Here is a 72,089-nt window from a genome sequence, read left to right as displayed (position 1 = left end):
ACACCGCCCGGGCAACGAAGGAGTGGCTTCGTAAGAAGCATTTCAAGGTCCTGGAGTGGCCTAGCCAGTCTCCAGATCTCAACCCCATAGAAAATCTTTGGCGGGAGTTGAAAGTCCGTATTGCCCAGCGACAGCCCCAAAACATCACTGCTCTAGAGGAGATCTGCATGGAGGAATGGGCCAAAATACCAGCAACAGTGTGTGAAAACCTTGTGAAGACTTACAGAAAACGTTTGACCTGTGTCATTGCCAACAAAGGGTATATAACAAAGTATTGAGAAACTTTTGTTATTGACCAAATACTTATTTTCCACCATAATTTGCAAATAAATTCATAAAAAATCCTACAATGTGATTTTCTGGATTTTTTTTCCCTCATTTTCTCTGTCATAGTTGACGTGTACCTATGATGAAAATTACAGGCCTCTCTCATATTTTTAAGTGGGAGAACTTGCACAATTGGTGGCTGACTAAATACTTTTTTTCCCCACTGTATATGCAATGACTTGTTCAACTACACATTTATGTCTATTTATTGAGGCTACCAGACAGTCCTTTTCATTATTTTGCCTTGAAGACATTTTGATTATGTAATAATACATTTAAACAACAAATTCCAAATGTAAGCTTCATAAGTAAATTATGAATTTCAAGCAATTTTGACATGCCAAAAGACGAGTAGGCAGGCCTATGCTAGAAATTGTTGCATGATGCCCCATTGCTGGTGAGCTTGCAAAGTAAACAGGTAGGCCTATTTTCTTTATCACCCACATATTTTTGGAGCTCATATTTAATTATGGCAATCCTGTCTCCCTACAATTTGACAATTGCGCTGCACCCTATCCTATGGCTGTACAGCAAATCAGCAATCTGTTCGCTAGCTCAGTCTTACTCAAACTTTTTGACTCGTGACCAATGTTCCCTCTAATTCTTCTCGGCACTGAGCAAATTTCAGGTCTGCTGAGCGTGAACTTGAAAGTTGTGAAAATTCTGTGCAACTTCCAGCAAACGCATTTACTGTGAACACTGAGGCTGTACCCGCTTTAAGTTACAGTTTCAACAGTGGCCAAGTAGGCTACTGTGGCTATTTGATCATAACGTAGGCCTACCAGAGTGGCCTGCCATAAAAAAACAATAGAGAAAATGCATCCCATAACATTTTAACATGGAAATAGCTGTTCTGTCATTCAGCCTACAATACCAGCCAATGTGTTGGGTTCAATGTAGGCCTACATTCCATGAGACTTTTGAAAAAAACATGCAGGGCTTGACATTAACCTGTTTATCCACTTGTCCTTCAGACAAGGTGACTGAAAATTGTGTTGTTTGATGCAAGAAACCACTTTACAAAATAAAATGCATTATTATTCCCATACCATTATTACAGATGATCAGACAAATTATGCTACCCTATGCCTATTGGCTATTTAGATTATTCAAGCCTGTCTCAAAATACAACACTTCCCCTTTAAGACATAAAAAAAATGCTCTTTACCTGACTCGCTTTTCAAAGATGTCTATAAATGTACGTGTTTCGTGCTCTTGTAGGAGGCAATCCCTCCCCTATTGCTGACTACAAATTATCTATAACTGGGCTAAACTCACTAACTAGCAAAGGATATGAACAAAATGTGCACACGTGGCTACATTTAGCTCTCGCTTTGATCTCAAAACAAGCATATCTACTCAGACCACAGCTTTAAACACATTCCAGATCAAAGTAAATGGCACAGATCCATATTTGGCAATGGTCTATTTACATTTATACAACGGGTGGGTCTATTCCTGAATGCTGATTGGTTAAAACCACATTCCAGGTGGTGTCTATTCCATAAGTTACCACCGGCTAAATCTATGACGTTACAATGCCTATTTACTATTTACTTATTCCATCTGACTGTGCAATCCACAGTCTCATCAGCCCCGCCAAGCTATTTATAAACTTGATCTCCACTATAAAAAGTATCTAGACATTATCTCACATTTATTTAAGATTAACAGTTTTCAACAGCGGAGATTTGTATAAACCTTGCTCTGTCTCTCCGACATTTGCAACATTGTTTCAATATTCAAATTCGTTCTCCAGCTGTCCCAAAGTAATGAACGTGTCGGGACGAGACAGACAGGCTGGCAGGCAGCGTTTCTCAGCCAGTCGAAATCATGAATCAGCTGGCATCAATTTTATGGATATACAAATTGAAAAAAGGTAAAACGAAACTAAGTGCAGCTAGTTAGCAGTCTTTCCAGCTTCAGTTTGAAGTGATTGTTTTAGCTGTGTTGTTGCCTGCAACAAAATCTCTTGCATAGCTCATTTTGTTTCGGTATGTTGCATTGAAAGTGGCTAATATTGCATTGATTCGATCACAATTGCCACAGTAAAGGGAAACGTTGATAGTGTTAACTAACAGGGAAAACTCTACAAAGTTGAGTGAAGTTCAATCTCGTTCTTCTCTCCGTGGGCTGATACAGTATTTCTTCTGCACGGCAGTCCAGGAGGAGCTGCGCGCAGGGTTGCCGGGTCAAGCTACAATTTCTAGCCCAATGACCACTCAAAACCCACCCAAAAGGTCTGAAAACTAGCCCAATTTTTTTTTCACAGTAAAAGAGGAGTTGCCATATTTATACAATAACACCTTTTCCCATAATGTTATCAAGCCAATTAAGAAGGAATATTATAGTAACTTGTAACGACGTTAGAAGCAAAATTCGGATTTCCTCAAAATAATAATTATTGCAAGCTATGACATGACATAATAAAGGAATTGGAATATGTGGAGAAAATATAATTTGCCTTTATCATTTGCACAAGGGCATATGGTATATGGCTAATATACCACAGCTAAGGGCGGTTCTTATGCATGACGCAACACGGAGTGCCTGGATACAGCCGTTAGCCGTGGAATATTGGCCATACAGTGCATTCGGAAAGTATTCAGACCCCTTGACTTTTTCCACATTTTGTTACGTTACAGCCTTATTCTAAAATGGGTTAAATAAAAATCCTCATCAATCTACACACAATACCCCATAATGACAAAGCAAAAACAGGTTTTTAGAAATGTTTGCAAATGTATGTGTATATAAAAAAAAAAAAAGTAATACCTTATTTACGAAAGTATTCAGACCCTTAATGAGACTCGAAATTGAGCTCAGGTGCATCCTGTTTCCATTGATCATCCTTGAGAACTTTCTACAACTTGATTGGAGTCCACCTGTGATAAATTCAATTGATTGGACATGATTTGGAAAGGCACACACCTGTCTATATAAGGTCCCACAGATGACAGTGCATGTCAGAGCAAAAACCAAGCCAAGAGGTCGAAGGAATTGTCGATGCACAGATCTGGGGAAGGGTACAAAAACATTTCTGCAGCATTGACGTTCCCCAAGAACACAGTGGCCTCCACCATTCTTAAATGGAAGACGTTTGGAACCACCAAGACTCTTCCTAGAGCTGGCCGCCCGGCCAGACTGAGCAATCGGGGGAGGAGGGCCTTGGTCAGGGAGGTGACCAAGAACCCAATGGTCACTCTGACAGAGCTCCAGAGTTCCTCTGTGGAGATGGGAGAACCTTCCAGAAGGACAACCATCTCTGCAGCTCTCAACCAATCTGGCCTTTATGGTAGTGGCCAGACTGAAGCCACTCCTCAGTAAAAGGCACATGACAGCCCGATTGGAGTTTGCCAAAAGGCACCTAAAGGACTCTCAGATCATGAGAACAAGAATCTCAGGTCTGATGAAACCAAGATTGAACTCCTTGGCCTGAATGCCAAGCATCACATCTGGAGGAAACCTGGCACCATCCCTACATTGAAGCATGGTGGTGGCAGAATCATTCTGTGGGGATGTTTTTCAGCGGCAGGGACTGGGAGACTAGTCAGGATCGAGGGAAAGATGACCGGAGCCAAGTACAGAGAGATCCTTGATGAAAACCTGCTCCATAGCATTCAGGACCTCAGACTGGGTGAAGGTTCACCTTCCAACAGGACAATGACCCTAAGCATACAGCCAAGACAATGCAGGAGTGGCTTCGGACAAGTTTCTGAATGTCCTTGAGTGGCCCAGCCAGAACCCGGACTTGAACCCGATCGAACATCTCTGGAGAGACCTGAAAATAGCTGCGCAGTGGCGCTCCCCATCCAACCTGACAGAGCTTGAGGGGATCTGCAGAGAAGAATGGGAGAATCTCCCCAAATACAGGTGTGCCAAGCTTGTAGTGTCATACCCAAGAAGACTTGAGGCTGTAATCACTGCCAAAGGTGCTTCAACAAAGTACAGGGAAGGTCAGCATTTGCCCACTGAAGTCGTTTACTGCGCCGAACTGCAGTCAGGTCAAGACCCTGGTGAGGACGACGAGGACGCAGATGAGCTTCCCTGAGACGGTTTCTGACAGTTCGTGCAGAAATTCATTGGCTGTGCAAACCTACAGTTTCATCAGCTGTCCGGGTGGCTGGTCTCAGACAATCCCGAAGTTGAAGAATCCAGATGTGGAGGTCCTGGGCTGGCGTGCTTAAACTGTGATTGTAAGGCCGTTTTGACGTACTGCCAAACTCTCTAAAACGATGTTGGAGGCGGCTTATAGTAGAAATTAACATTCAATTCTCTGGCAACAGCTCTGGTGGGCATTCCTGCAGTCAGCATGCCAACTGCATGCTCCCTCAAAACTTGAGACATCTGTGGCATTGTGTTGTGTGACAAAACTGCACATTCTTTAGTGGCCTTTTATTGTCCCCAGCAGAAGGTGCACCTGTGTAATGATCATACTGTTTAATCATCTTCTTGATATGCCACACCTGTCAGGTGGATGGATGAACTTGGCAAAGGAGAAATGCTCACTAACAGTGATGTAAACAAATTTGTGCTCATAATTTGAGAGAAATACACCTTTTGTGCATATGGAACATTTCTGGGATCTTTTATTTCAGCTCATGAAACGTGTTTATTGTTGTGTTTATATTTTTGTTCACTGTAGCTTTATCAATCGACAGCGTAGAAAGATTACCCCATAAACACATGCTAATCTTATTAGAAACTGACACAATTTATGCAAACACGCAGGTTCATTAGTTGCCATGGCTTTGTTTTCAACTGTCCGGAACATTGACGATGAAGCAGATTTGATTCATGGCATTTTATTTTTCACAGCAGTGTGGGCCACCCTGGAGTCTTCAGATATATGTCCTCTAATTAGACTGAGTCGTCTAATGAGTCTAATTTGGGCTTGGAAAACTAATAAAGTGAATCTAACAGAGAGGTGAGGCCATGTGGTAATTAGATAAGTTACCAGACAAGCAGTATTTTTTTCGCCATGCTACTGGCTGCTTCAGCATCAGAAAACATTGTTAAGTGTCTTAATTATCCAAGATTAATTCGTCAGCTGCAGCCTCAATTGATCGATATTGATCCATCTGAGACACTTCTGCCAGCTGATAAAATCCAATGGGTCTGGGCGGTATAATAAGCTATAATCAATTGTGAACACTCAAGCACCACTTGGGCCCTGTCACGCCCTGGCTCTAGGGACTCTTTTATGTTGAGCCAGGGTGTGTAGAGTCTATGTTTTGTGCTCTTTGTTTCTGTTCTAGTTCTTGTGTTTCTATGTTGGCCAGAGTGGTTCTCAATCAGAGGCAACGAGTGTCAGCTGTTGCTGGTTGTCTCTGATTGGGAACCATATTTAGACAGGCTGTTTTTCCACAGTGTTTTGTGGGATCTTGTTCCTTTTGGTTTGTGTTAGTACCGTTGGACTTCACGTATCGGTTGTTGTTTTGTTTATCGTGTGTACACTTAATAAAGTAAGATGTACGAGTATCACGCTGCGCCTTGGTCCTCCTCCTTCGACGATCGTGACAGGCCCTCCCAGGTTGGTGTTGAAGTTGTGTAAATATGGTAAACATGGACAGGCATCATGAGCTCACCGAATGCATGTTTCTTGCTGGATCTATTTCAAAATAATATTTAATTTTGACTTGAGTGTGTACGTTTTAACTCAAATCTTCACATAAGTCAGCAACAGATTTCAAGTCCTGGTTTGTACAAAGTGTCAGAATACAGTCCGAAGTGTCAAAGTTATTGATGGAGGAACATTTGGAAGGACAGCAAGCTATAGCTGCAGGATGACTTTTTTATATTAGCTAGACACCTCTGCAAACGCTGGACCCCTCAAACTCAACTCTGGACCTCGCAGCCTGTTCCTCTGCATTTTTTACTTATTCCCCTCTAATCAGAGACTGATTTAGTGGGTGCAATTCATTATCAGGTAGAATAGAAAACCAGCAGGCTCCGGACCTCATAGGGTAAGAGTTGAATACCCCTGCACTAGACCATCTAAGGCAGGGTTTCCCAAACTTGGTCCGGGGGCCCCCTGGCTGCACGTTTAGTTTTTTGCCCTAGCACTACACAGCTGATTTGAATAATCAATTCATCATCAAACGTTGATTATTTGAATCAGCTGTGTAGTGCTAGGGCAGAAACTAAACTAACAGGGGGGGCCCCCGGACCAAGTTTGGGAAACCCTGATCTAAGGAGCATGACGCAAGCTTCTGTAAACTGCATCCGTCCAGCAGTATAAAGAACAGAGTCAAACAAAGTCACATTAAAGTAGCTCTAACTTACCCATATTTCATTACAGTTTAGCATCCAATTCATCCCCGATTTGTTCTCTGTGTAGCAAAAGATTGTTTTACAGTTGAAGTTTCTAACTGTGAATGTGACCTAAGACTACATGGTCCCTGACTGATCCAAGGCAACACTAGAATTACTTGAGATATTGGCTACTATTTATATTTTCCAATAGCTAAAACTGCCCCTAATACCTGTGTATTTATGTGTTAAAAAACTGTAATTACAAGTACTGTATAATTACACAAATAAACCTTTTTACGGCATGCACAATTTCAAGGATTACAGCATGCACAATTTCAAGGATTACGGCATGCACAATTTCAAGGATTTACAAAGAAACGCACATTTGAGTTAAAGCTAGAATCCTTAGTTGTAACAGTAACAGAGCAGTCTCCCCGCCTCTAATTTTGTAAAAAGCTGAGGGATGGGCCTGGAGAAATGTAACCACTCTCAAATTCATAGACAGAGCTATGGACTCAAGGACTGACCATCAATGATATCAAAACTATAGTTTCAATCATGTTTTGAGGCTATACAGTGTTTTTTTTTTTACCTTTACATTGTTTACGAACATTGGAGTAAAACAAGTTTACAGTGAGGGGAAAAAAGTATTTGATCCCCTGCTGATTTTGTCCGTTTGCCCACTGACAAAGAAATGATCAGTCTATAATTTGAATGGTAGGTTTATTTGAACAGTGAGAGACAGAATAACAACAAAATAATCCAGAAAAACACATGTAAAAAATGTTATAAATTGATTTGCATTTTAATGGGTGGTCCTCTGTAGCTCAATTGGTAGAGCATGGCGCATGTAACGCCAGGGTAGTGGGTTCGATCCCCGGGACCACCCATATGTAAAAATGTATGCACACATGACTGTAAGTCACTTTGGATAAAAGCGTCTGCTAAATGGCTTATTATTATTATTATTATTACTAATGAGGGAAATAAGTATTTGACCCACTCTCAATCAAAAAGATTTCTGGCTCCAGGTGTCTTTTATACAGGTAACGAGCTGAGATTAGGAGCACACTCTAATCTCAGCTTGTTACCTGTATAAAAGACACCTGTCCACAGAAGCAATCAATCAATCAGATTCCAAACTCTCCACCATGGCCAAGACCAAAGAGCTCTCCAAGGATGTCAGGGACAAGATTGTAGACCTACACAAGGCTGGAATGGGCTACAAGACCATCGCCAAGCAGCTTCGTGAGAAGGTGACATTATTCGCAAATGGAAGAAACACAAAAGAACTGTCATTCTCCCTCGGCCTGGGGCTCCATGCAAGATCTCACCTTGTGGAGTTGCAATGATCATGAGAACGGTGAGGAATCAGCCCAGAACTACACGGGAGGATCTTGTCAATGATCTCAAGGTAGCTGGGACCATAGTCACCAAGAAAACAATTGGTAACACACTACGCCGTGAAGGACTGAAATCCTGCAGCGCCCGCAAGGTCCCCCTGCTCAAGAAAGCACATATACAGGCCCGTCTGAAGTTTGCCAATGAACATCTGAATGATTCAGAGGAGAACTGGGTGAAAGTGTTGTGGTCAGAAGAGACCAAAATCGAGCTCTTTGGCATCAACTCAACTCACCATGTTTGGAGGAGGAGGAATGCTGCCTATCACCCCAAGAACACCATCCCCACCGTCAAACATGGAGGTGGAAACATTATGCTTTGGGGGTGTTTTTCTGTTAAGAGCACTCACTTCTGTTATCATGAAGTGCTTTTGAATAATCACACCAACTGTTGTCACCTTCTCACCAAGCTGCTTGGCGATAGTCTTGTAGCCCATTCCAGCCTTGTGTAGGTGTACAATCTTGTCCCTGACATCCTTGGAGAGCTCTTTGGTCTTGGCCATGGTGGAGAGTTTGGAATCTGATTGATTGCTTCTGTGGACAGGTTTCTTTTATACAGGTAACAAACTGAGATTAGGAGCACTCCCTTTAAGAGTGTGCTCCTAATCTCAGCTCGTTACCTGTATAAAAGACACCTGGGAGCCAGATATCTTTCTGATTAAGAGGGGGTCAAATGCTTATTTCCGTCATTAAAATGCAAATCAATTTATAACATTTTTGACATGCGTTTTTCTGGATATTTTTGTTGTTATTCTGTCTCTCACTGTTCAAATAAACCTACCATTAAAGTGGGCAAACGTACAAAATCAGCAGGGGATCAAATACTTTTTTCCCTCACTGTATGTATGTATGTATGTATTTGGGTGTGTATGTGTGTATATATACAGTGGGGAAAAAAAGTATTTAGTCAGCCACCAATTGTGCAAGTTCTCCCACTTAAAAAGATGAGAGAGGCCTGTAATTTTCATCATATGTACACGTCAACTATGACAGACAAAATGAGGAAAAAAAATCCAGAAAATCACATTGTAGGATGTTTAATGAATTTATTTGCAAATTATGGTGGAAAATAAGTATTTGGTCACCTACAAACAAGCAAGATTTCTGGCTCTCACAGACCTGTAACTTCTTCTTTAAGAGGCTCCTCTGTCCTCCACTCGTTACCTGTATTAATGGCACCTGTTTGAACTTGTTATCAGTATAAAAGACACCTGTCCACAACCTCAAACAGTCACACTCCAAACTCCACTATGGCCAAGACCAAAGAGCTGTCAAAGGACACCAGAAACAAAATTGTAGACCTGCACCAGGCTGGGAAGACTGAATCTGCAATAGGTAAGCAGCTTGGTTTGAAGAAATCAACTGTGGGAGCAATTATTAGGAAATGGAAGACATACAAGACCACTGATAATCTCCCTCGATCTGGGGCTCCACGCAAGATCTCACCCTGTGGGGGTCAAAATGATCACAAGAACGGTGAGCAAAAATCCCAGAACCACACGGGGGGACCTAGTGAATGACCTGCAGAGAGCTGGGACCAAAGTAACAAAGCCTACCATCAGTAACACACTACGCTGCCAGGGACTCAAATCCTGCAGTACGAGACGTGTCCCCCCTGCTTAAGCCAGTACATGTCCAGGCCCGTCTGAAGTTTGCTAGAGTGCATTTGGATGATCCAGAAGAGGATTGGGAGAATGTCAGATGAAACCAAAATAGAACTTTTTGGTAAAAACTCAACTCGTCGTGTTTGGAGGACAAAGAATGCTGAGTTGCATCCAAAGAACACCATACCTACTGTGAAGCATGGGGGTGGAAACATCATGCTTTGGGGCTGTTTTTCTGCAAAGGGACCAGGACGACTGATCCGTGTAAAGGAAAGAATGAATGGGGCCATGTATCATGAGATTTTGAGTGAAAACCTCCTTCCATCAGCAAGGGCATTGAAGATGAAACGTGGCTGGGTCTTTCAGCATGACAATGATCCCAAACACACCGCCCGGGCAACGAAGGAGTGGCTTCGTAAGAAGCATTTCAAGGTCCTGGAGTGGCCTAGCCAGTCTCCAGATCTCAACCCCATAGAAAATCTTTGGCGGGAGTTGAAAGTCCGTATTGCCCAGCGACAGCCCCAAAACATCACTGCTCTAGAGGAGATCTGCATGGAGGAATGGGCCAAAATACCAGCAACAGTGTGTGAAAACCTTGTGAAGACTTACAGAAAACGTTTGACCTGTGTCATTGCCAACAAAGGGTATATAACAAAGTATTGAGAAACTTTTGTTATTGACCAAATACTTATTTTCCACCATAATTTGCAAATAAATTCATTAAAAAATCCTACAATGTGATTTTCTGGATTTTTTTTCCCCTCATTTTCTCTGTCATAGTTGACGTGTACCTATGATGAAAATTACAGGCCTCTCTCATATTTTTAAGTGGGAGAACTTGCACAATTGGTGGCTGACTAAATACTTTTTTTCCCCACTGTATATATAAAAAACATGGGGGATTGGAAGTGATGCAGACAATTACATTGATGGAAGTTACAATCTATCTGCAATATTAAACTGATCTACCCCCCCCCAAAAAAATAAAAAATAATGACGAGACAGCCTACAGGGAGGAGGTGAGGACCCTGGCGGAGTGGTGCCAGGAAAATAACCTCTCCCTCAACGTCAACAAAATGAAGGAGCTGATCGTGGACTTCAGGAAACAAGCAGGAGGGAACATGCCCCTATCCACATCGACGGGACTGCAGTGGAGAAGGTGAAAAGCTTCAAGTTCCTCGGCATAAACATCATTGACAATCTGAAATGGTCCACCCACACAGACCGTGTGGTGAAGAAGGTGCAAAAGCGAAACTCGGCTTGGCCCCTAAGACCCTCACAAACTTTTACAGATGCACAATTAAGAGCATCCTGTCGGGCTGTATCACCACCTGGTACGGCAACTGCACCGCCCGAAACCGCAGGGCTCTCCAGAGGGTGGTGCGGTCTGCCTAACGCATCACCGGGGGCACAATTGCCTGCCCTCCAGGACACCTACAACACCGATGTCACAGGAAGGCCAAAAAGATAATCAAGGACATCAACCACCTGAGCCACGGCCTGTTCAACCCGCTATCATCCAGAAGGCAAGGTCAGTACAGGTGCATCAAAGCTGGGACAAAGAGACTGAAAAACAGCTTCTATCTCAAGGCCATCAGACTGTTAAATAGCCATCACTAGCCGGCTACCACCCGGTTACTCAACCCTGCCCCTTAGAGGCTGCTGCCCTATCTACATAGACATGGAATCACTGGCCACTTTAATAATGGAACACGAGTCACTTTAATCATGTTTACATACTGCTTTACTCATTTCATATGTACAGTGGGGAGAACAAGTATTTGATACACTGCCGATTTTGCCGATTTTCCTACTTACAAAGCATATAGAAGTCTGTAATTTTTATCATAGGTAATTAATTTGCATTTTATCATGAAGTAATTAATTTGCATTTTATTGCATGACATAAGTATTTGATACATCAGAAAAGCAGAACTTAATATTTGGTACAGAAACCTTTGTTTGCAATTACAGAGATCATACGTTTCCTGTAGGTCTTGACCAGGTTTGCACACACTGCAGCAGGGATTTTGGCCCACTCCTCCATACAGACCTTCTCCAGATCCTTCAGGTTTCGGGGCTGTCGCTGGGCAATACGGACTTTCAGCTCCCTCCAAAGATATTCTATTGGGTTCAGGTCTGGAGACTGGCTAGGCCACTCCAGGACCTTGAGATGCTTCTTACGGAGCCACTCCTTAGTTGCCCTGGCTGTGTGTTTCGGGTCGTTGTCTGCTGGAAGACCCAGCCACGACCCATCTTCAATGCTCTTAGTGAGGGAAGGAGGTTGTTGGCCAAGATCTCGCGATACATGGCCCCATCCATCCTCCCCTCAATAACAGGTCTGTGAGAGCTGGAATTCTTACTGGTTGGTAGGTGATCAAATACTTATGTCATGCAATAAAATGCAAATAAATTACTTAAAAATCACACAATGTGATTTTCTGGATTTTTGTTTTAGATTCAGTCTCTCACAGTTGAAGTGTACCTATGATAAAAATTACAGACCTCTACATGCTTTGTAAGTAGGAAAACCTGCAAAATCGGCAGTGTATCAAATACTTGTTCTCCCCACTGTATTTACTGTATTCTATTCTACTGTATTTTAGTCTATGCCACGCCGACATTGCTCATCCTAATATTTATATTTCTTAATTCCATTCTTTTACTTTTAGATTTGTGTGTATTGTTGTGAATTGTTAGATACTACTGCACTGTTGGAGCTAGGAACACAAGCATTTCGCTTCACCCGCAATAACATCTGCTAAATATGTGTATGTGACTTGATTTGACATACATTGCCACTCACAGCCCCCAAGCGCCGCCCCCTTCCATTACAACGGTTGGATTAAAAAATCAGAACAACGACAGGTCTCAACCCCAGAGGATTTTTGTTGAGAAAACCAATCAAACCCATCGCACAATTTGTGAGTGAATTTTGTACTAACAAAGGCCTCCTCTCCACACCAGTGTGTCACAGCTCTCCTTGCGCTGGGAGTCACGTGGGTCGCGTCAGCCAGGTCAGTACGACAGTTAAACTAAGCTCATGAGGTATTTATAAGTAATATTCTTCAAGAATCAATTGGTCTATATCATGAATTTATAAATCAAAAATGGATGTAGCAACTAAGGATTCTAGCTTTAACTGACATCTAAATGAATAATTTGAGACGGGGGGGGAAATCATAGTAAATTTTTGCTTGTTTACAGTACAAATCGAATGCCTATGAAAACAGCTTGTATAGTTGTTATTTGACTATGTACCTACAGTACACAGTAGGCTACTGACACTTGCCTAGTGCCTATAATACCATGTAAGCACAGGTATCAACTGTTTAAGCCTTATAAAAGTAATAACTTGCTTGTGGCAAATACACTTCACTGAGAAGTCATTTTCATACTATGAATTCCCTAGTGAAGCAGAGAGAATAGATAAGATACCAAATTCTGTACCAAATTAATTTCAATTGATCAATGTCTGTACAAAGATGATGATAATGATTATTTTCTGGTTTCCCAGAGAAGATGCATTGATGCAATTTTAAATTGGGCATCTCGTCCTCCACACCCTGCTTTATCAACGGAAAGAGAGAAGTTATAATCATACCAGATATTTTAAAGTACTGTACTTTCTCAAGGAATTACTAAAATGAAGTGAGTTCCCCCTGACAATTTTGCTGAGAGTGAATGTTTGCATCAGCACTCCTAATGAAGTAGTTTGTTTTGTTTTCTTCCACTACAGACAAATTCCTGATCCATCACAAAGCAGAGCAAAAAGAGAAACTCAAACAAATACAGGTGTAAAGCTAACTCAGAAGTTACACTTTGTAGCCTATTCGGCTGTCTGAGACAATCCAGTATTGTTGTTTCTGGGCCATTACCCAGAACAAAATGAATTTCACTTTGCTCCCCAAGTTAAACACCTCCTAGTAAAATAGTTGGGATATGAATGGAGTAATGAACTCAATGCACAGTTAAACAATGCACTGCGAATATTAGCACAATTTGCACATTTGGAGCAAACCACTACAAAAGTTAGTCTGTCACATTTTGGTTTCCCAGAGAAGATGCATTGATGCAATTTTAAATTGGGCATCTCGTCCTCCACACCCTGCTTTATCCAGCTGGGGAAAGCAGCCACTCTTCCCCCTCCCTATAATGAGCTTCTAGTCAGAGAGTCTGTGGCCGTGTTTGAGAGCATAAATTGTGCTCAGTCGATGGTCGCAGACTGATTGATCTATAAATAATAATGAGTAGTTATTTAGGATGGAAAGTGATTTGTAGATCTGTCAGTCTTAAACATGGCCACAGACTGGCCGTATGCTACAAACAGTGGGGGGGAAAAGTATTTAGTCAGCCACCAAATGTGCAAGTTCTCCCACTTAAAAAGATGAGAGGCCTGTAATTTTCATCATAGGTACACGTCAACTATGACAGACAAAATGAGAATTTTTTTCCAGAAAATCACATTGTAGGATTTTTTATGAATTTATTTGCAAATTATGGTGGAAAATAAATATTTGGTCAATAACAAAAGTTTCTCAATACTTTGTTATATACCCTTTGTTGGCAATGACACAGGTCAAACGTTTTCTGTAAGTCTTCACAAGGTTTTCACACACTGTTGCTGGTATTTTGGCCCATTCCTCCATGCAGATCTCCTCTAGAGCAGTGATGTTTTGGGGCTGTCGCTGGGCAGCACGGACTTTCAACTCCCTCCAAAGATTTTCTATGGGGTTGAGATCTGGAGACTGGCTAGGCCACTCCAGGACCTTGAAATGCTTCTTACGAAGCCACTCCTTCGTTGCCCGGGCGGTGTGTTTGGGATCATTGTCATGCTGAAAGACCCAGCCACGTTTCATCTTTAATGCCCTTGCTGATGGAAGGAGGTTTTCACTCAAAATCTCAGGATACATGGCCCCATTCATTCTTTCCTTTGAGTCCCTGGCTGCGTAGTGTGTTACTGATGGTAGGCTTTGTTACTTTGGTCCCAGCTCTCTGCAGGTCATTCACTAGGTCCCCCCATGTGGTTCTGGGATTTTTGCTCACCGTTCTTGTGATCATTTTGACCCCACGGGGTGAGATCTTGCGTGGAGCCCCAGATCGAGGGAGATTATCAGTGGTCTTGTATGTCTTCCATTTCCTAATAATTGCTCCCACAGTTGATTTCTTCAAACCAAGCTGCTTACCTATTGCAGATTCAGTCTTCCCAGCCTGGTGCAGGTCTACAATTTTGTTTCTGGTGTCCTTTGACAGCTCTTTGGTCTTGGCCATAGTGGAGTTTGGAGTGTGACTGTTTGAGGTTGTTGACAGGTGTCTTTTATACTGATAACAAGTTCAAACAGGTGCTATTAATACAGGTAACAAGTGGAGGACAGAGGAGCCTCTTAAAGAAGAAGTTACAGGTCTATTTTCCACCATAATTTGCAAATAAATTCATTAAAAATCCTACAATGTGATTTTCTGGAAAAAATAATCTCAATTTGTCTGTCATAGTAGACGTGTACCTATGATGAAAATTACAGGCCTCTCTCATCTTTTTAAGTGGGAAAACTTGCACAATTGGTGGCTGACTAAATACTTTTTTTCCCCACTGTAATTCCATGCTTCAGTGGAAAATGCTTTGTATTGGGTCTCATTCTTGAAATGTAAGGTAATATTATTGAGATGTAGGGATGTAAAAGTGACTGGAGATGCAAGTTTTGTGTTCAAAAATATTTCTTAGAGGCAAATGTATGTGACATTTGATTGTATGTGATGAATTGATTATGTTACTTCACTTCCTCAACATGTTTTTACTTACAGTGGGGAGAACAAGTATTTGATACACTGCCGTTTTTGCAGGTTTTCCTACTTACAAAGCATGTAGAGATCTGTAATTTTTAGCATAGGTACACTTCAACTGTGAGAGACTGAATCTAAAACAAAAATCCAGAAAATCACATTGTGTGATTTTTAAGTAATTCATTTGCATTTTATTGCATGACATGTATTTGATCACCTATCAACCAGTAAGAATTCCGGCTCTCACAGACCTGTTAGTTTTTCTTTAAGAAGCCCTCCTGTTCTCCACTCATTACCTGTATTAACTGCACCTGTTTGAACTTGTTACCTGTATAAAAGACACCTGTTCACACACTCAATCAAACAGACTCCAACCTCTCCACAATGGCCAAGACCAGAGAGCTGTGTAAGGACATCAGGGATAAAATTGTAGACCTGCACAAGGCTGGGATGGGCTACAGGACAATAGGCAAGCAGCTTGGTGAGAAGGCAACAACTGTTGGCGCAATTATTAGAAAATGGAAGAAGTTCAAGATGACGGTCAATCACCCTCGGTCTGGGGCTCCATGCAAGATATCACCTCGTGGGGCATCAATGATCATGAGGAAGGTGAGGGATCAGCCCAGAACTACACGGCAGGACCTGGTCAATGACCTGAAGAGAGCTGGGACCACAGTCTCAAAGAAAACCATTAGTAACACACTACGCCGTCATGGATTAAAATCCTGCAGCGCACGCAAGGTCCCCCTGCTCAAGCCAGCGCATGTCCCGTCTGAAGTTTGCCAATGACCATCTGGATGATCCAGAGGAGGAATGGGAGAAGGTCATGTGGTCTGATGAGACAAAAATATAGCTTTTTGGTCTAAAATCCACTCGCCGTGTTTGGAGGAAGAAGAAGGATGAGTACAACCCCAAGAACACCATCCCAACCGTGAAGCATGGAGGTGGAAACATCATTCTTTGGGGATGCTTTTCTGCAAAGGGGATAGGACGACTGCACCGTATTGAGGGGAGGATGGATGGGGCCATGTATCGCGAGATCTTGGCCAACAACCTCCTTCCCTCAGTAAGAGCATTGAAGATGGGTCGTGGCTGGGTCTTCCAGCATGACAACGACCCTAAACACACAGCCAGGTCAACTAAGGAGTGGCTCCGTAAGAAGCATCTCAAGGTCCTGGAGTGGCCTAGCCAGTCTCCAGACCTGAACCCAATAGAAAATCTTTGGAGAGAGCTGAAAGTCCGTATTGCCCAGCAACAGCCCCGAAACCTGAAGGATCTGGAGAAGGTCTGTATGGAGGAGTGGGCCAAAATCCCTGCTGCAGTGTGTGCAAACCTGGTCAAGACCTACAGGAAACATATGATCTCTGTAATTGCAAACAAAGGTTTCTGTACCAAATATTAAGTTCTGCTTTTCTGATGTATCAAATACTTATGTCATGCAATAAAATGCAAATGAATTACTTAAAAATCATACAATGTGATTTTCTGGATTTTTGTTTTAGATTCCGTCTCTCACAGTTGAAGTGTACCTATGATAAAAATTACAGACCTCTACATGCTTTGTAAGTAGGAAAACCTGCAAAATCGGCAGTGTATCTAAACTAGATGCCCTCAATCTCACACAAATTATCAACGAACCTACCAGGTACAACCCTAAATCTGTAAACATGGGTACCCTCATAGATATCATCCTGACTAACTTACCCTCTAAATACACCTCCGCTGTCTTCAACCAGGATCTCAGCGATCACTGCCTTATTGCCTGCGTCCGTAACGGGTCCGCGGTCAAACGACCACCCCTCATCACTGTCAAACGCTCCCAAAAACACTTCAGCGAGCAGGCCTTCCTAATTGACCTGGCCCAGGTATCCTGGATGGATATAGATCTCATTCCGTCAGTAGAGGATGCCTGGTTGTTCTTTAAAAGTAATTTCCTCTCAATCTTAAATAGACATGCCCCATTCAAAAAATACAGAACTAAGAACAGATATAGCCCTGGTTCTCCTCAGACTTGACTGCCCTTGACCAGCACAAAAACATCCTGTGGCGTACTGCATTAGCATCAAATAGCCCCCGCGATATGCAACTTTTCAGGGAAGTTAGGAACCAATATACACAAGCAGTTAGGAAAGCAAAGGCTAACTTTTTCAAACAGAAATTTGCATCCTGTAGCACTAACTCCAAAAAGTTTTGGGACACTGTAAAGTCCATGGAAAATAAGAGCACTTCCTCCCAGCTGCCCACTGCACTGAGGCTAGGAAACACTATCACCACCGATAAATCTACAATAATCGAGAATTTCAACAAACATTTTGCTACGGCTGGCCATGCTTTCCACCTGGCTACCACTACCCCGGCCACCAGCTCTGCACCCTCCGCTGCAACTTGCCCATAACCCCCCGCTTCTCCTTCACACAAATCCAGACAGCTGATGTTCTAAAAGAGCTGCAAAATCTGGACCCCTACAAATCATCTGGGCTAGACAATCTGGACCCTTTCTTTCTAAAACTAGCCGCCGAAATTGTCGCAACCCCTATTACTAGCCTGTTCAACCTCTCTTTCGTAACGTCTGAGATCCCCAGAGATTGGAAAGCTGCTGCGGTCATCCCCCTCTTCAAAGGGGGTGACACTCTAGATCCAAACTGTTACAGACCCATATCCATCCTGCCCTGCCTTTCAAAAGTTTTTGAAAGCCAAGTCAACAAACAGATCACCGACCATTTCGAATCCCACCGTACCTTCTCCGCTATGCAATCCGGTTTCGAGCTGGTCATGGGTGCACTTCAGCCACGCTCAAGGTCCTAAACGATATTATAACCGCGATCGATAATAGACAGTACTGTGCAGCCGTTTTCATTGACCTGGCCAAGGCTTTCGACTCTGTCAACCACCGCATTCTTATTGGCAGACTAAATAGCCTTGGTTTCTCAAATGACTGCCTCGCCTGGTTCACCAACTACTTCTCAGATAGAGTTCAATGTGTCAAATCGGAGGGCCTGTTGTCTGGACCTATGGCAGTCTCTATGGGGGGTGCCACAGGGTTCAATTCTTGGGCCGACTCTTTTCTCTGTGTATATCAATGACGTCGCTCTTGCTGCTGGTGACTCTCAGATCCACCTCTACGCAGACGACACCATTTTGTATACATCTGGCCCTTCATTGGACACTGTGTTAACAAACCTCCAAACGAGCTTCAATTCCATACAACACTCCTTCAGTAGCCTCCAACTGCTCTTAAACACTAGTAAAACTAAATGCATGCTCTTCAACCGAACGCTGCTTGCACCCGCCCACCCGACTAGAATCACTACTCGACGGGTCTGACCTAGAGTATGTGGACAACTACAAATATCTAGGTGTCTGGTTAGACTGTAAACTCTCCTTCCAGACTCACATTAAGAATCTCCAATCCAAAGTTAAATCTAGAATCGGTTTCCTATTTCGCAACAAAGCCTCCTTCACTCATGCTGCCAAACATGCCCTCGTAAAACTGACTATCCTACCGATCCTTGACTTCGCGATGTCATTTACAAAATAGCCTCCAACACTCTACTCAGCAAATTGGATGTAGTCTATCACAGTGCCATCCGTTTTGTCTCCAAAGCCCCATATAATACCCACCACTGTGACCTGTACGCTCTTGTTGGCTGGTCCTCACTACATATTCGTCGCCAAACCCACTGGCTCCAGGCCATCTATAAATCACTGCTTGGCAAATCCCCGCCTTATCTTAGCTCATTGGTCACCATAGCAACACCCACCCGTAGTCTGCGCTCCAGCGGGTATATCTCACTGGTCATCCCCAAAGCCAACACCTCCTTTGGCCGCAATTCCTTCCAGTTCTCTGCTGCCAATGACTGGAACAAATTGCAAAAATCTCTGAAGCTGGAGACTCTTATCTCCCTCACTAACTTTAAGCATCAGTTGTCAGAGCACCTTACCGATCACTGCACCTGTACACAGCCCATCTGAAATTAGCCCGCCCAACTACCTCATCCCTATATTGTTATTTATTTTGCTCATTTGTACCCCAGTATCTCTATTTGCACATCATCTCTTGCACATCTATCATCCCAGTGTTAATACTAATTGTAATTATTTTGCACTATAGCCTATTTTATTGCCTTACCTCCATAACTTGCTAAATTTGCACACACTGTATATATACGTATTTCTGTTGTATTTTTGACTTTGTTTTGTTTTACCCCATATGTAACTCTGTTGTTTTTATCGCACTGCTTTGCTTTATCTTGGCCAGGTCGCAGTTGTAAATGAGAACTTGTTCTCAACTGGTTTACCTGGTTAAATAAAGGTGAAATAAAAAATAAATTTAAAAAAAGTATCAAATACTTGTTCTCCCCACTGTATCTTGTATCAAAAGAAAAATACATTTCTCTCCACCAGTAACAAAACCAATTTGATAACTCAATCTTTATCATAATAGTCCAATGTTCTATCGAGACATTACATGAGTTGCTCAGTACTCATTTTCTCTTCAGAGAAGGATGAAGCCAGGGCTGTACTTATTTAAGATGAAACAGAAAAACTGGCACATTTCTTCTCCTCCATTTTACTCTTGTTCATCAGCATATTGAAAGCCATCGTTCTTTTATGGCAAGATGAACTATCGCGTTCATACAGTATAGATGTCGCACAGCTCACTAATTTTAACGCTTCCTATCAAGCGCCATATTTAGACTGGAGTCAGCTATCTGAAATCCAGGAAAATAGCCCAGTTTTACAACACCTCATCCTATCAATGGTGTACAGTTATGCATACATCAATAATGAGGATGGACCTACTACTTGTGTCATTGTCTGGCAGGCTCAGATAATCAAAACCGATTACAATGTCCCCATCCATTATCCTATAATCAGACTCTTGTACGTCGAGCTACCCCACCCCTCTATATACTCCTCAGTCCCCTTTTACTATGTCAATATGTATTGGTTGTCAATGTTTTGGCGTGAAACGTGGTAGTTGTGAAAAAAGTCAATAGTTGTAAGAGTTGCAGAGGTAATTGAAAATAATGCCATTATTGATTAGATGCTTTTTTCATTAAATCAGGCTATTTTCTCTTTAATCATAGGTCTATCTACTAGAAACGCATGGACAATATGGACACAGATATAAAAAAAATATGTACTATATATGAATACATTTTTGTTTTGTTACTCAAGTATAAATTACCAAAGTTACATCATTTAGCAGACACTCTTATCCAGAGCGACTTACAGTTAGTGAATACATATATATTTTAATATACTGGCCCCCCGTGGGAAACGAACCCACAACCCTGGCGTTGCAAACGCATGCTCTATCAACTGAGCTACATCCCTGCCGGCCATTCCCTCCCCTACCCTGGACCAATTGTGCGCCGCCCATGAGTCTCCCGGTCGCGGCCGGCTGCGACAGAGCCTGGATTCGAACCAGGATCTCTAGTGGCACAGTTAGCACTGCGATGCAGTGCCTTAGACCACTGCGCCACTCAGGAGTACAAGTTAGATTGCAATAGATTTTCTGTTAATTACCAAAATTACTGAAGATTCCGGTAACTTTGTTAAAATACCGGTAGCTTTGCAACCCTGCACATGACTATCATCCTGAAGGAGGAAAAAATTGGGACACAGCCATACTTTGGGGTCAGATGGAAGATGGGTAGCCAAACACTCTCAGAAAAATAAATACGAATAAAAAATGTCTACATTAATGTGGATGTTAACATGATTACGGATAATCATGAATGAATTGAGTGAGAAAGTTACAGAGGCATAAATATCATACCCCCCAAAAAAATGCTAACCTCCCCTGTTGTTGTAACAGTGAGAGGTAAGCATGTCTTGGGGGTATGATATTTGTGTGTCTATATTATAGCTTTCTCACTCATCATTATTCACGATTCATTCAGGACTATCCGTAATCATGGTAGCATCCACATTATTGTAGAAGTGTTTAGAAACATATTCTATTCTTATTTACAATAAAAGTGACTCCAAAATGACACTACATTATTCACCATTAATTTCTATTGGGCACAAAATAATCTGAAACACAACCAAAACAAACAGCAAATGCATCCAACAAGTTTGTAGAGTCACAAGCTTGATGTTATCACTGCGTGCTAGGAATATGGGACCAAATACTAAGCTTTTGACTACTTTAATATACATAAGTGAATTTGTCCCCATACAGTGGGGAAAAAAAGTATTTAGTCAGCCACCAATTGTGCAAGTTCTCCCACTTAAAAAGATGAGACAATTTTCATCATAGGTACACGTCAACTATGAAAGACAAATTGAGAAAACAAATTCCAGAAAATCACATTGTAGGATTTTTAATGAATTTATTTGCAAATTATGGTGGAAAATAAGTATTTGGTCACCTACAAACAAGCAAGATTTCTGGCTCTCACAGACCTGTAACTTCTTCTTTAAGAGGCTCCTCTGTCCTCCACTCGTTACCTGTATTAATGGCACCTGTTTGAACTTGTTATCAGTATAAAAGACACCTGTCCACAACCTCAAACAGTCACACTCCAAACTCCACTATGGCCAAGACCAAAGAGCTGTCAAAGGACACCAGAAACAAAATTGTAGACCTGCACCAGGCTGGGGAGACTGAATCTGCAATAGGTAAGCAGCTTGGTTTGAAGAAATCAACTGTGGGAGCAATTATTAGGAAATGGAAGACATACAAGACCACTGATAATCTCCCTCGATCTGGGGCTCCACGCAAGATCTCACCCCGTGGGGTCAAAATGATCACAAGAACGGTGAGCAAAAATCCCAGAACCACACAGGGGGACCTAGTGAATGACCTGCAGAGAGCTGGGACCAAAGTAACAAAGCCTACCATCAGTAACACACTACACCGCCAGGGACTCAAATCCTGCAGTGCCAGACGTGTCCCCCCTGCTTAAGCCAGTACATGTCCAGGCCCGTCTGAAGTTTGCTAGAGTGCATTTGGATGATCCAGAAGAGGATTGGGAGAATGTCATATGGTCAGATGAAACCAAAATAGAACTTTTTGGTAAAAACTCAACTCGTCGTGTTTGGAGGACAAAGAATGCTGAGTTGCATCCAAAGAACACCATACCTACTGTGAAGCATGGGGGTGGAAACATCATGCTTTGGGGCTGTTTTTCTGCAAAGGGACCAGGACGACTGATCCGTGTAAAGGAAAGAATGAATGAGGCCATGTATCGTGAGATTTTGAGTGAAAACCTCCTTCCATCAGCAAGGGCATTGAAGATGAAACGTGGCTGGGTCATTCAGCATGACAATGATCCCAAACACACCGCCCGGGCAACGAAGGAGTGGCTTCGTAAGAAGCATTTCCAAGGTCTTGGAGTGGCCTAGCCAGTCTCCAGATCTCAACCCCATAGAAAATCTTTGGAGGGAGTTGAAAGTCTGTGTTGCCCAGCGACAGCCCCAAAACATCACTGCTCTAGAGGAGATCTGCATGGAGGAATGGGCCAAAATACCAGCAACAGTGTGTGAAAACCTTGTGAAGACTTACAGAAAACGTTTGACCTGTGTCATTGCCAACAAAGGGTATATAACAAAGTATTGAGAAACTTTTGTTATTGACCAAATACTTATTTTCCACCATAATTTGCAAATTCATTAAAAATCCTATAATGTGATTTTCTGGATTTTTTTTCCTCATTTTGTCTGTCATAGTTGACGTGTACCTATGATGAAAATTACAGGCCTCTCTCATCTTTTTAAGTGGGAGAACTTGCACAATTGGTGGCTGACTAAATACTTTTTTCCCCCACTGTACCTCAGAAAATAACACCAACAGCATCCTTTCCATACACTTAAGCTGATCTCAGATCTGCGTTTTCAATTAGTTTCAATCTCAATTGTCAACTTTCAATTTTGTTGTAGATTATGTGGTGTGCAGGATTTTATTTTATTTTGCTTTACATAATTACATTATGTAGGACATAGACAGCCAGAAGCGATTTTTCTCTTTGGAACATTTGAGAGAGTGAATGGAGCAGATCTATTTAAAGAAGTGGGTTAGTGGTGAGGAGAAGAGGCTTGATTCAGAGAATAAACAATTATTTTTACACGTTAGTTATTTAGCCATGTTATTTAGCCATTCTGCCCCCAGAGTCTCTGTTTAGTAGATTGCTGGAGAATCCATAGTATGAGGCACACAACAACATAAAGGGCCTCTCTACTTCACAGAAAAGTCTCAGGGTCGTTCCACCTCAAAAAGCACAAGAAAGAGGAATTTCGACACCCATCTCAGATTGTTCTGAAATCGTTTCTGTTATTAGAAACAGATAAGATTAGCATTCCTGCACATTATTTTGTTGAATTATAATTTGATCTCTGAGAAATTCAGCTAATTGATTGCACCCAAATTGGCCATTTTCATTTATAACATTCATATAATATTCAATAAATATAGTACCTAACATCCGATTTGGACCAGAGTTAGACATGAAGAATCCAAAGAAATCGACATCCCATGCCAATCCCACCCCAACAACTAGTATATAGTATCAGTTCTCTATGTTTGACAAGTAGTATTGAGCTGCCGCTCTGAGAATTGTTTCTTCATTCTATGTAATGTATTTTCAGTGAATTTGGTTATGTTTTTTCCCCCATTCAGAGACAATAGTCATTGAAGCTGTTAGGTTTATGTCCCATCCTTCATCCTGATATTACCATGTGCTCTCCTAGAGCACGAGTACAGGACATTACAAGACTGCTTCTGACCATTCTACGCCGGGAGCTGATGCTGTCGTAGACCATGTGGGGTCAAACAACATTAGGAGTGCTAGCTCGGAACTTGTGAAAATGGATTTCAAAGAACTTATTCTAGCACTGAAAGATTCCAAAAAGTGGCACATTTATTTCAGGTCCGCTACCATCGTTGGGCCGCGGTTGTGAAAGATTCAGCAGGCTACTGGTATTACACACCTGGCTAAAAGATTACTGCAGCTCTGTTGGAATCACTTTTATAGATAACTGGAAACAGAAGATGCTCTACAAGAATGACGGAGTCCATCCAAATCATCTTGGCTCCTGGAATCTGTCCACGCATTTCAAGGCTGCATTGAGACAATGACTTATCAATGAACCAAGACTAGCTAAGTTCATCCCTACCATTGTGTCGTTGAGTTGTCATAATGCTGCAGCAAATGTACATTATCCCAGGGGCGTTGGCAGACATAATGTAAGTAACTTAACTTATGTCCCGCTAACTTACCTGAATGCCTCTGTTGATCCTACAGCTATTGTATGCAGTAATCATGTGCCTATGACTATGAACCAGATTTATACTGTTAGCACTAAGGCGGTGTGCCTTAGTAGGAAGTCCACCGTGTGCAGCTCACCTTGCACTATCAGCTCAAACATAAGTGCTAAAAATAGCCCACATTAACATATGTAGCCTAAGAAACAAGGTTCATTAAATCAATAACTTGCTATTAACAGATGACATTAATATTCTCTGAAATGCACTTAGATAATACCTTTGATGATACAGTGGTAGCAATACATGGTTATAACATTTACAGAAAATACAGAAATGCCAATGTCAGAACAACTATTTTTATTTTTATTTATTTTTTACCTTTATTTAACCAGGTAAGCCAGTTGAGAACAAGTTCTCATTTACAACTGCGACCTGGCCAAGATAAAGCAAAAGCAGTGCGATAAAAACAACAACACAGAGTTACATATGGGGTAAAACAAAACATAAAGTCAAAAATACAACAGAAAATATATATACAGTGTGTGCAAATGTAGCAAGTTATGGAGGTAAGGCAATAAATAGGCCATAGTGCAAAATAATTACAATTAGTATTAACACTGGAATGATAGATGTGCAAGAGATGATGTGCAAATAGAGATACTGGGGTGCAAATGAGCAAAATAAATAACAATATGGGGATGAGGTAGTTGGGTGGGCTAATTTCAGATGGGCTGTGTACAGGTGCAGTGATCGGTAAGGTGCTATGACAACTGATGCTTAAAGTTAGTGAGGGAGATAAGAGTCTCCAGCTTCAGAGATTTTTGCAGTTCGTTCCAGTCATTGGCAGCAGAGAACTGGAAGGAATGGCGGCCAACTTTCCTGTGAAGCTTAGAGAGGATCTCATGTTAAATACTGTTTAGGTAATATGACTACAGGTTCATCTGCCTCACCTAAAGCCCATTCTTGTGGGAAGCTGCTATAGACCACCATATGCTAACAGTCAGTATCTGGACAATATGTGTGAAATGCTTGATAATGTATGTGTTATCAACGGAGAGGTATATTTTCTGGGTGATTTAAATATTGACTTGCTTTCATCAAGCTGCCCATTCAAGAAAACACTTCAAACTGTCACCAGTGCCTGCAACCTGGTTGAGGTTATCAGTCAACCTACCAGGGTAGTTACAAACAGCACAGGAATAAAATCATCAACATGTATTGATCACATCTTTACTAATGCTGCAGAAATTTGCTTTGAATCAGTTTCCAAATCCGTCGGATGTAGTGATCACAATATAGTAGCCATATCTAGGAAAACCAAAGTTCCAAAGGCTGGGCCTAATATAGTGTATAAAAGGTCATACAATAAGTTTTGTAGTGATCCCTATGTATTGATGTAAATAATATTTGCTGGTCTGTGGTTTGTAATGAGGAGCAACCAGACGCTGCACTTGACACATTTATGAAATTGCTTATTCCAGTTACTAATAAGCATGCACCATTGAGAAAATGACTGTAAAAACTGTTAAATCCCATTGGATTGATGAGAAATTGAAAAATGGTATGGTTGATTGGGATGAGGCCAAAGGAATGGGAAATAAGTCTGGCTGCACAAATGATTGCAAACATACTGCAAATTGAGCAATCATGTGACTAAACGGAATAAAAAGAAGAAGAAATTATACTATGAAACAAAGATAAAATGATATAAAGAATGATAGTAAAAAGCTTTGGAGCACCTTAAATGAAATTTTGGGCAAAAAGGCAAACTCCGCTCCATCATTCATTGAATCAGATGGCTCATTCATCACAAAACCCACTGATATTGCCAACTACTTGAATGTTTTTTTCATTGGCAAGATTAGCAAATTTGGGCATGACATGCCAGCAAGAAACGCCAACACCACACATCCAAGTATAACTGACCAAATTATGAAAGACAAGCATTGTAATTTTGAATTCCTTAAAGTGAGTGTGGAAGAGGTGATTTTATTGTTGTTGTCTATCAACAATGACAAGCCACCGGGTCTGAAAACTTGGATGGAAAAATACTGAAGCTAATAGCGGACGATATTGCCACTCCTATTTGCCATATCTTCAATCTAAGCCTACTAGAAAGTGTGTCCCTCAAGCCTGGAGGGAAGCAAAAGTCATTCCGCTACCCAAGAATAGTAAAGCCCCCTTTACTGGCTTAAATAGTCGACCAATCAGCCTGTTACCAACCCTTAGTAAACTTTTGAAAAAAAACTGTGTTTGACCAGATACAATGCTATTTTACAGTAAACAAATTGACAACAGACTTTCAGCACGCTTACAGGGAAGGACATTCATCAAGCACAGCACTTACACAAATGACTGATGATTGGCTGAGAGAAATTGATGATAAAAAGATTGTGGGGGGTGTTTTGTTAGACTTCAGTGCGGCTTTTGACATTATCGATAATAGTCTAATGCTGAAAAAACGTGTGTTATGGCTTTACATCCCCTGTTATATTGTGGATAAAGAGTTACCTGTCTAACAGAACACAGAGGGTGTTCTTTAACCTCTTAAGGATTGTACCCTTTTTTTTTCAATGTTCGCCACAAAAGAAATACATCTTTGAAATGCAAGAGAAAGGCCACAATATAATATTGCAGTTTAGGCTCAATTTAGATATTGGCCACTAGATGGAACCAGTGTGTGTGTGCAAAGTTTCAGATTGATCCAGTGATGCATTTCAATACTGGACTATTTTGTATGAAGTCTGCCCAAATGTGCCAAATTGGTAAATTGATTCATTTTCATGCACATAACTATAGAGAACATACAAAAATGATATGGTAATTCAAAATGTAAGTTTACACACTCCCAAGAATGTCATACTGTGGTCCTCTGTAGCTCAGCTGGTAGAGCACGGCACTTGTAATGCCAGGGTAGTGGGTTCGATCCCCGGGACCACCCATACACAAAAATTTATGCACGCATGACTGTAAGTCGCTTTGGATAAAAGCGTCTGCTAAATGGCATATTATTATGGATCATTAGCTTATACACTAAATTTCACACATCTAGATGGCCGGGCAGGGGTGGGTGTGGAGCCAGAGACAGCAGGGGTTCAAACTGTAGAACCCAGTTCCTACATTTAAATATAGAAATTTATTTTATCAAACATAACTATGCTACTTTTTATCTCTGGGCCCCTTAGGATGACACATCAGAGCAAGATGACTGAATATAAGTACATTGTTTACCTTCAGAGGTGAATGTATCAAACCAGTTGCCGTGATACGTTTTTTTGTTGTTGTGCACTCTCCTCAAACAATAACATGATCTTTTTTCACTATAATAGCTACTGTAAATTGGACAGCGCAGTTAGATTAATAAGAATTTAAGCTTTCTGCCCATATAAGACATGTCTATGTCCTGGAAGGTTTGCTGTTACATACAACAGTCATGGTAATCACATTAGCGCATGTTAGCTCAACCGTCCCGTATATGGGACACCGATCCTGTAGAGGATAATGGAAGACTCTCCAACATAATCCAGGTAGAATTAGGGCTGTTGCGGTGACCGTATTACTGCCACATCGGCGGTCACGAGTAAAAAATAGACCACTGCGCCACATGAGCTCTTTGGCATCAACTCAACTCGCCGTGTTTGGAGGAGGAGGAATGCTGCCTATGTCCCCAAGAACACCATCCCCACCGTCAAACATGGAGGTGGAAACATTATGCTTTGGGGGTGTTTTTCTGCTAAGGGGACAGGACAACTTCACCGCATCAAAGGGACGATGGACGGGGCCATGTACCGTCAAATCTTGGGTGAGAACCTCCTTCCCTCAGCCAGGGCATTGAAAATAGGTCGTGGATGGGTATTCCAGCATGACAATGACCCAATCACACGGCCATGGCAACAAAGGAGTGGCTCAAGAAGAAGCATATTAAGGTCCTGGAGTGGCCTAGCCAGTCTCCAGACCTTAATCCCATAGAACATCTGTGGAGGGAGCTGAAGGTTTGAGTTGCCAAACGTCATGCTCGAAACCTTAATGACTTGGAGAAGATCTGCAAAGAGGACTGGGACAAAATCCCTCCTGAGATGTGTGCAAACCTGGTGGCCAACTACAAGAAACGTCTGACCTCTGTGATTGCCAACAAGGGTTTTGTCACCAAGTACTAAGTCATGATTTGCAGAGGGGTCAAATACTTATTTCCCTCATTAAATTTTTAATTTATGAAATGTTTTGACATGCATTTTTCTGGATTTTTGTTGTTGTCATTCTGTTTCTCACTGTTCAAATAAACCTACCATTAAAATTATAGACTGATCATGTCTTTGTCAGTGGGCAAACATCAGCAGGGGATCAAATACATTTTTCCCTCACTGTAGCTTATACAGTTGAAGTCGTAAGTTTACATACACTTAGGTTGGAGTCATTAAAACTAGTTTTTCAACCACTCCACACATATCTTGTTAGCAAACTATAGTTTTGGCAAGTCGGTTAGGACATCTACTTTGTGCATGACACAAGTCATTTTTCCAACAATTGTTTACAGACATATTATTTCACTTATTATTCACTGTATCACAATTCCAGTGGGTCAGAAGTTTACATACACTAAGTTGACTGTGCCTTTAAACAGCTTGGAAAATTCCAGAAAATGATGTCATGGCTTTAGAAGCTTCTGATAGGCTAATTGACATCATTTGAGTCAATTGGAGGTGTACATGTGGATGTATTTCAAGGCCTACCTTCAAACTCAGTGCCTCTTTGTTTGACATCATGGGAAGATCAAAAGAAATCAGCCAAGACCTCAGAAAAAAAATTGCAGACCTCCACAATTCTGGTTCATCCTTGGGAGCAATTTCCAAACACATGAAGGTACCACGTTCATCTGTACAAACAATAGTACGCATATAACACCATGGGACCACGCATCTGTCATAAAGCTCAGGAAGGAGACGCGTTCTGTCTCCTAGAGATGAACATACTTTGGTGCGAAAAGTGCAAATCAATCCCAGAACAACGGCAAAGGACCTTGTGAAGATGCTGGAGGAAACAGATACAAAAGTATCTATATCCACAGTAAAAAGAGTCCTATATCGACATAACCTGAAAGGCCGCTCAGCAAGGAAGAAGCCACTGCTCCAAAACCGCCATAAAAAAGCCAGACTACAGTTTGCAACTGCACATGGGGACAAAGATCGTACTTTTTGGAGAAATGTCCTCTGGACTGATGAAACAAAAATAGAACTGTTTGGCTATACTGACCATCGTTATGTTTGGTGGAAAAAGGGGATGCTTGCAAGCCAAATAACTCCATCCCAACCATGCTGCACGGGGGTGGCAGCATCATGCTGTGGGGGTGCTTTGCTGCAGGAGGGACTGGTGCACTTCACAAAATAGATGGCATCATGAGGAAGGAAAATTATGTAGATATATTGAAGCAACATCTCAAGAGATCAGTCAGGAAGTTAAAGCTTGGTCGCAAATGGGTCTTCCAAATGGACAATGACCCCAAGCATACTTCCAAAGTTGTGGCAAAATGGCTTAAGAACAACAAAGTCAAGGTATTGGAATGGCCATCACAAAGCCCTGACCTCAATCCTATAGAAAATGTGTGGGCAGAACTGAAAAAGCGTGTGCGAGGAAGGAGGCCTTCAACCCTGACTCAGTTACACCAGCTCTGTCAGGAGGAATGGGCCAAAATTCACCCAACTTATTGTGGGAAGCTTGTGGAAGGCTACCCGAAACGTTTGACCCAAGTTATACAATTTAAAGGCAATGCTACCAAATACTCATTGAGTGTATGTAAACTTCTGACCCACTGGGAATGTGATGAAAGAAAGAAAAGCTGAAAGAAATCATTCTCTCTACTATTATTCTGACATTTCAAATAAAGTGGTGATCCTAACTGACCTAAGACAGGGAGTTTTTTCTAGGATTAAATGTCAGGAATTGTGAAATACTGAGTTTAAATGTATTTGGCTAAGGTGTATGTAAACGTCCGACTTCAACTGTATTTACAACAGGAGCCTACTTGGCTGGCATGAAAATAAACCACTGGGGAAAGCGTCCTCCATTCGCTATTTATGTCACAATCGTCGTTAGATGAAGCGGACCAAGGCGCAGCGTGATATGCGTACATTCTTTATTTCTAGTACACACACAAACAAAAACAACAAAACAAACGATACGTGAAGTCCTGGGTTGAACACAAACCTTCCGGAACAAGATCCCACAAAACTAACATGCCAAAAGGCTGCCTAAGTATGGTCCCCAATCAGAGACAACGAGCTACAGCTGTCTCTGATTGGGAACCACCCTGGCCAACATAGATATAAACGATCTAGAACGAAACACATAGAAAACTAAACAATGAAAATCCACACCCTGGCTCAACATTTAAGAGTCCCCAGAGCCAGGGCGTGACAATTTAAGTGTATAGATGATACTTTTTTTTCCCCGCTGACCTTGTTTCGATAAAGGTGCATGATAATGGTCCATTCTAAATCAAAACAAATTTCAAACATATTATTTAGTATATGTAAAGACAAGATTCAATCAAGAATAGTCTGATGGGTGACAATATTAGCCTATCAGTTGTGAATTATTTATTAGCACTTGTGAATGGTGCCCAGCATAAGAAACAATGCCTTTTTTTGCGACTTTTTCGAATCATAATCGCACACCTCATGTAGCCTAGCCCATAGGCCTATATGTTTTAATAAGGTTTGTATCACAACTAAAGTGGCCAAATAACTTCTTAAAATGAAGCATATTCATCCGCTTTACAAGGGGTGTAGAGCCTAACTGGCATACACAAGCAGCGCGTGAGTTTCAAGTTTGGGGAAGATAATTTTCACCATAAAAATGCACCTTTATAATAAAAGCATTACATGCATAGTTGCATTTGCGGTCACTTTTGAAAATGGTGTTTTCCGCTAATGGAACATTCGCGTTTATAGCCTACTACCATGTGCGCATTGCTGCGCTTATAATGTGAAGAAATAGCCTAATAGTTTATCAACATTTTAAGCTAAAGGTTCTGATCTTGCGTAAAAAAATTTTATTTTTTGATGCTAGTGGTTGTATTAATTTGGGATCGATCTCATCCCACAACTGTCCCAGACTATGTTTGGAATATTTATTTCTCGCACAGAATAGAATAGGTCAACCTTTGTACTATGGGGGATAGTAGATTGACATAGGCTAGTGCTTTTACTGATCGTTAGGCCTACTCATATTGTTGGCTGATGAAAAGTAAATGTGGACAGTTCTTCCAATATCTTCAATATGCACCTCGGAATTAGATAAGGATGCGCACAGTTGCGTCCCCGATGTGTCTGTCTTCACTTGTAGCCTGTAAAAAATACCTGATCATGTGATGGAGCGCACAGCACTCAAGGAGAAGCGCACAACGGCCACTGGCCGCAAAAGGCATGGATTTTTGGGGGGGTGCATTACGGCCACACAAAGGGGATGCCACCGTGAAATTCTAAGCATTATCAAGTGCTTGTCAAATTGTGAATGTGTGTCTGATTTAGTGTGTACAGCCTGCACAAAAAACAAAGCAGAGTTCATGCCGTTCAAGCATCATTAGAGTCGCATCATGGAGCCTTACAATGTATTAAATATCAAAACATAAATGGAACTCTATTCCACATCAGGTAACTGATGCAAGCAGTAGAATCAGATGTAAAAACACCTTATGGAACAGCGGGGACTGTGAAGAGACACACACACACAGGTACAGACACACGCATATACACACACCCGCTAGCACACACACTCTACACACACATACATTGTAATATTGTTGTATGGTGGTATTATACATTTTGTATTGTAGATATGTAGTGGTGTAATAATGTTAATTAGGGTACTGTTTTATCTTTTGTTTTATGTGTGATTGTCACACCCTGGCTCTGGGGACTCTATATGTTGAGCCAGGGTGTGTAGATTCATTGTGTTTGTGTGCGGTGTTTGAGTGTCTAGTTGTGCTATTTCTATGTTGGCCAGAGTGGCTCCCATTCAGAGGCAACGAGTGTCAGCTGTTGCTGGTTGTCTCTGATTGGGAGCCATATTTAAACAGTCTGTGTTCCCACAGGTGTTGTGGGATCTTGTTCCTAGTTAGGTTTGTCCTTTGGATGTCACGTATCGTTTGTTGTTTTGTTTCGCTGTTCGTGTTATCATTCGATAAATAAAGTATGTTTGCTTTCAACGCTGCGCCTTGGTCTACTCCGTCTAACGATCGTGACAGAAGATCCCACCATACCAGGACCAAGCAGCGTGCCCAGGAACACACGCAGGAGGTAACTCTTGTGGATGTCCTCCTCGGTTGGGGGCAGATTACAGAGGAGGAGGCCGTCCGGTACCGGAAGGCTATAAAGGGGGAGACCCAGGCAGGAGAGGAGAAGCGGCGTCGACCGGGCCGTGGTCGGACAGGCGAGAGGCACCACCAATAATTTTTTAGGGGGGGGCACACGGCATGGGCGACGGGGCAGCAGGAGGCTGCCACAGGGCGTTTTGGGAGATTTGGAGAGGAGGCCTACCAAGCCTACGGTGCGCGTCGCCAGCCCAGCCCGGCCTGTTCCTGCTCCCTGCACCAAGCCTACGGTGCGCGTCGCCAGCCCGGCCCGGCCTGTTCCTGCTCCCCGCACCAAGCCTACGGTGCACGTCGCCAGCCCGGCCTGTCCCTGCTCCCCGCACCAAGGTAATGGTGCGCGTCACCAGCCCGGTAAGGCCCGTTCCTGCTCCACGCACCAAGCCAGGGGTGCGTATCGTCAGTCCGGTACGGCCCGTTGCTGCTCCACGCACCAAGCCAGGGGTGCAAGTCGTCAGCCCGGTAAGGCCCGTTCCTGCTCCACGCACCAAGCCTACGGTGCGCGTCGCCAGCCCGGCCCGGCCTGTTCCTGCCACTCGCACTTCGAGCCAGGGGTGCGAGTCGTCAGCCCGGTCCGGCCGTTCCTGCTCCACGCACCAGCCAGGGGTGCGTATCGTCAGCCCGGTCCGGCCCGTTCCTGCTCCACGCACAAGCCAGGGGTGCGCATCGTCAGCCCGGTCCGGCCCGTTCCTGCTCCACGCACCCAAGCCAGGGGTGCGTATCGTCAGTCCGGTGACGGCCCGTTGCTGCTCCACGCACCAGCCAGGGGTGCGAGTCGTCAGCCCGTCCGGCCCATTCCTGCTCCACGCACCAGCCAGGGGTGCGTATCGTCAGTCCGGTACGGCCCGTTGCTGCTCCACGCACCAAGCCAGGGGTGCGAGTCGTCAGCCCGGTCGGCCCGTTCCTGCTCCACGCACCAGCCAGGGGTGCGAGTCGTCAGCCCGGTCCGGCCCGTTCCTGCTCCACGCACCAAGCCAGGGGGTGCGTATCGTCAGCCCGGTCCGGCACGTTCCTGCTCCACGCACCAGCCAGGGGTGCGCATCGTCCAGCCCGGTCCGGCACGTTCCTGCTCCACGCACCAAGCCAGGGGTGCGTATCGTCAGTCCGGTACGGCCCGTTGCTGCTCCACGCACCAAGCCAGGGGTGCAAGTCGTCAGCACGGTAAGGCCCGTTCCTGCTCCACGCACCAAGCCAGGGGTGCGAGTCGTCAGCCCGGTCCGGCCCGTTCCTGCTCCACGCACTAGCCAGGGGTGTGTATCGTCAGCCCGGTCCGGCCCGTTCCTGCTCCACGCACCAAGCCAGGGGTGCGCATCGTCAGCCCGCCCGCACGTTCCTGCTCCACGCACTAGCCAGGGGTGCGTATCGTCAGTCCGGTACGGCCCGTTGCTGCTCCACGCACCAAGCCAGGGGTGCAAGTCGTCAGCCCGGTAAGGCCCGTTCCTGCTCCACGCACCAAGCCAGGGGTGCGAGTCGTCAGCCCGGTCCGGCGCGTTCCTGTTCCACGCACCAAGCCAGGGGTGCGCATCGTCAGCCCGGTCCGGACGGTTCCTGCTCCACGCACCAAGCCATGGGTGCAAGTCGTCAGCCCGGTAAGGCCCGTTCCTGCTCCACGCACCAAGCCAGGGGTGCGAGTCGTCAGCCCGGTCCGGCCCGTTCCTGCTCCACGCACCAAGCCAGGGGTGCGAGTCGTCAGCCCGGTCCGGCCCGTTCCTGCTCCACGCACCAAGCCAGGGGTGCGTATCGTCAGCCCGTCCGCCCGTTCCTGCTCCACGCACCAGCCAGGGTGCGCATCGTCAGCCCGGTCCGGCACGTTCCTGCTCCACGCACCAAGCCAGGGGTGCGTATCGTCCAGTCGGTACGGCCCGTTGCTGCTCACGCACCAAGCCAGGGGTGCAAGTCGTCAGCCCGGTAAGGCCCGTTCCTGCTCCACGCACAAGCCAGGGGTGCGAGTCGTCAGCCCGGTCCGCCCGTTCCTGTTCCACGCACCAAGCCAGGGGGTGCGATCGTCAGCCCGGTCCGGCCCGTTCCTGCTCCACGCACTGCCAGGGTGCGCATCGCCAGCCGGTCCGACGCCCTGCTCACGCACAAGCCAGGTGCGTATCGTCAGTCCGTACGGCGCGTTGCTGCTCCACGCACAAGCCAGGGGTGCAAGTCGTCAGCCCGGTAAGGCCCGTTCCTGTTCCACGCACCAAGCCAGGGGTGCGCATCGTCAGACCGGTCCGGCCCGTTCCTGCTCCACGCACAAGCCAGGGTGCGCATCGTCAGCCCGGTACGGCCCGCTGCCCCACGCACAAGCCAGGGGTGCGCATCGCCAGCCCGGGTCCGCCCGTAGCTGCTCCACGCACAAGCCAGGGGTGCGATCGTCAGCCCGGTCCGGCCCGTCCCTGCTCCACGCACCAGGCCAGGGGTGTGCGTCGTCAGTCCGGCACAACCCGTGCCTGGGTCACCGGTGCCTGGTCAGCTGCTCCACACCGGAGCTGAAGCAATCCGCTTCTACGATGTCCAGTCCAGCTCCAGCCCGCGGGGCCAGACCGGACCAGGGGCGCTACGGGGGGATTATTGGAGGGTGGTGGGCAAGCCCGGAGCCGGAACCGCCTCCGAGGAGGAATGCCCACCCAGCCCTCCCCTGTTTGGTTCAGGTTAAGGCGCGGTCGCAGTCCGTGCCTTTGGAGGGGGGTACTGTCACACCCTGGCTCTGGGGACTCTATATGTTGAGCCAGGGTGTGTAGATTCATTGTGTTTGTGTGCGGTGTTTGAGTGTCTAGTTGTGCTATTTCTATGTTGGCCAGAGTGGCTCCCAATCAGAGGGAACGAGTGTCAGCTGTTGCTGGTTGTCTCTGATTGGGAGCCATATTTAAACAGTCTGTGTTCCCACAGGTGTTGTGGGATCTTGTTCCTAGTTAGGTTTGTCCTTTGGATGTCACGTATCGTTTGTTGTTTTGTTTCGCTGTTCGTGTTATCATTCGATTAATAAAGTATGTTTGCTTTCAACGCTGCGCCTTGGTCTACTCCGTCTAACGATCGTGACAGTGATGTAAGTGCCTTAATGTGTTTGGACCCCAGGAAGAGTAGCTGGTGCCTTGGCAGCTGCTAATGAGGATCGCTAATAAATACAAATAAATACAAATACAACTGATGTTACTTATAGCTGATTTGGACATTAATTGCAAAACTGCTAATATAGGTACCATTGACTTGCATTGGATTTGTGCCACGAATGCCAACAAGTAAGCATGACATAGTGGCCAGGTTAGCTTTTGCAAAAGCAGCAGCTACTCTTCCTGGGATCCCAAACAAAACAAAAAACATGACAAGTAACAAAACACTGATACACTGATAGACAACGACAGTCACACAAGGTAAACAAAACCAAAGCATGGGTTGCTGTCATTCTTTGTCCATATACTGCTTACAGGGTAAGGAAACCAAGATGTAATTTAATAATTTGGGTGAACTATCCCTTTAACATTGGGGGGTATTCTAAAAATAAAATAAAATTAAAATATCACAAATTCACTGAGAATACATTACATAGGATGAAGAAACAATACTCCGAGCTGTAGCTATATACTACTTGTCAGACATGGAGAACTGATACGATACACTGAGTGTACAAAACATTAGGAACACCGGCACTTTCAATGAAAGACTGAACAGGTGAATCCAGGTGAAAGCTAAGATCCCTTATAGATGTGTTAGCTGTGAAATCCACTTCAATCAGTGTTCAAACCTTGAGACAATTGATACATGGATTGTGTATGTGTGCCATTCAGAGGGTGAATGGACAATACAAAATATTTAAGTACCTTTGAACTGGGTATGGTAGTAGGTGCCAGGCGCACTGGGTTTTTTATACTCAACAGTTTCCCGTGTGTATCAAGAATGGTCAACCAACTAAAGGACATCCAGCCAACTTGACACAACTGTGGGAAGAATCGGGAGTCAACATGGGCCAGCATCCCTGTGGAACGTTTTCAAATTCTTGTAGTCCATGTCCAAACAAATTGAGGCTATTCTGAGGGCAAACGGGGGTGTAACTTAATATTAGGAAGGTGTTCCTTATATTTTGTACACTTAGTGTATACTTGTTTTTGGGGAGGGATTGGCGTGGGGTGTGGGGGTTCCGTGGTTGGCTTTTGACAATTTCTTTGGATTCCTCATGTCTTACTCATTGTTAGAAAAAAGTTTGCTCTAAATTGGATGTTAGGTACTATATTTATTTAATAATATACGAATCCTATAAATTAAAATGGCCGATTTGGGGGCAATCAATTAGCTTAATTTTTCAGAAATCAAATTATATTTCAACAAAATAATGTTGCAGGAATACTAATCGTATCTGTTTCTAACTTCAGAAACGATTTCAGAACAATCTGAGATGGTGGGTGTCATCGCTTGCTGAAATGACATGGAACAACCCCCTCAGTGTAATAATATAAATGCATAGAGTGTATGTGTATCTATACAGTACCAGTCAAAAGTTTGGACACACCTACTCATTTAAGGGTGTTTCTTCATTTGTATATTTTCTACTATGAAATAACACATATGGAATCATGTAGTAACCAAAAAAGTGTTAAACAAATCAAAATATATTTTATATTTGAGATTCTTCAAAGTAGCCACCCTTTGCCTTGATGACAGCTTTGCACACTCTTGGCATTTTCTCAACCAGTTTCATGAGGTAGTCACCTGGAATGCATTTCAATTAACAGGTGTGCCTTGTTAAAAGTTAATTTGTGGAATTTCTTTCCTTCTTAATGCGCTTCAGCCAATCAGTTGTGTTGTGACAAGGTAGGGGGGGTATACAGAAGATGGTATTTTACCAAATAGGGCTAAGTCCATATTATGGCAAGAACAGCTCAAATAAGCAAAGAGAAACGACAGTCCATCATTACTTTAAGACATGAAGGTCAGTCAAACTTTGAACGTTTCTTCAAGTGGAGTCACAAAAACCATCAAGCGCTATGATGAAACTGGCTCTCATGAGGACTGCCACAGGAAAAGATGACACAGAGTTACCTCTGCTGCAGAGGATAAGTTCATTAGAGTTACCAGCCTCAAAAATTGCAGCCCAAATAAATGCTTCAGAGAGTTCAATTAACAGACACATCTCAACATCAACTGTTCAGAGGAGACTGCGTGAATCAGGCCTTCATGGTCGAATTGCTGCAAAGAAACCACTGCTAAAGGACACTAATTAGAAGAAGAGACTTGCTTGGGCCAAGAAACACGAGCAATGGACATTAGAAAGGCGGAAATCTGTCCTTTGGCTATTTGACCAAGAAGGAGAGTGATGCATTTGATGACCTGGCCTCCACAATCACCCGACACTTTTTTGGTTACAACATGATTCCATATGTGTTATTTCATAGTTTTGATGTCTTAACTATTATTCTACAATGTAGAAAATAGTAAAAATAAAGAAAAACCCTTGTATGATGTCACGGTTTCGGCCGAGGCTGCCTCTCTCCCTTGTTCGGGCAGGCTTCGGCGTTCGTTGTCTCCGGAATACTAGCTGCCACCGTTGTATGTTTCATGTTCGTTTGCTTTTGTCTGAGTGTTGTCACACCTGTTTTCATTTAGTGTCATTAGTGTCCTATTTAGTTCCCGTTGTGTTTGTCAGGTGTTGTGTATTATTGATTGTGTCAGACGTGTTTTCGCTCGGTTGAGCTTCTCTCCACTGCGCTGGAGTTTACGCACCTGTTTGTGCGCTGTTTTGTTTCTTATTCGCCTTCGTGCATATTTCGCCTTCGGGCAAGTGTTGTCCGTTTGCCGTGTTTCGGCTTAATACAAGTCTGTTGGATTATCCGTCTGCGTCCTGCGTTTGATTCCGCCACTGCACCTACAGCACGCCTTGACAGAATAATACACCACAATGGAATCAGCAGGAGCCGCAGCAGCCCAGGCGACTCTGGAGGACAGGGTCTGGGAGCAAGGGGACCAGATCCTGCAGATGGGGACCGCACTGCAGGAGGTGATCACCACCATCCGAGGCTGGGGGACGCCTCCACCGCCACCCTCCGTGCCAGCACCATCGGCCAGTCAGCCTATTCCCGCACCAGAACCCCGAGGAGTCCGACTCTCGGACCGCGGCCGGGTGCCAGGGTTTCCTTCTCCAGGTGGAGCTGTACCTGGCCACCGTGCATCCGGCGCCCTCGGGACATGAGAGCGTGTCCGCCCTGATCTCCTGCCTGTCCGGGAAGGCGTTGGAATGGGCCAACGCGGAGTGGAGGAGGATCGACGCGGACACCATAACGTACAACGAGTTCTCCCGCCGCTTCAAGGCGGTGTTTGACCATCCCCCGGAGGGGAAAGCGGCGGGGGAGCGTCTGGTCTTCCTCCGGCAGGGGAGGAGGAGTGCTCAGGAGTTCGCCCTCGAATTCCGTACTCTAGCGGCAGATGCAGGGTGGAATGATCGGGCCCTCGTCGATCACTACAGGTGTAGTCTACGAGAGGACGTCCGTCGGGAGCTGGCCTGTAGGGACACCAGCCTCACGTTCGACCAGTTGGTCGACATGTCCATCAGGCTGGATAACCTGCTAGCTACCCGCGGGCGTTCCGAGGGGGGTCCGTCCATTTCACCCTCCAGCGCTTCCGAGCCGTGCCCCATGGAGCTCGGGGGTGCTGGCGCTAGAGAGAGGAGGGGTCGGCTTACTAGGGGGTCCATCCCTTGCACCAACTGTGGTCGGGGAGGACACACCGCGGCTAGGTGCTGGGGATGGCCTCCTAGGGGAGAGGACGACAGGTCCCGCACTGGGGATTCCCTCCAGGTGAGTAGGCGCCCCACTCACCCAGAGCTCTCTGTTGCACATTTTTGTATGCCTGTGCGTTTTCCACAGGTAGCACCTCATTCCCAGCATAAGGCGCTGGTAGATTCAGGCGCGGCTGGGAATTTTATTGATAAAAAGTTTTGTTTAGCGTTAGGGATTCCCCTTCTTCCTGTTGATGTTCCTTTCCCGTTCATGCCCTAGATAGCCGTCCGTTGGGTACGGGCTTGATCAGGGAGGTCACGGCGCCACTTAGGATGTGTGCGCAGGGGGTCATCAGGAGATGATTCAGCTATTTCTGATTGACTCTCCTGCGTATCCGGTGGTGCTGGGCATGCCCTGGTTGAGTACCCATAACCCATCCATTTCGTGGCAGGAGAGGGCTCTGATGGAGTGGTCTGCTCAGTGTGTGGGTAGATGTTTGGGCGTTTCCGTAGGGGCTACCTCGGTGGAGAGTCCAAACCAGGTGCCTGCATTGCACGTTCCCCCTGAGTATGGGGATTTGGCTATTGCGTTTAGTAAGGCGAGGGTGACGCAGTTGCCGCCCCCATAGGCAGGGAGATTGTGCGATAGACCTCCAGGCAGGAGCTGCGCTCCCACGGAGCCATGTGTATCCTCTGTCTCAAGAGGAGAAGAAAGCTATGGAGACTTACATAGAAGAATCTCTGAGACAAGGATACATACGGCCTTCCACTTCCCCTGCGTCCTCGAGTTTCTTTTTTGTGAAGAAAAAGGATGGTGGTTTGCGCCCGTGCATCGATTACCGTGGTCTCAATCAGATTACGGTGAAGTACAGTTATCCACTCCCGCTGATTGCGACCATGACTGAGTCGTTGCATGGGGGCGCGTTTCTTCACTAAATTAGATCTCAGGAGCGCGTACAACTTGGTGCGCATCAGGGAGGGCGATGAATGGAAGACAGCCTTTAGTACCACCTCGGGCCATTACGAGTATCTGGTCATGCCATACGGGTTGATGAACGCTCCGTCAGTTTTCCAATCATTCGTGGATGAGATCTTCAGGGACATGCAGGGGCAGGGGGTGGTTGTGTACATTGATGACATTCTCGTGTACTCGCCTACCCGTGTCGAGCATGTGGCCCTGGTGCGTAGAGTGTTGCGGAGGCTGTTGGAGCACGACCTGTATGTGAAGGCAGAGAAGTGTCTGTTTTTCCAGGAGTCGGTCTCCTTTTTGGGGGTATCAGTTGTCTGGGCGTCAGGGGTGAAGATGGAGGTAGACCGGGTGTCGGCCGTGCGTAATTGGCAAACACCAACCACTGTGAAGGAGGTGCAGCAGTTTTTGGGGTTTGCGAATTACTACCGGAGGTTTATCCGGGGTTTTGGACAGGTGGCAGCTCCCATCACGTCTCTTTTGAAGGGGGTCCGGTGCGTCTGCAGTGGTCGGCCGAGGCGGACAGGGCGTTTGGGAGGCTGAAGGACCTGTTACCTCGGCCCCAGTGCTGGCGCATCCGGATCCCTCTTTGCCGTTCCAGGTAGAGGTGGACGCGTCAGAGGCCGGTCTAGGAGCCGTGCTTTCACAACGGTCTGGCGCGCCACCTAAACTCCGCCCCCTGTGCCTTTTATTCTAAGAAGCTCAGTCCGCGGAGCGGAACTATGACGTAGGGGACAGGGAGCTGTTAGCCGTGGTACAGGCCCTAAAGGTGTGGAGGCACTGGCTTGAGGGGGCTCAACACCCTTTCCTCATTTTGACGGACCACCGTAACCTGGAGTACATCCGGGCAGCGAGGAGGTTGAACCCTCGCCAGGCAAGATGGAATATGTTCTTGACCAGGTTTACTTTTAAGATCACGTACATCCCTGGGTCACAGAATGGTAAGGCAGATGCGCTGTCTCGGCGGTATGACACGGAGGGAGAGGTCCGTGGAGCCCACTCCCATACTGCCGGAGTCGTGTCTGGTGGCACCGGTAGTGTGGGAGGTCGATGCTGAACTCGAGCGGGCGTTACGCACCGACCCTAGTCCACCACAGTGCCCGGAGGGTCGGAAGTACGTTCCGCTCGAGGTTCGGGATCGATTGATCTATTGGGCTCACACGTCACCCTCCTCTGGACATCCGGGTATCGGCCGGACAGTGCACTGTCTTAGTGCCAAGTACTGGTGGCCCACGTTGGCAAGGGATGTGAGGGTTTATGTTTCCTCCTGCTCGGTGTGCGCCCAGTGTAAGGCGCCTAGACATCTGCCTAGGGGTAAGTTACTACCCCTGCCCGTGCCTACAACGACCATGGTCCCACCTCTCGGTGGATTTCCTTACTGACCTTCCTCCTTCACAGGGGAATAACACTATACTGGTCGTTGTGGACCGGTTTTCTAAGGCCTGTCGTTTGCTCCCCCATGCCGGGCCTTCCTACCGCCCTGCAAACTGCCGAAGCCCTATTCACCCATGTGTTCCGGCACTACGGGGTACCCAAGGATATTGTGTCTGATCGGGGTCCCAATTTACCTCCAGAGTCTGGAGGGCCTTTATGGAGCGGTTGGGGGTCTCGGTGAGCCTCACCTCGGGTTACCAACCGGAGAGTAATGGGCAGGTGGAACGTGTAAACCAGGATGTGGGCAGGTTTCTTAGAACATACTGCCAGGACCGGCCGGAGGAGTGGGCAAGTACGTTCCCTGGGCCGAAATGGCCCAGAATTCCCTACGCCATTCCTCCACTAACCTAACCCCTTTCCAATGTGTGTTAGGTTACCAGCCGGGTTCTGGCACCCTGGCAGCAGAGCCAGATCGAGGCTCCTGCGGTGGATGAGTGGGCGAGGCGCTCGGAGGAGACATGGAACGCTGCACACGTCCACCTGCAGCGGGCCCTCCGACGTCATAAGGCGCGCTGATCTCCACCGCAGTGAGGGACCGGTGTACGCACCTGGTGATCGAGTCTGGCTCTCTACCAGGAACCTGCCCCTCCGCCTGCCCTGTCGGAAACTGGGTCGGCGGTTTGTAGGGCCATTTAAAGTCCTGGGAAGGTTGAACGAGGTGTGTTATAAATTACAGCTACCTGTTGAATATAAAAGTATTAACCCCTGCGTTCCATGTGTCCCTTCTCAGGCCGGTGGTAGCTGGCCCACTCCAAGACAGTGAGATCAGGGAGACTCCTCCGCCCCCATTGGACATCGAGGGGGCACCGGCGTACTCCGTGAGGTCCATCTTGGATTCGAGACGTCGGATGGGGGTCTCCCAGTATCTAGTGGAGTGGGAGGGGTACGGTCCGGAGGAGCGGTGCTGGAGTGCCGAGGAGAGACATTTTGGACCCGTCTCTCCTGACGGAATTCCATCGTGGGCACCCGACGCGCCCGGCTCCGCGTCCTCCGGGTCGTCCCCGAGGCCGGAGTCAGCGCACGTCTGGAGCCGCGCGTCAAGGGGGGGGTACTGTCACGGTTTCGGCCGAGGCTGCCTCTCTCCCTTGTTCGGGCAGGCTTCGGCGTTCGTTGTCTCCGGAATACTAGCTGCCACCGTTGTATGTTTCATGTTCGTTTGCTTTTGTCTGAGTGTTGTCACACCTGTTTTCATTTAGTGTCATTAGTGTCCTATTTAGTTCCCGTTGTGTTTGTCAGGTGTTGTGTATTATTGATTGTGTCAGACGTGTTTTCGCTCGGTTGAGCTTCTCTCCACTGCGCTGGAATTTACGCACCTGTTTGTGCGCTGTTTTGTTTCTTTTTCGCCTTCGTGCGTATTTCGCCTTCGGGCAAGTGTTGTCCGTTTGCCGTGTTTCGGCTTAATACAAGTCTGTTGGATTATCCGTCTGCGTCCTGCGTTTGATTCCGCCACTGCACCTACAGCACGCCTTGACATATGAGTAGGTGTGTCCAAACTTTTGACTGGTACTGTATATTTCTCATATAGGACAGACACTTCAAAACAAACTTCCTATTGATTTTCTTTTTTACTATCTGTTTTTCCATGTAGGAATCTGTTATCCAATGCGTTTCTATGAGCGAAAAGCAGTAAGGCCAAATTCTGTTTCATCATTTAAAAAATATATATATATACCTAAAGGGGTCCTAAAATTCCAAATCAAATAGCTAAATGATCCTTGGTATGACCATCTTAAAACAAGGCTTAGAGTCTAGGGGAGTTGGGGTGCTGCTGCACTGGTTAACTCAAATTGATTCACTTTGAAGTACCTTGACTTCCTTTGAAGATTGATTCTCTAACATTCCCCCTGTGTGAGCTTGCCAGAAATAGAAGGCAGAAATATGAAGGAACTCTGAGAGGTAGGTACTGGTACAGTATGCCATGCAGAAGGGTCCAACCCCTCTCAAGCCCTCAGCTGACACTTGTCACTGTCACTGTCAGCACTGGTCCAGGTGAATCCAATTTGGACACTGAACCAGAGGCAGTCCATGCACTTTGCTCAAGCACTTTGAGTCGCATCATGGCCCCATTCCTTGTACATTTAAGACGTTTAAGTACGGTTTAAGTACGGTTTAGAAGTGTACATACATATATTCATAGAGATATTGAGGTGAAAATATAGTTGTATAGCAGGGGCATGATCAAACGGAATGCTTGGGTTTGACTACACATGCAGATATTTCCTTGTAGGAGGTGTTAACATATTTTCTCCTGAGCATAACTGACATTTTGCTTTATCCATAACAGGATCATTTTTGCTGAGCTTTTGTTTTGAACAAGTATTTGTTCAAAACACGCCTTAGGGATGGAGGGAGAAGAGAAGATGGAAAAGGAGGGAAATACATCAATACAAATGCAGTACAAACAGATAAAGCAATTTCATTGGTGGTGTTCATTTTGGCTCACTCAGATGTTCAATCAATAGTTACCACAGAAAGAAAGGAAAAAGGAATGAATCAAGAATAACAGTAGCAGTCCAGTTAATTGAATCTGTTTTCAACAGAAGACAACAGGAAAACACACTGCTGAACCATCAGTAACAAGCAGCCATATACTTTAATGTGTACTGTAGTGTGTACACAGTACAGAAGTCTTCACACTGTGGGAGTTGTGTCATTTATTTGATGTAAAGGCATCAAACATCAGACACAAACGTGATGTTACAAGTAAATTCCATGACAATGTGAGTGATTGATAAAGAGTTTTGGTGGTTTTCGAGACAGCATGGCGACGCCATACAGTCACACTGTAAAAAATAAGAGCCACTCAAGGTGTCGCACGACAACCTGGGTTAGTTAGGGTTGATCATGCACTTTGGTTCTTTATTGCTGTGCATTATTCCCGTTACACCTTTAGGTAACACTTTATTTTGATAGTCCATCTGTAGATGCTCTACAGACTATCAGTAACATTTCAACTAACTCTCTACTAACCCTAGCCCTAACCCTAATCTTAACCCTTACCCTAACTGTAACCTTACAGATGTAGGATCTTCATTTGATCACTCCTTTGTTGATGAAAATGTTTCTGCACAGCAGGAAATGCAAACTTGTACTTTAACATTTCAGACTTGATTTGCTCCAAAATGCATCAAACCCAAATAGTCTGTTGATAGTATGACCATCTGTAGAACATGCGGACTATCCATATAAAGTGTGACCCACATTTTAAAATGGAGATGCAATTTAGACCTCTACTGTCAAAGTCACTGAGGAAGTGGCATAATGATGAAGCGACGAACACCACTTTAGAAACATCACACATTTAAAGGTGATTGCAAAGTTTAGGGCAGTTTTTTCGGCCCGGTTCGAAAAAGCAGGATTTGTTGAGCAGGAAGAGACATAAATGTTTGATGAGACATTTGTTTCCAACGTGCTTTTCACATCACCTAGTTTCTCATCGCCTAGTTTCTCATCGCTCCAGTGAGCTCGGCTGCTCCCCTGGTATCTGATCCACTGAAACGGGTGGAAGTCGGCCACTGGTTTTATAACCACATTCATCATTGTATTTTCCTCCTGTCAAAGTCTACTCTTCTGACCACTTGTAAAAGGAGGAGCTGGTGGTGCCTCTTGTGAATGAAGCCCTGAGTGCATTTGAGACGAGGCCACGGACACTGCCCCATTCTCTTGAATGACTTCCTTGTCTCCTTTCCTTTATCTCCACCAATAGCTGAATGGACTCGATTTGTTGGCACCATATTGTAAATCATCCTCTCCTCGATTTGGCATAATTGCCAGAGATCAGTGCTCATGAAGGAAAATAATGTAGAGGAAGTAATCTTAGACTACTAGGAAAAACACTCCTCCTCAGGGACTTTCCTGTAAATCCTTACAGTGTTGTGGACATCTCGTTTTATGGCTCCCTTTTCCCAGAGCAGGTGTACAGTCTACAGACCCTGGAAGAGATAGCTGTGTCTCCATGCAGACAGCCCTGGAGGAAAAGGGGGTGGAGAGTTAAGACCAGAGTTCAGTTGCAACGGCTCTGACAGGACTGGGAGTGCAGCACACTGATAACACTTTTCTCTGCCTCTCTATTTCTTTCTGTCTCTCTCTCACTCTCTCTCATTCTGTCTTGCTCTCCCCCCCCTCTCTTTCTCTCTGTCTCGCTCTCTGTCAGAGCAGACCCAGGGACGCCCCGCGTGGGACAACGCAAAGTGGCTCTGTTGTCGCTCCACAATGTAAAGTGAATCCCAGAACTGTGACAAGATGGCTCTTCTCTCGCAAGACACGTCAAGAAAAGAACCTGACACCGTCCTGACTGACACCTAATTTATTATGCCTATTAAGGGGAGGTGGCTCCTGGGGAACGGGGTGCGAGAGCTGCTCTGATATGGAGTTAATGTGACATGGCTGCCTCACTCCTCTCTCCGCAGTGTTGTTAGAGACTGTCAGTCCCCCAGCTTTGTGAACCGCCCAGACATGATCTTGAAATGAGGGGGAATTAAGTGAACCAAAAGTTACCACAGCGGTCTAGTTGGACAGAGTTCCTTATTCGAGAAATTCACTCTGCCCTTCTTTTGTTGTGGGTGCTAAACTCCTTTAAACTGGGTCAAATAGTGGGCTAAACGAAGCAAATTTCTTGGGATGTCAAGTTTGCAGAGGCATTGTAGTCAAAATGTTAAAACCCTCGCTATCTAAAATCACTTCAGACTTGAAGTGCATGAAATGCAGTTCACGGCCTAGTTTCAATTATGAGGATCTGTGGCGCATTTTATCACGCCCAGTCAGTTAGTTAATTATATGCATCTCCAATGTCAAACAGGTTAATATTGATGTACAATGCCTTGCAAAAATATTCAGACCCCTTGGATTTCTTCAAATTGTATTGTTTACAAAGTGGGATTAAAATGGATTTAATTGTCGTTTTTTTCTCAACAATCTACACAAAATATTCTAATGTCAAAGTGGAAGATATTTTTTTTGTTTTTATAAATACAAAATTAATAACTAAAATATAGTCGTATTCAGACCCTTTGTTTAGGCAAGCCTAAATTAGTTCAGGAGTACAATTTGGCTTAGCAAATCACATAATAAGTTACATGGACTCACTCTGTGTGAAATAATTGGGGTTGACATCATTTTTTATGATTAACCCTTCCACTGTCCCCCATACAAATATCTGTAAGGTCCCTCAGTCAAGTATTGAATTTCAAGCACAGATTCAACTACAAAGATCAGGGAGCTTTTCAAAAGCCTCATAAAGGGCAGTGATTGGTAGATGGGCAACAATAATAAATCAGACATTGAATATCTCTTTAAGCATGGTCAAGTTAATAATTATACTGTGGATTATATATTAAACCACCCAGACACATCAAAGATACAGTTGTCTTTCTGAACTGATCTGCAGGACAGGAATGAAACTGCTCAGGAATGTTACCATGAGGCCATTGGTGATTTTAAAACCACTACGGAGTTCAATGTCAGTGACGGTAGAAAACTGAGGATGGATCAACAATATTGCAGTGACTCCACAATAATGACCTAAATGACAGAGTGAAAAGAAGACTACAAATATACAGAATAAAAAATATTCAAAAACGTGCATCTTTTTGCATCAAGGCACTAAAGTAATACTGCAAAAAAACACAGCAAAGCCTTTTGTTGGGGCAAATCCAACACAACACATCACTGAGTAATTGCCTCCTTATTTTCAAGCATGGTGGTGGCTGCATCATGGTATGGGTAACTTTTTTTTACATTTTAGTCATTTAGCAGATGCTCTTATCCAGAGCGACTTACAGGAGAAATTAGGGTTACGTTTCAGGTTTTAATGTCAAGTGCACAAGTACAGTGAAATTCCTTTCTTACAAGCTCCAAACCCCACAATGCATAAATCAATATCAATGTAACACTAAAAATAACATACTGTAAAATAAAAATAAGATATAAGAAGAAAGATACACGAGAAAGTAAGAAGTTCTATACGGGGTCAGTTCCAATAGCATATTTCCAATATGCCTTCCTCGAAGGCACATCGACAGATTTTTCTGCAAATATTGGGCAGTTTTTCAGGATAAAAAGAAATGGGATGGAGCTAATCACAGGCAAAATCCTAGAGGAAAACCTGCTTCAGTCTGCTTTACACCAGAGATTGGGAGAGGAATTCAACTTTCAGCAGGACAATAACCTACAACTAAAGGCCAAATCTACACTGGAGTTGCTTACCAGGAAGGCAGTGAATGCTCCGGAGTGGCCAAGTTACAGTTTTGACTTAAATCTGCTTGAAAATCTATGGCAAGACGTGCAAATTGCTGTCTAGCTATGATCACCAACACCTTGACAGAGCTTGAAGAAGTATTTCATTATCAACAAATTAGCAAACATTTCTAAAAACATGTTTTCACTTTGTCATTATGGGGTATTGTGTGTAGATGGGTGATTATTTTTTTCTTTATTTAACCAGGTAAGCCAGTTGAGAACAAGTTCTCATTTACAACTGCGACCTGTCCAAGATAAAGCAAAGCAGTGCGATAAAAACAACAACACAGAGTTACATACATGGGGTAAACAAAACATAAAGTCAAAAATACAACAGAAAATATATATACAGTGTGTGTGAATGTAGTAAGTTATGGAGGTAAGGCAATAAATAGGCCATAGTGCAAAATAGTTACAATTTTGTATAATACTGGAATGATAGATGTGCAAAAGATGATGTGCAAATAGAGATACTGGGGTGCAAATTAGCAAAATAAATAACAATATGGGGATGAGGTAGTTGGGTGGGCTAATTTCAGAAATGCTGTGTACAGGTGCAGTGATCGGTAAGCTGCTCTGACAACTGACGCTTAAAGTTAGTGAGGGAGATAAGAGTCTCCAGCTTCAGAGATTTTTGCAGTTCGTTACAGTCATTGGCAGCAGAGAACTGGAAGGAATGGCGGCCAAAGGAGGTGTTGGCTTTGGGGATGACCAGTGAGATATACCTGCTGGAGCGCAGACTACGGGTGGGTGTTGCTATGGTGACCAGTGAGCTAAGATAAGACGGGGATTTGCCTAGCAGTGATTTATAGATGACCTGGAGCCAGTGGGTTTGGCGACGAATATGTAGTGAGGGCCAGCCAACAAGAGCGTACAGGTCACAATGGTGGGTAGAATATGGGGCTTTGGTGACAAAACTGATGGCACTGTGATAGACTACATCCAATTTGCTGAGTAGGGTGTTGGAGGCTATTTTGTAAATGACATCGCCGAAGTCAAGGATCGGTAGGATAGTCAGTTTTACGAGGGCATGTTTGGCAGCATGAGTGAAGGAGGCTTAGTTGCAAAATAGGAAGCCGATTCTAGATCTAACTTTTGATTGGAGATGCTTAATGTGAGTCTGGAAGGAGAGTTTACAGTCTAACCAGACACCTAGGTATTTGTAGTTGTCCACATACTCTAGGTCAGACCCGCTGAGAGTAGTGATTCTAGTCGTGTGGGCGGGTGCAAGCAGCGTTCGGTTGAAGAGCATGCATTTAGTTTTACTAGTGTTTAAGAGCATTTGGAGGCTACGGAAGGAGTGTTGTATGGCATTGAAGCTCGTCTGGAGGTTTGTTAACACAGTGTTAATTACATCCATTTTGAATTCAGGCTGTAACACAGAATGTGGAATAAGTCAAGGGGTATGAATACTTTCTGAAGGAAATGTAAGCGCTTTCAGCCTGCATTTGACTGTTTGTGGTTGGTGTGTATGTGATTTGTTTTGTTTGTGTTCTACTGTTATATCTTCTTTTATACACTGCTCAAAAAAATAAAGGGAACACTTAAACAACACAATGTAACTCCAAGTCAATCACACTTCTGTGAAATCAAACTGTCCACTTAGGAAGCAACACTGATTGACAATAGATTTCACATGCTGTTGTTTAAATGGAATAGACAACAGGTGGAAATTATAGGCAATTAACAAGACACCCCCACTAAAGAAGTGGTTCTGCAGGTGGTGACCACAGACCACTTCTCAGTTCCTATGCTTCCTGGCTGATGTTTTGGTCACTTTTGAATGCTGGCTGTGCTTTCACTCTAGTGGTAGCATGAGACGGAGTCTACAACCCACACAAGTGGCTCAGGTAGTGCAGCTCATCCAGGATGGCACATCAATGCGAGCTGTGGCAAGAAGGTTTGCTGTGTCTGTCAACGTAGTGTCCAGAGCATGGAGGCGCTACCAGGAGACAGGCCAGTACATCAGGAGACGTGAGGAGGCCGTAGGAGGGCAACAACCCAGCAGCAGGACTGCTACCTCCACCTTTGTGCAAGGAGGAGCAGGAGGAGCACTGCCAGAGCCCTGCAAAATGACCTCCAGCAGGCCACAAATGTGCATGTGTCTGCTCAAACGGTCAGAAACAGACTCCATGAGGGTGGTATGAGAGCCTGACGTCCACAGGTGGGGGTTGTGCCTAACCCAACACCGTGCAGGACGTTGGCATTTGCCAGAGAACACCAAGATTGGCAAATTCGCCACTGGCGCCCTGTGCTCTTCACAGATGAAAGCAGGTTCACACTGAGCACGTGACAGACGTGACAGAGTCTGGAGACGCCCGTGGAGAACGTTCTGCTGCCTGCAACATCCTCCAGCATGACCGGTTTGGCGGTGGGTCAGTCATGGTGTGGGGTGGCATTTCTTTGGGGTGCCGCACAGCCCTCCATGTGCTCGCCAGAGGTAGCCTGACTGCCATTAGGTACCGAGATGAGATCCGCAGACCCCTTGTGAGACCATATGCTGGTGCGGTTGGCCCTGGGTTCCTCCTAATGCAAGACAATGCTAGACCTCATGTGGCTGGAGTGTGTCAGCAGTTCCTGCAAGAGGAAGGCATTGATGCTATGGACTGGCCCGGCCATTCCCCAGACCTGAATCCAATTGAGCACATCTGGGACATCATGTCTCGCTCCATCCACCAACGCCACGTTGCACCACAGACCGTCCAGGAGTTGGCGGATGCTTTAGTCCAGGTCTGGGAGGAGATCCCTCAGGAGACCATCCGCCACCTCATCAGGAGCATGCCCAGGCGTTGTAGGGAGGTCATACAGGCACGTGGAGGCCACACACACTACTGAGCCTCATTTTGACTTGTTTTAAGGACATTACATCAAAGTTGGATCAGCCTGTAGTGTGGTTTTCCACTTTAATTTTGAGGGTGACTCCAAATCCAGACCTCCATGGGTTGATAAATTTGATTTCCATTGATAATTTTTGTGTGATTTTGTTGTCAGCACATTCAACTATGTAAAGAAAAAAGTATTTAATAAGATTATTTCATTCATTCAGATCTAGGATGTGTTGTTTAAGTGTTCCCTTTATTTTTTTTAGCAGTGTATATATATATATATATTTTTAACTTTAGTTCCAAATCAAATCAAGCTCTCTTTCCTCAGCATTGATTCTCCAAGGTGGGCATGTGGTTTGGATTACTTGATTAAAATGGTGTCTAATTGGACAATGTGATCATTAGTGCATTCACTTGAGACAATGATCTGCAAAGTAATCATGCAAACATTTTGGTGAAGTGTTGTTGCTATAGGGTTGGTGGATTCCAGTCATACAGTGCCTTCAGAAAGTATTCATACCCCTTGACTTATTCCACATTTTGTTGTGTTACAGCATTAACCTGTGAAAACATGTTTTTACAAGGCCCTTCTCCCCCGATTGCTTAGTTTGGCCGGGCGGCCAGCTCTAGGAAAAGTCTTTGTGGTTCCAAACTTATTCCATTTAAGAATGATGGAGGCCACTGTGTTCTTGGGGACCTTCAATGCTGCAGACATTTTTTGGTACCCTTCTCCAGATCTGTGCTTCGACACAATCCTGTCTCTGAGCTCTACGCACAATTCCTTCGACGTCACTGCTTGTTTCTGCTCTGATCTGCACTGTCAACTGTGGGACCTTATATAGACAGGTGTGTGCCTTTCCAAATCATGTCCAATCAATTGAATTTACCACAGGTGGACTCAAATCTAGTTGTAGAAACATCTCAAGGACGATCAATGGAAACAGGATGCACCTGAGCTCAATTTCGAGTCTCATAGTAAAGAGTCTGAATACTTACAGTACCAGTCAAAAGTTTTGACACACCTACTCATTTCTTTATTTTTACTATTTTCTACATTGTAGAATAATAGTGAAGACATCAAAACTATAAAATAATATATATGGAATCATGTAGTAACCAATAAAGTGTTAAACAAATCAAAATATATTTTATATTTGAGATTCTTCAAAGTAGCCACCCTTTGCCTTGATGACAGCTTTGCACACTCATGGCATTCTCTCAACCAGTTTCATGAGGTAGTCACCTGGAGTGCATTTCAATTAACAGGTGTGCCTTGTTAAAAGTTAATTTGTGGAATTTCTGTCCTTCTTAATGCGTTTGAACCAATCAGTTGTGTTGTGACAAGGTAGGGGTGGTACACAGAAGATAGCCCTATTTGGTAAAAGACCAAGTCCATATTATGGCAAGAACAACTCAAATAAGCAAAGAGAAACGACAGTCCATCATTACTTTAAGACATGAAGGTCAGTCAATCCGGAAAGTTTTAAGAACTTTGAAAGTTTCTTCAAGTGCAGTCGCATAAACCATCAAGCGCTATGATGAAACTGGCTCTCATGAGGACCGCCACAGGAAAGGAAGACCCAGAGTTACCTCTGCTGCAGAGGATAAGTTCATTAGAGTTACCAGCCTCAGAAATCGGCAATTAACTGCACCTCAGATTACAGCCCAAATAAATGCTTCACAGAGCTCAAGTAACAGACACATCTCAACATCAACTGTTCAGAGGAGACTGCGTGAATCAGGCCATCATGGTCGAATTGCTGCAAAGAAACCACTACTAAATGATACCAATAAGAAGAAGAGACTTGCTTGGGACAAGAAACATGAGCAATGGACATTAGACCGGTGGAAATCTGTCCTTTGGTCTGATGAGTCAAAATTTGAGATTATTGGTTCCAACCGCCGTGTCTTTGTGAGACGCAGAGTAGGGGAACGGATGATCTCTGCATGTGTGGTTCTCACCGTGAAGCATGGAGGAGGAGGTGTGATGGTGTGGGGGTGCTTTGCTGGTGACACTTAGAATTCAAGGCACACTTAACCAGCATTCTGCAGCGATACGCCATCCCATCTGGTTTGCGCTGTGTAAGGGCTATTTGACCAAGAAGGAGAGTGATGGAGTGCTGCATTTGATGACCTGGCCTCCACAATCACCTGACCTCAACCCAATTGAGATGGTTTGGGATGAGTTGGACCGCAGAGTGAAGGAAAAGCAGCTAACAAGTGCTCAGCATATGTGGGAACTCCTTCAAAACTGTTGGAAAAGCATTCCAGGTGACTACCTCATGAAGCTGGTTGAGAGGATGCAAAGAGTGTGCAAAGCTGTCATCAAGGCAAAGGGTGGCTACTTTGAAGAATCTCAAATATATTTGGTTACTACATGATTCCATATGTGTTATTTCATAGTTTTGATGTCTTCACTATTATTCTACAATGTAGAAAATAGTAAAAATAAAGAAAAACCCTTGAATGAGTAGGTGTGTCCAAACTTTTGACTGGTACTGTATGTAAATACGGTATTTCTGTTTTTTATTTTTAATACATTTGCAAAAATGTCTAAAAACCTGTTTTCACTTTGTCATTATTGGGTATTTTGTGTAGATTGATGAGGGGGGGAAATAATGTAATCCATTTTAGAATAAGGCTGTAACGTAACAAAATGTATAAAAGGGGAAGGGGTCTGAATACTTTCCAAAGGCACTGTAGGTCTCAAATCCTAGCAAAAGTCCAATAAAATTGGTTTTGGGAAACGATATTGTGAGTGTGATTTGAAGAAGTCAGGCGCATGAGGGTAATTCACAGAATACAGAGTTTATTCCGTAGTACACAGTTACGCTGGATAGCGTCAACAGTCCAGTGCGCAAAACAGGCGCACTGGCGCACTGGAACAAAGTACAGGTAGCTCCACCGAGCTACACTCATCTCACGTGAAACAATCACCCACAAGGACAAGGGGGCAGAGGGAACACTTATACATGTACTAATGAGAGGAATATTAACCAGGTGTGTGTAGTTGACAAGACAAGACAAATGGAATGATGAGATATGGAGCGGCAGTGGCTAGAAGGCCGGTGACGACGAACACCGAAGCCTGCCCGAACAAGGAGGGGAGGCAGCTTCGGAGGAAGTCGTGACAGTACCCTCCGTTGACGCGCAGCCCCAGCAGCGCGCCGACCCCGGCTTCGGGGGAGGATGCGGAGCAGGGCGAGCCGGATGGCGACGGTGGAAATCCCGCAACAGGGAGGGATCGAGGATATCCCTCACCGGGACCCAGCACCGTTCCTCCGGACCGTACCCCTCCCACTCCACAAGGTACTGAAGGCCCCCCACCCGACGCCTCGAATCCAGGATGGAACGGACGGTGTACGCCGGGGCCCCCTCGATGTCCAGAGGAGGCATAGAGACCTCCCGCACCTCAGACTCCTGGAGCGGACCAGCCACCACCGTCCTGAGGAGAGACACATGAAATGAGGGGTTAATACGGTAATCAGGGGGGAGTAATAACCTATAGGTAACCTCATTGATTCAACTCAGGACTTTGAATGGCCCCACAAACCGCAGGCTCAGCTTCCGGCAGGGCAGGCGGAAGGGCAGATTCCGGGTCGAGAGCCAGACCCGATCACCCAGTATGAAGGCGGGGGCCTCACTGCGTTGGCAGTCAGCATTGGCCTTCTGACGACGCACAGCACGTTGGAGGTGGACGTGGGCAGCGTCTCACGTCTCCTCCGCGCGCCGAAACCAGTCATCCACCGCAGGATCCTTGGTCTGGCTCTGGTGCCACGGTGCCAGAACTGGTTGGTAACCTAAAACATATTGGAATGGCGTTAGGTTAGTAGAGACTTCTGGGCATATTCGGCCTATGGCAAGAACACCGACCACTCCCCCGGCCGGTCCTGGCAGTAGGACCGCAGGAACCTACCCACATCCTGATTTACCCGTTCCACCTGCCCATTAGACTCGGGGTGGAAACCAGAGCTCAGGCTGACCGAGACCCCCAGACGTTCCATGAACACCTTCCAGACCTTGGATGTGAACTGGGGATCTCGGTCAGACACTATATCCTCTGGTACCCCGTAGTGCCGGAAGACGTGTGTAAACAGGGCCTCCGCAGTTTGCAGGGCCGTGGGGAGACTGGGCAGAGGAATGAGGCGGCATGCCTTGGAAAAGCGGTCCACAACGAACAGGATGGTGGTGTTACCTTGGGAGAGGGGAAGATCAGTCAGGAAATCAACACTCAGGTGAGACCATGGTCGTTGTGGAATTGGTAAAGGTTGTAGGTGCCTTACTCTGGGCGCACAACGAGCAGAAAGAGACATAAACCCTCACGTCCTTAGACAAGGTAGGCCACCAGTACTTTCTGGTCAGGCAGCGCACTGTACGACCGATACCTGGGTGACCAGAGGAGGGTGACATGTGTGCCCAGTAGATCAGACGATCACGGATAAGAGCAGGCACGTACTGCAGCCCAGCTGGACACTGAGGTGGAGATGGCTCTGTGCGTAACACCTGCTCTATATCCGCGTCCATCGCCCATACTACCAGCCGCTCGCCCGCCTCTCGACCTTCTGGCGGGTGATCGAAGACAGCCCGAGAGAGTCGAGCAAACTCCCAGTAGTTGTCCAATGCGGCTCTGTCTTCGTTCCAGACCATGTTGGCCCACTCCAGGGCTTTCCCCGAGAGACAGGAGAAGGGGGCGGACACCTTCTCCCGCTCCGATGGGGCCGGCCTGATGCTGGAAAAGTAGAGCTCCAGTTGGAGGAGGAATCCTTGACAGAGAGCAGCTGTCCTGTCGAACTCCCGTGGTCGGGATATATGGATCCCTCTGGGTGCTGGGGTGTGGGTGGCTGGATCCGGTTGCCCAGCTGGTCTCGACAGATAGGGTCCTCTTCTCTCCAGGCATTGGATGACCTGAAGAACCCGATCCATCGCTTCTCCCAAGCTGGCTAGCATCGTTGAATGCTCCTGGACCCGTGCCACGACTCCAGGCATGTGCTTCTCTCCTGCTGACTCCATAGCGGGTGGGTGATTCTGTGAGAGTGTGATTTGAAGGAGTCAGGCGCAGGAGGGTAAATCACAGAATACCGAGTGTATGATGTGGAAAATTATCACTATACTTATTAAAAATCAAAGTTCTTCCAGAGTTTTTGTAGAATCAAGATAGACTTTATTACACAGAGTAACGGAAGCCGTGATGATCTGCAGAGCACCTCCCCTCTACCTCCCAGCTCTCCGTTTATATAGTCATATTCAAATACATCTTAGCTTAAAGCCCCTCCCTCTTAGGTTCCCCCACCATTATCTTCAGTTTCCCTCTCTCTACCGCTCCGCCCACTTCCTTAGTCTATGATAGGGCTAAATTTGACTTTCAGTCAGTTTAGAAACAATATTATTACAATCAATCACGCCCTTGTCATGCAAAAACAATCATGTTCAGTTTCAACTCTGTTCAACCCCGGCTCACCCTGGCTTGACCTGAAGATTGATTGTTGGACATGACAGGTCCACACTCAATCTCTCAAAGTACCCAAACCCACTCCTCTCTTCCCTCCCGTCATGCTGTAATTACTCATGATTAGTCTAAACTCTGTTCAACTCTGGCTCTACTTTGTTTGAGGAGAGATGCATTAGGCAACAGTCTGGTTTCAGTCTCTGATAAGGTAGGACAGCCATGGATTAGGTAAGAGCGAGCAATTCGACCCTAGGTCAGATCCCCACTGGACAGAGTGGAAGACCGAGCAGATACGGAACAGGGGTATGTCTGTAAAAAGTGCCTTTGGTGTAACCGGATGATGGACGATATCGGGCGGGTGCAGAAGGACCTTTGCTGGCTATCTGATGAGCTGAAGCAGAAGGGGAGCCTCGTTGACGAGTTCACCAATGCAGCTTTAGCCCAGGCTAAACATATCTCGGTGCTGAACATCTCTCTCGCCAAGGGTGATGGAGAGTTGGGCAAAGTCGATATGTCCCACTTCTCGGAGCAGGTGGCTTCTTTAACTCCACCACAGAGACTGGGCTGAGGTGTTTAGGCGAAAGGGCACAAGGGAGTCGCGAACATCTGGCAAACAGGAAGTGGACTGTCCGGCCCCAGTAACCGTCTCTGGTCCTGGAGACCCCAATGCCAGGCAAGTGATCACCAACATCAAACAACAGGGCGACAACATCAGTCCCTCTACCCATGTCCACCCGTCTGGTCCGCCTTCAGCTGGCAGCCAGACCGTGCCCCCTGACCCCAACTGGGGACAGCCTCACCGCCGGACTCTACCTCAGGAGGTTGGTGGCACCTTAATTGGAGAGAACGGGCTCATGGTAATGGCTGGAGTAGAATAGGTGGAATGGTATCAAATACATAAAACATGCCATTCCATTCGTTCCGTTCCAGCCATTATTATGAGCCGTCCTCCCCTCAGCAGCCTCCACTGAACTCGACCCCCCCCATCTGAGGGACACCCCCTCCTTCTAGGCAACGGCGCTCCTTGCTGCACAATGCACCTGGAAAGCCATGACCTCCCCCTCCCAAGATCACCATCGTTGGGAGTTCCATTGTAAGGGATGTGGTGGTTGATGGTGCGAAGACCTTCTGCTTCCCTGGTGCCAGAGTGTGTGACATCACTCGGAAGCTTACGGTCATTCTAGACCAAAACCCTAAGGTGCACATAGTGGTTGTGAATGCTGACATCCAGCTGCGGAAATGGGCAGTTTTTTCTGGCCCTATCCCAACACGCGGTCATAGAATTGATCGCTTCTCCCGGCTATTTGCACTGGACTCTAGGATGAAATCAGGACTCTGCTCTGAAAAAGCGTTGGATTTTATTGACAATTTCAATCTGCAGTTCCTAAAAAGGGACGACCTGCATCCGAACAGGAGAGGAGCTTGGATGCTGAATGCTAACATTGAAAAGGTACTCAAAAAGTGATGGGATATCAGTCTTGTGTTAATCCACATCCTCGAGGTATAGACCAAATGGCACAGTTCTATGCAGTCTTGTATCTATACCATCTCAAGTCAACCCCATGGCTATTTCATATAGAGGGTTACTTACTGATCATAGCATGTTTGTGTTAGAGACTCCGTCTGATCTGAAATCCCGCAACTATGGCCTTGGACTGATTCATGTAAATGTCAGAAGTTTGTTTTAAAAATGTGATCATGTTGTAATTCTGGCTTCCCAAACTAACATGTACATTTTGATAATTAATGATACTTGGTTAAAAAAGTCTGTGCCAAACTGATGTGTCTCTGAATGAATATAATGTTTATCGATCTGACAGAGCTGGCAGAGGTGGGGGTGTCACCATATTCATAAAAAAACTACTTGAATGTTGCTGTGTGTATTACCACCTCTGTCCCCAAGCAATTTGAATGTCTAGTCTTAAATGTGGGCCTTGGTAATAATGCCCAACTAACATTAGTGGGAATTTACCACCTTCAGCCTGCCTCCTTATGTGCTCTTAGCAAATTGTCTAACCTGCTGTCTAACTGCTAAATCCGAATTATTAAGAGTGGGTGATTTTAATCTGGATTGGTTGATGCCAGTATCTGATAGGTTGAAAAATATTTGTACAGAGCTAAATCTAACTCAGCTGATAACTAAACCAACTTGCCTCAACTTTAAACAACCTGAAAAATATATTCTCTTAGATATTATTCTAACAAATGCCCCTCATACGTTTACAGCCAGTGGGATATTTGCTAATGAGTTCAGTGACCCATTGTACCATTGCCTGCATAAGAGATGTTAAATTACCTAAATCTCGCTCACGCATTATTACGAAGATAAATTATAGGAATTTTAATGAGCAACATTTTTTGTCTGAGCTGGGATTGAGTGACTGGTGGGTTGTGTCAACTATCACTGACTCAGATCCTTAATTGTTTTATTTCCCTGTTTACCTCTGTTGCAGATAAACATGTGCAGTACAACAGGCTAAGGATTAAAGGCAATGGGTCATGCATTAATTGATTGAGAAATTACAGGAAATAAATGTAGCTTGGGCTAAGGCTAGACTGACTGATTCTATGTATGATTGGCAGTCCTTCAGACATTTGAGAAATATATAGATGTCTATCTCTGGTTAGAAAAGCAAAATCAACATATTTCTTGAATTGTGTATCGGAGAGTGGTGGTAATCCAGCTAATTTCTGGAAAGTGGTCCAATCTTTGGAACAAAACTCCACCCCCTTATTGCCCCAGCAGGCTTTGACAGCCTCTGGTCCCATACTACACAAAATTGAAATATGTAGAGCTTTTAATAACCATTTGCTTCAGTTAGTCTCTGAAAATTCATCTCATTCCACTAGAGGTCCTTTAGTCACCTCAGATCAGATTGTAGAGTATGATGCTCTAACACACTTTATTTTCATGTAAACCATTTGATGCCTACGATATATTAGGTGCCTTGCTAAAGATCAATGTAAAAAGAAAAATCCACAGGGGCTGATTCACTTGACCCCTTCTTACTAAAGCTCTCTTCCCCACTCATTGTTGAACCTTTACGCTGTATTTTTAACTTGACAATTGCTACTGGTGTTATCTCTAAAATGTGGAAAGCAGCACATGTCCTCCCCCTACATAAAGGCGGAGATCCTTCTGACTTAGATAATTACCGCCAGTGGTGGAAAAAGCATCCAATTGTCATACTTGAAAAAAAGTTACCTTAATAGAAAATGACTGAAGTAAAAATGAAAGTCACCCAGTGAAACACTACTTGTGTAAAAGTCTAAAAGTATTTGCTTTTAAATATACTTAAGTATCAAAAGTAACTGTAATTGCGCAAATATACTTAAGTATCAAAAGTAAAAGTACTTATATTAATCAAACCAGATGGTTTTAACAGATAGCCAGGGGCACACTCAAACACTCCAACATAATTTACAAACGAAGCATGTGTGTTTAGTGAGTCTGCCAGATCAGAGGAAGTAGGAATGACCAGGGATGTTCTCTTGATAAGTGCGTGAATTTGACAATTTTCCTGTCCTGCTAAGCATTCATAATGTAATGAGTACTTTTGGGTGTCAGGGAAAATGTATGGAGTAAAAAGTACATTATTTTCTTTAAGGAATGCAGTGAATTAAAAGTCAAAGTTGTCAAAAATATCAAAAATATAAAATAAAAATAAATACATTTAATATAAATAGTAAAGTATGATCCAGCTCCGGTCAGCGGCTCCACGCCGGAGCCAGAGCAGTCCGCTCCACCGGTGCCTGATCCAGCTCCGGTCAGCGGCTCCACTCCGGAGCCGGAGCCGCCACCGAGGCTGGAAGCCCACCCGGACCCTCCCCTATTCAATCAGATTTGTGCGGCCGGAGTTCGCACCTTTGGGGGGGGGGGGTACTGTCACGCCCTGGCCTATAGAACTCTAGCTAGTTTGGTCAGGGTGTGAATATATTCTAGGTTTTGTATTTCTATGTTTGGCCGGGTGTGGTTCCCAATCAGAGGCAGCTGTCGCTCGTTGTCTCTGATTGGGGATTATATTTAGGCAGCCAGTTTTCCTGCCTGCGTTGTGGGATTTTGTTATGTTCATGTTTAGGCTTGTGTGTTAGCCTTTGGACCGTCACGGTTAAGTTTGTTGTTTTGGTTACTGTTTCATGTGTTTATTAGTTAATAAACATGTTCGCCGTTCACGCTGCACCTTGGTCCGTCCCGTTCCTTAACGTACGTGACACATGGGCCGCCATCATACCGCTCAGGAAGGAGACGCGTTCTGTCTCCTAGAGATTAACTTACTTTGGTGCGGAAAGTGTAAATCTATCCCAGAACTCAGCAAAGGACCTGGTGAAGATGCTGGAGGAAACAGGTACAAAAGTATCTATATCCACAGTAAAACGAGTCCTATATCAACATAACCTGAAAGGCGGCTCAGCAAGGAAGAAGTCACTGCTCCAAAACCGCCATAAAAAAGCCAGACTACGGTTTGCAACTCCACATGGGGACAAAGATCGTACTTTTTGGAGAAATGTCCTCTGGTCTGATGAAACAAAAACAGAACTGTTAGGCCATAATGACCATTGTTATGTTTGGAGGAAAAAGGGGAAGGCTTGCAAGCCGAAGAACACCATCCGAACCGTGAAGCACGGGGGTGGCAGCATCATGCTGTGGGGGTGCTTTGCTGCAGGAGGGTCTGGTGCATTTCACAAAATAGATGGCATCATGAGGAAGGAAATTTATGTGGATATATTGAAGCAACATCTCAAGACATCAGTCAGGAAGTTAAAGCTTGGTCGCAAATGGGTCTTCCAAATGGACAATGACCCCAAGCATACTTCCAAAGTTGTGGCAAAATGGCTTAAGGACAACAAAGTCAAGGTATTGGAGTGGCCATCACAAAGCCTTGACCTCAATCCTATAGAAAATGTGTGGGCAGAACTGAAAAAGCGTGTGCGAGCAAGGAGGCCTACAAACCTGACTCAGTTACACCAGCTCTGTCAGGAGGAATGGGCCAAAATTCACCCAACTTATTGTAGGAAGCTTGTGGAAGGCTACCTGAAACGTTTGACCCAAGTTAAACAATTTAAAGGCAATACTACCAAATACTAATTGAGTTTGACTTCTGACCCACTGGGAATGTGATGAAAGAATAAAAGCTGAAATAAATCATTCTCTCTACTATTATTCTGACATTTCACATTCTTAAAATAAAGTGGTGATCCTAACTGACCTAAGACAGGGAATTTTTACTAGGATTAAATGTCAGGAATTGTGAAAAAACTGAGTTTAAATGTATTTGGCTAAGGTGTATGTAAACTTCCGACTTCAACTGTATCTTTTGAGTGTGCATGTTCATTCTTCCAGCATTTTGTTACACATTTCATAATCTCGTCAATAGGAGTAATCGGCTCAGTCATTTAACAATCCTTTTTTAACAATGAATTGCCTTACTTGAAGGTACCTATAAAGATTTGTTTGGGATATAATAATTTCCTCCTGGATTTCTTGAAATTATTTGAAAATTGAGCCTTTGAATACTCTACAAAGCCCTCTCTCTTCCCTAAATCCTTGGGACATAGTAGCAGGAAGAAAGGCTGGGTTGAGGAATATAGGCGAGTGTCTAGAAATGTTATTACTCCGTTTTTATTGTCGTTGAACTTCCCTTCATGTCTTCAATGTAAGAGTAATAATTGGGTTTTGTTTAATCCTGTCAATAGAAATAGGGTCTGCTATAAAGAGAAGACAATGTAAAGGCGATCACAATATTGACTCTCAATTTCAAGACATGACAAATCCTTCGGTTGTTGAATCCATGATGCTATGTGATTAAGACATGCCACCAGGAGTCTTTTCACAGGCCCCAAATCCAGAACAAATTCAAGAAAGTGTACAGTATTATATAGAGCCATTATTGCATGGAACTCCGTTCCATCTCATATTGCTCAAATAAACAGCAAACCTGGTTTCAAAAAACAGATAAAGCAACACCTCACGGCACAACGCCTCTCCCCTATTTGACCTAGATAGTTTGTATGTATGTATTGATATGTAGGCTACGTGTGCCTTTAAAAGATGTATGTAGTTCTGTCCTTGAGCTGTTCTTGTCTATTAATGTTCTGTATTATGTCATGTTTCATGTTTTGTGTGGACACCATGAAGAGTAGCTGCTGCTTTTGCAACAGCTAATGGGGACCTTCCGCCAGAGGTTCTATACTAAGGGCAAATAACAGTGGCGAGAGACAATCTCCTTAACAATTTCCTCATTGTAGCGAAAAGGAATGCAACATATTCCCATTCGTTCTAACAGATGATTTTGGACTTGAACATATCAACTCTACCCATTTCAAAAAGCGCTCCCCAAAACCAAACTTCTTTAATGTCGCTAAAAGAAAGACCCAGTCAACGCGGTCAAATGCCTTTTCTGCATCGAGAGATAGTAAACGCAGCAAAAAAAGAAACGTCCTCTCACTGTCTACTACGTTTAATTTCAGCAAACCTAACATGTGTAAATATTTGTATGAACATAACAAGATTCAACAACTGAGACATAAACTGAACAAGTTCCACAGACATGTGACTAACAGAAATGGAATAATGTGTCCCTGAACAAAGGGGGGGTCAAAATCAAAAGTAACAGTCAGTATCTGGTGTGGCCACCAGCTGCATTAAGTACTGCAGTGCATCTCCTCCTCATGGACTGCACCAGATTTGCCAGTTCTTGCTGTGAGATGTTACCCCACACTTCCACCAAGGCACCTGCAAGTTCCCGGACATTTCTGGGGGGAATGGCCCTAGCCCTCACCCTCCGATCCAACAGGTCCCAGACGTGCTCAATGGGATTGAGATCCGGGCTCTTCGCTGGCCATGGAAGAACACTGACATTCCTGTCTTGCAGGAAATCACGCACAGAACGAGCAGTATGGCTGGTGGCATTGTCATGCTGGAGGGTCATGTCAGGATGAGTCTGCAGGAAGGGTACCACATGAGGGAGGAGGATGTCTTCCCTGTAACGCACAGCATTGAGATTGCCTGCAATGACAACAAGCTCAGTCCGACGATGCTGTGACACACCGCCCCAGACCATGATGGACCCTCCACCTCCAAATCGATCCCGCTCCAGAGTACAGGCCTCGGTGTAACGCTCATTCCTTCGACGATAAACGCGAATCTGACCATCACCCCTGGACTCGTCAGTGAAGAGCACTTTTTGCCAGTCCCGTCTGGTCCAGCGACGGTGAGTTTGTGCCCATAGGCGAGATTATTGCCGGTGATGTCTGGTGAGGACCTGCCTTACAACAGGCCTACAAGCCCTCAGTCCAGCCTCTCTCAGCCTATTGCGGACAGTCTGAGCACTGATGGAGTGATTGTGCGTTCCTGGTGTAACTCGGGCAGTTGTTCTTGCCATCCTGTACCTGTCCCGCAGGTCTGATGTTCGGACGTACCGATCCTGTGCAGGTGTTGTTACACGTGGTCTGCCACTGCGAGGACGATCAGCTGTCCGTCCTGTCTCCCTGTAGCGCTGTCTTAGGCGTCTCACAGTACGGACATTGCAATTTATTGCCCTGGCCACATCTGAGCAGGGACCCTGAGCATCTTTATTTTTGTGTTTTTCAGAGTCAGTAGAAAAACTTTAGTGTCCTAAGTTTTCATAACTGTGACCTTAATTGCCTACCGTCTGTAAGCTGTTAGTGTCTTAACGACCGTTCCACAGGTGCATGTTCATTAATTGTTTATGGTTCATTGAACAAGCATGGGAAACAGTGTTTAAACCATTTACAATGAAGATCTGTGAAGTTATTTGGATTTTTACTAATTATCTTTGAAAGACAGGGTCCTGAAAAAGGGATGTTTCTTTTTTTGCTGAGTTTATAACTGTTTGTTTGAGTTGGGACGTTGAGTGACGTCCTATAATGAACCCGGTTTGATCTGGATTCATGAATTTTTTCACTATCCTCAATTATTTTTGTTAAAATCTTAGTAAGGATTGTAGAGTCACAACTTAGTAAACTTACTGATCTATGTGAACCACAGTCTAGTGGGTCCTTACCAGGCTTCTTTAACAGGGTGATGGTTGCTTCACACCAAGTATCTGGGTATTTGAAATCAAATCAAATCAAATGTTATTTGCCACATGCGCCGAATACAACAGGTGTAGACCTTACAGTGAAATGCTTACTTAAAAGCCCTTACCAACAATGCAGTTTTAAGAAAAAATACCTAAAAAAATCACAAAAGAAATACAATATAAAATAATACGAAATAAAAGTAACAAATAATTAAAGATCAGCAGTAAAAATAACAATAGCGAGGCTATGTACTGGGGGTACCGGTACCGAGTCAATGTGCGGGGGCACCGGTCTGTAACCTCATGAAGAACCCCTCTGATCAGCAGTATTAGTTATTTACTGAAAGTTTTATTAAACTTACAGGGGAACTCATCAGGACCCGGACACTTCTGTAATATAAATTGATTTTTATTTGCATTTCATGTAATGGACATACACAAAATAGTCCAAATTGGTGAAGTGGAATGAAAAAAATAAAATGCAATAAAATGCAAATTAATTACCTTAAAATCATACAACGTGATTTTCTGGTTTTTTGTTTTAGGTTCCGTCTCTCACAGTTGAAGTGTACCTATGATAAAAATTACAGACCTCTACATGCTTTGTAAGTAGGAAAACCTGCAAAATCGGCAGTGTATCAAATACTTGTTCTCCCCACTGTATACACGCACCACTTTTCCGTTATTAATTTTGTATAATTTGTTTAAACAAGTTATTTTTTTCATTCCACTTCACCAATTTGGACTATTTTGTGTATGTCCATTACATGAAATGCAAATAAAAATCAATTTATATTACAGGTTGTAATGCAACAAAATAGGAAAGACGCCAAGGGGGATGAATACTTTTGCAAGGCACTGTTGGGTCTCGTAGTACTCAGCAAATGTCTTATTTCTTTCTTTGGGACAAGAAGTAACTTTGCCCTGTGCAGTTCTGATATTGGGAATACATCGTTCAGCTGCATCCTTTTTAAGTTGCAGTGCAAGAAGTTTCCCTGCTTTGTCTCCCTGAGTATAATATTTATTTTGGGCAAATCGTATAGAACCCTCAGCTTTATAAGTAAGAAGCGTATTAAGTTCCCCTTTCGTTGCAGTCCAATTAATTAGTGTCCCCATCCCCTTTTTCTTATGTCTTTCTTCTAATTGGAAGATTTCTCTCTCAATCTTCTCTTGTTTTTGTATACATACTTTTTTGAGCAGAGATGAATAGGCTACGATTTGACCCTTAAGATAAGCCTTAGCACTCTCCCATAAAAGGGTTGGGCTGATACCTTCTGTTGAATTAAATTCCAAAAACGTAAGTTCAGCTTGAATAACCTTTTGAAAACAAGTTTCTCCAAGAAGAGAACCATTTAGCCTCCACCTGTATGTATCAGGTTGTCGATCTTTTAACTTTAGTTTTAGAGATACCGGACTATGATCTGAGATCTGAGGTGATGTTATTTATAATACAGTTTTCTACCTGATCAGCTAAGGTCTGAGTGATAAGAAAAAAGTATATCCTAGAGTAAGTGCCATGAGGATTTGAAAATAAAGTATAATCTTTTGTTGTTGGGTTTAATTTTCTCCAAATATCAATAAACCCCTGTTCTTCACAGTGATATTGAACTGCTCTATTTTTAATATGGGACCACCTGGTCGTGACTTGTCCAAATGTGGAGATAATGTGCAATTAAAGTCACCTCCAACTATACAATGTGTATTTGAATGCTTAGCAATCTCTAAGAAACATGTATTAATAAATTGTGGGGAATCATCATTTAGTGCATACAAATTATCAAAAGTACAATTTATGCCAAATAATAGGCACTGAATAATAACAAACCGACCCTCTGAATCAGTTACCTTATTTTTCAATGTAAAATACAACCTCTTATTAACCAGTATACAAACACCATTTATTTTTGAGGAGGAGTGAGAGGAGAAAAAAGTCTGACCTACCCATTCCCGTTTAAGCTTTTTGTGCTCCTCGTCTGATAAGTGGGTCTGCTGGAGGACGGGCAAAGTCATCATCCATTTGTTTAAGCTGTGTCAATATTTTTTCAGTTTAAACACATGGTTTAAGCCCTTCACGTTATAAATCAAAATGTTAAGTGACTTCATTGTCAGTATAAAGTGTCAATATAAAACACTACAGACCTTGATTTGAATGTACCTTTTCCTTGTACCCATAACTGCAGACAGAAATGCTCCTTTGTTTTTCATTTCAATACAAAACACACACAGAAACAACTAGAACATCAACACAAAAACAAATGTCTCCACTAGAACGAAGGGAGGCCGAACAGTGAAATTAAAAGTAGAACACATGGCAGATCTGGGTGGCAGATCTTGGTGGTGTGGTGTTCTTTAAACACGGGGGGTTCCTCATAAGACCCAGTAGCAGGGCAATTGTGGAAACTAAGTGATATTTAAGCCTATATTATAGTATATCTGACCTAATATTTATCACTAGACAATTTCACTTCAGCGACTTATCATTTAAAGAGTAGCCTGGATGCAAAATAAATAAATAAATAAGAAACAAAAAAGGGGAGGAGCCCATAAACAGACCCGCGTGGATGAGACATTCCCTGCATTTAGCATATTAAATGTTTTCCCAACTCAAATAATATTAGCCAATAAGAAAACAGAACGCAAAAACAAATGTATACAAGCATATGCGGGCAGGCATAGTAACTGTCTCTCCATCCAAAGCAGGCTGTCCTAAACAGTAAGGGTTAAATGCTGGAAATTAAATATAATTCAAAAGCATTGTATAAATAAATAAAGGATCAGCTAATTTTTGGCTAATATTGTCACTAACCTACACTTGGGTAGCCTATATGGAATTGCCATAAAACAACGTAAAAAATAAATAATATTTACTCTATAGCCTACTAAAAGAGAAAGTGGGAATGAGGAAAGCAGGCTATTCTGTTTTTTCCAGATTTAATAATTACCTTATCATCCCGACAAACTGTATGTCAAAGATTGATGAATTAGTCCAGCAATAAGGTCCCAATTATGAGCATAAATCCAGGTAGTTTCAAGTCCTTAAGAAGAAGGGGTCGCTTCAGTAGTCAATGTGGACTGGACAATGTTCCGCGGTAGATTTAGGCTACTTCTTGGGCCTTGAGTCCTTCTGTCTCTCACTCCTTCTGGGCCCAACAATTTGCCACATAGTCGGCATATTTTTTCGGACCCTGTCCTTCGGGTCTGGAAGGTGGTGTAATCCCAATGGAGCGCAGGAAGGACTCGGCATCAGGTATAGAATCAAAGATGTGGGTCTTGCTCACATGGGTGATGTGTGGCTTCGCAGGGAACATCAGAGAGTATGTGATGTTTTGGCTGCCAATTCTCTCTTGATCCCGTCGTAATCTTTTCTCTTCCGCAACAGCTCTGCAGAATAGTCAATGAAGATAAATATGCGCTTGTCCTTGTAGAATAGTTCTCAGCTGCATTATCTCCTGTTTCGTTTCGAAGTTGAGAAAGCACACGATGACAGCGCTGGGCCTCTGTGTGTCCTTCACTCCGGGCCTGCTCTGGGCTGCAGATGCGGTTCTGTGGGCCCTTTCTATGATCAAAGGCGTAGCAGCATCAATTTCCAAGACCTCCCTCAGCATCTTGTCCACAAATGTAGACATTTTCTGCCCCCTTTCTGCATCGGTTTTGACCCCAAAAATTATAATATTATTACGACGCGAAAAGTTTTCCAACAAGTCTCCCTTCTTTTGCAATTCCTCTACCTGGCCAATCAGGTAGTTAATAGCCTGGTATTGTTGTATTAGCTTTTCGCCATGTTCCACATTTTTCTTTTCAATGTGGGTCATCCATTTATAATTTTTCTCTAGAGTAGCCTTCATGCCATTGATAGAGATTTGCATTTTGCAGAGTGAGGTGGCTGTTTCTCGTCTAAATAACTTCAGTTCTGCCATGAGAGATGAACCTCCGCCATCTCTGTTTTGGCTGTGATGGCGGCCTCTACCACCTCGTGGAGTTGGGCTCAGTGAGCGACTTAAACACGGTGAACATAGCGGAGTATCTTCTCTTTGATGCCGTCTTTAACTTGAATACTTATCCTTACTCATTGCCAGTCCGATTTAGAAGGTCAAATATGTACTTTTAAATCGTGAAATTCAATTTAGGCCAAAATTATCACAGAGCTTGATCAGCACACAGCCTTTCCCCAGAATTCCATGCAGGATCCGTAGTTTGGATCTTTTTGTTGTGTTGATGGAATTTTTGTCCTCAGGGCACCATTGCAAATGAGACACTGGTCTCAATTGGGCTCCCCTGAATAAATAAAAGTAAATAAATTGTGCAACATTTGCCTATTATTCTTTTCAACATTCTGTCAAATTGGTTGTTGATCATTGCTAGACAACCATTTTCCATAGATTTTAAAGTAGATTTAAGTCAAAACTGTAACTCGGCCACTCAGGAACATTCACTGTCTTCTTGGTAAGTAACTCCAGTGTAGATGTGGCTTTGTGTTTTGGGTTATTGTCCTACTGAAAGGTGAATTTATCTCTCAGTGTCTAGTGGAAAGCAGACAACCAGGTTTTCCTCTAGGATTTTGCATGTGCTTAGCTCCATTCCGTCTCTTTTTTACCCTGAAAAACTCCCCAGTCCTTAACGATTACAAGATAACCCATAACATGATGCAGCCACCACTATGCTTGAAAATACGGAGAGAGGTACTCAGTCATGTGTTCTATTGAATTTTCCCCAAACATAACACTTTGTATTCAGGAAAAAAAAGTTAATTGCTTTGCCACATTTGTTGCAGTATTACTTTACTGCCTTGTTGCAAACAGGATGCATGTTTTGGAATATATTTATTCTGTACAGGCTTCCTTCTTTTCATTCATCCCATTAGGTTAGTATTGTGGAGTAAGTACAATGTTGTTGACCCATTCTCAGTTTTCTCCTATCACAGCCATTCAACTCTGGAACTATTTTAAAGTCACCATTTGCCTCATGGTGAAATCTCTGAGCGTTGCCTTCCTCCCCGATAACTGAGTTAGGAAGGACGCCAGTATCTTTGTAGTGACCGGGTGTATTGATACGCCATCCAAATGTAATTATTATTTTTTTAATTATGAGCATGACCTTATTTCTATTACAGCATATTGGATGACTCATGCATATTCCATTCACCCAGTTCAATGTAACAGCAATAGGTTTATGCTACTACATGATACTCAAATGTTCCCTATACCCATCATGAGGTTGCTACAACTTAGCCTATGAATGAAAGTTTACAACGTAGGTGCACACAGGTCGCTGATATAGGGTGTAATCATTAGTCCAACATTTGCAAACGAGAGTTCTATTGGACAAATTCAGGTATGTTTATACCCATTTTGTTCTGTTTGCTTCCCTTTAAGAAATGTTTTTCAACAGAATCGGCGGATTTAATACACCCCTAATCACGTGTAAACAGAGTTCACTCTCATAACAGCCAGGTGATATTTATTCTCTTCGCTTCGCTTGTGGACTTCAATGCACAACAAATCAGCTGTACGTGTCCAGGCGAAAAAACCTTTCCAAGCCAAACCTCTACAAACAGCCTACATCGTTGTCACCATATTAGCTAAAGTAAAGTCAGCATAGCTAATAGAACTAACGCGTTAATAAACCCGCCACAATCATGCAGTAACGTTAGTGTACAGTCATTAAGCAGTTACACCAGCGGGCACCGGTGGCAATAAATGAGTAATACCAAAAGCTTACCTTGCCTTGGAAGAGTTCCAGTGTTGTGTTGGAAGGTCCTAGCCAGCTAGCTAACATAGTATCCCTCTGTTTGAGTAGGATGTTTCAGTAGGCGAAACTAGCTAGCTGCATTTGCTAGCTAAGTAAGTGAAACTGAAAAAAATGACAATCTCTCTCTCTCTCTATTTCTCTCTTGCTTCTCCTTCATTTTGGAAGAAATTAATTTGTTCAAAACTGTTCAACTATTGTCTTTCTCTCTCTTTGAGGCAACTACTCACCACATTGTATGCACTGCAGTGCTAGATAGCTGTAGTTTATGATTTCAGTACTAGATTAATTATCTGATCCTTTGATTGGGTGGTGTTGATGATCACAAGTTTACTGGAGAACTGAGACCAAGTAGAGACTTTTGGACAGGGTGGATAATGGTATAATATAAGGCAGTTTATTCAGAGGTAAAGATATCTGGAATAGCGTGCACGGACTCGTTCGTCAAACTCGTAGGGAGCTATCTGAAGAGAGCCCTGAAACATTGTGTGCAGACATTTTATGCAATAAATGAAGTAGGTTGAATCTAGTAGTTCTGATCTTCTGATTGGTCCTGATGAGTTGGGCGAGGTCCCCTTCAGGCTAGTGTCACTGTTGCATTTGGCTCTGAGTCGGGTTCTCTGTCTTCAAATGTTCAGCCTAAAGGAGGGGATTTTGTGTGTGTGTGTGTGTGTGTGTGTTTAACAGTGATGATGTGTGTGTGTGTGTGTGTGTGTGTGTGTGTGTGTGGGTGTGTGTGTGTGTGTGTGTTATCAGTGATGATGTGTGTGTGTGTGTGTGTGTGTGTGTTATCAGTGATGATGTGTGTGTGTGTGTGTGTGTGTGTGTGTTATCAGTGATGATGTGTGTGTGTGTGTGTGTGTGTGTGTGTGTGTGTGTGTGTGTGTCCTCAGAGCAAGAACTCGTGAGTTGGAAGAACTGAGAGACCTATGGCGTGGGTGTTGTCCTTGGCCACCTGCTGACAAGGCTGACAAGATAGGACCCTTTTGTCCATTGTTATTGGATAGGAACAGCATTGATTGAAAACAAACGCCCAACACAAAATGGGTCATGCACAAGATTTTAGTCAGACCAAGCTATAACATTATATATTTACTACGACAAATCCCCCTCTTCACGTCTCCCCAGAGACGTGACCAAGTAACAGTAAAGAAGGAAAACTTGAGACGTGACACAAGCTAACAGTGTAATTGGCAAAATAGGGAAAACTTTATCAGAAGATAAAGTTTTGATTCCCCCTCTTCACGTCTCACAAGAGACGTGACACAAGTTAATAGTGCAATTGGCAAAATAGGGAAAACTTTATCAGAAGATAAAGTTTTGATTCCCCCTCTTCACGTCTCACAAGAGACGTGACACAAGCTAATAGTGCAATTGGCAAAATAGGGAAAACTTTATCAGAAGATAAAGTTTTACATTCCCCCTCTTCACGTCTCACAAGAGACGTGACACAAGCTAATAGTGCAATTTGCAAAATAGGGAAAACTTTATCAGAAGATAAAGTTTTACATTCCCCCTCTTCACGTCTCACAAGAGACGTGACAAAAGCTTAAATGCTATTCATCATCCAGATATCCTTGGTCAGCATCGTCAATAGCAAGCAAAGGAAACATCTGACCGTTATCTGCAGGATTTGGATCAATAGCGGTGGTTATAATCCTGGTTGTCAGCGTCCGTATGCATGGAATGCAACAGCATCCACAAAGCACTAGAATTGCAGCAAAAACAGAGATGGATACAAGTATAGAAG

This window comes from Coregonus clupeaformis, chromosome 24 (assembly GCF_020615455.1).
Source record: "Coregonus clupeaformis isolate EN_2021a chromosome 24, ASM2061545v1, whole genome shotgun sequence".
In the NCBI taxonomy this organism is placed as follows: Eukaryota; Metazoa; Chordata; class Actinopteri; order Salmoniformes; family Salmonidae; genus Coregonus; species Coregonus clupeaformis.
The sequence above is the reverse complement of the archived record's forward strand: the minus strand, read 5'-3'. Positions refer to the sequence as shown.